The sequence below is a fragment of the Aphelocoma coerulescens genome, chromosome 11 (assembly GCF_041296385.1).
Source record: "Aphelocoma coerulescens isolate FSJ_1873_10779 chromosome 11, UR_Acoe_1.0, whole genome shotgun sequence".
NCBI classification, from domain to species: domain Eukaryota; kingdom Metazoa; phylum Chordata; class Aves; order Passeriformes; family Corvidae; genus Aphelocoma; species Aphelocoma coerulescens.
Genome location: NC_091025.1, coordinates 2,776,219 through 2,844,943, shown reverse-complemented (window position 1 = coordinate 2,844,943; position 68,725 = coordinate 2,776,219). Strand labels below are relative to the sequence as shown.

At 51.8% G+C, this 68,725-nt stretch overlaps 4 protein-coding genes across 6 annotated transcripts; 1 reads left to right on the top strand and 3 right to left on the bottom strand.

Moving 5' to 3' along the window:
• Positions 1-12,498: 12,498 nt before the first annotated feature.
• On the bottom strand, positions 12,499-14,450 carry FOXL1 (forkhead box L1). Its single transcript, XM_069026889.1, has one exon. The coding sequence runs from the start codon at positions 14,448-14,450 to the stop codon at positions 13,575-13,577; it is 876 nt and encodes a 291-aa protein (XP_068882990.1). The 3' UTR covers positions 12,499-13,574.
• Positions 14,451-20,077: 5,627 nt separating this feature from the next.
• FOXC2 (forkhead box C2) lies at positions 20,078-22,983 on the bottom strand. The gene has a single exon (XM_069026674.1). The coding sequence runs from the start codon at positions 22,458-22,460 to the stop codon at positions 20,991-20,993; it is 1,470 nt and encodes a 489-aa protein (XP_068882775.1). The 5' UTR covers positions 22,461-22,983; the 3' UTR covers positions 20,078-20,990.
• Positions 22,984-29,361: 6,378 nt separating this feature from the next.
• MTHFSD (methenyltetrahydrofolate synthetase domain containing) lies at positions 29,362-43,818 on the top strand. Of its 3 annotated transcripts, XM_069026746.1 has the most exons (8): positions 29,362-29,540; positions 30,148-30,261; positions 30,981-31,094; positions 32,784-32,874; positions 33,649-33,761; positions 33,973-34,098; positions 35,108-35,210; positions 36,028-37,074. In XM_069026746.1, the coding sequence occupies exons 1-8, from the start codon at positions 29,385-29,387 to the stop codon at positions 36,282-36,284; spliced, it is 1,074 nt and encodes a 357-aa protein (XP_068882847.1). In that variant the 5' UTR covers positions 29,362-29,384; the 3' UTR covers positions 36,285-37,074. The 3 variants fall into 3 exon arrangements, with proteins under 3 accessions (XP_068882847.1, XP_068882845.1, XP_068882846.1); XM_069026744.1 differs by lacking the exons at positions 35,108-35,210; positions 36,028-37,074 and adding an exon at positions 41,899-43,818; XM_069026745.1 differs by lacking the exons at positions 30,148-30,261; positions 35,108-35,210; positions 36,028-37,074 and adding exons at positions 29,992-30,105; positions 41,899-43,818.
• Positions 43,819-53,790: 9,972 nt separating this feature from the next.
• Positions 53,791-57,674, bottom strand: FOXF1 (forkhead box F1). Its single transcript, XM_069026789.1, has 2 exons — positions 56,615-57,674; positions 53,791-54,915 (listed from the first exon to the last, which is right to left on the bottom strand). Exons 1-2 carry the CDS (start codon positions 57,672-57,674, stop codon positions 54,755-54,757), a joined length of 1,221 nt encoding a protein of 406 aa, XP_068882890.1. The 3' UTR covers positions 53,791-54,754.
• Positions 57,675-68,725: the final 11,051 nt, after the last annotated feature.

The following is a 68,725-nucleotide window of genomic DNA, read 5'->3' as shown; positions in this document are numbered from 1 at the left end:
GGCTCGCCTGACATTTCCCTTGGAAATGAAGCAAACAAAAGCCGTGTGAGTTGAGTGAAAGTGCAATTACACAACGCTTTGAAGAGCCCTGCTAATCCTCTCCTCCCTCGGGCCATGAGGCACAGCTTTGTGCAGTGACAGCCACGGAGCTTCACCCAAATGTTGGCGCTGGCTCAGAGCAAAGGTGCTGGAGGAACTGCAACCTCAGGACAACGCTGTGCACATGGGCAGAATGTGGCCCAAAAACCCTGTCCAAAAAAAAAAAAAACCCGTCCTTTTCTTCTACCATGAGTGAGGAGGAGGAACCACAGAGAAGAAGGAGAAACTCCAGCAGTGATGCAGAAGCACCAGGACTGGTGGTGTTTGTGAAGTCCATCGCACCTCCTGGGATGAAACCAAAGAAAGCCGTGTAGGACTGTGGTCTCCATACTAATTTAGGATACCTCAATGCAGCTCCCTCATCCTCAGCTTCAGGATGCTCTGAAGAAGAATAAGGCCACGTGAGGCTGCTGCGGACCACACAAATCCTGTCTTTGGCTCAGAAAGGAGCTGTGATTTTGCCTCCTGCCTTCCACCAGCTCCCTCTTGGACCTCAGGGATGCAAAGACAGCAGCAAATCATGGGGCTGGCAGAGGGACTGGGGAGAGGCACTCCCACCTGCCTGCAGCACCTTGGCAGAGCTGCTTGTCCCAGTGTATTTACAGAGCCTTTCATGCTCCTGATGTCAGTGTGGAGATGTGTTAATAACCCAATTAAACCGTTCACCCAGCTATGGCAAATCCCGGCGCTCGGGGAAGGCCGGCGTGTTTTGCTTTGTAATTCTTGGGCCGCGTTGCAGCACGCCAAAGCCACGTCCTCGTGGCTGACACGTAGCCCCAGCTCGTCCCCAGAGGGGTCTCATGCAGGATTGAGGCAGTAAAGTGCTAAAACCTAAAGCTGGATGGACACGTGAACTCCACCAGCGCTTCCTGACCATGTCCACCCCCTCAGGAGGATGAAGACACGCGAGGCCACGAGGTCACGTGTGAAACGTGGCAGAAGGTGCCCAGCTCGTGGCTTTCAGAGGTGAGAAACATCAATTGCCCTTGGCAGGTGGGCTGCAAAGGATGGAATTCCCATGGCAAAGGCACTGGATGGACAGCAGGAGAGCCCAGCAGCTGCCCGCTGCTGGGGAAGGGTGCAGGGCATACGTGGCCCTTCCCACGCAGGCTGTGCCCCCGGGAGGCAGAAGGACGAGGGCTCGGGGCTGCCTGGGCTTGCCTGTGCAGGGCTGTCATGACTGTGCCTCTGCTTTCCCATCCACCACAGGAAGGCAGGAATGTTTCCCTGCCCCACCAAGAGGCTCCAGTCGCTCCTGTCCACGAAGGGATCACAAGCGTGGAGCTCTGTTTTGCAGAGGTGTTTGCTGGAGAAGATTAATGTCCCTCTGTCACCATCCATGGCTGTCACCCTCTGGATGTGAGCAGCCTGTGGAGCACAGGTGTGTAAGTGTCCATATATCCACATCCACAACGGATCCACGTTTATATCTCGGTGTATTAACCACAAATATTTGAATGACGTGGTTTGTATTTCCTTTAGATCGATCCAACTTCCTTCAGATCAAAACCCGTAAGATCAGCATGCCCTCAGCGCTGTCCCCTGAACTAGGAATTTAATCCAAACTCCTGCAGGAGCAAAGAAATTGAAAACTGTGTTATGTGGTCCCACCAGAAGAAAAAACCTCCCCTCCTAAGAGTCCTTAAGCTTGGATTTAACTGTGGGCACGTTTAATGCCAGCTGGGATCCCCAAAGCTGAAAAACACATCCACAAAGCTGAAATTCACCAATTCACTCAAGGGCTGTTCTGAACTGGGACCAGCTTAAGCCTGTGCTTAAATATTTTCTTGAATCTAAGCCTGTATTAGTGGAAAAGTCATTGTTCCGGAGTAGATTTTTATAGGTCTGTGACTTTGGAGTAGTTTTAGTATTCTCAATAGGTTTTTTCTTTGGATGGCTTCCTCCACTCATCATTGATATCTGGCGTCAACTGTCTTTCTTTCTCATCCATTCCCAGAGACAAGGAAAAAATTTCCCTTCTTTCCACAGATGTATTTATGTTCCCCATGGAAATTCCTCTCTGTGATATATGAACTATTTTCAGAGAAGTTTAGCAAAGCCTAAATCACAAAGGGGAAGAAAACCTCCTCAGCTTGAGTTCATGAGGGGAAAAGTTGGGATTGCAGTGACCTGTAGTGTGAATTTTTTCTTGAGTTTAATTGTTATTTCCATTCAAATCCCTTATATCCTTAGCCATAAATAATACTCCTGAATAATCCTTAATTTTTGTCCCTATTTCTGCCTCCCATAAAATTAGGAGGGAATATTTAGGACCTGCCAAGATGACAAAATGCCCTTTATGGTGGCCGAATGAAAGGAAGAATATAACTTTGGGAGAAAGCAACATGCTTTTCTTCAGCGTAGGATTTCCTCCACAGAGACATCATCACAGACTGTCAGAAGCTGGGCAGCTCTCCAAAGGTTAGAGACGGGGCCAAAACTTACAATTTCTGCTTTGCACAGGGCCAGTTCTGTCTCGGAGATTTTAAAGGCTGTCTCACCACAGCTGTGAAATTCGGAGCTCGCCGATTGCGGCTTGCTCACGGCGTTATCTCGCCAGGCTGGGATGGTTCCCATCCAGAGCTGCACAGGCTATTCCTAGGGAACTAGCTGGGAATTGGTTGTAAAACTGGTTGGGAATTGGTTGTAAAACGTGGATGGCAGAAAGGACACAGCCCAGTCCTGGGAGATGACTCTGCTGCAGCCACCATGGGAAAGCTCAGCTCCACATCCCTCTGCCTCCCTCCCTCCTCTCCCACACCAAACCGCCCCAAACCCACTTCCTACACAACCTCCCCTCTCTTGCAGAGCCGAGTGTGGTCCCTCAGCTGGGTGTGAGCCTCCCTGCTGGGCAGCTGAGTCACCTCAGTGATGCTGATGCTGGATTGCTGTTGTTGTGATGGTTGTGAGAGGCAGGGACGCTGGGCTTTGTGTGAGAGCTGTGTGGAGGCACAGGAAGGAGTGAGGGCTTGGATATTTCACATGTGAAGCTTCCGTGGTCTGCAAGGTCACCCTCTGGCCCGGACACCACTCAGAGTCAGCTCCCACGCCTGCCTAAGCCAGGGACTGCCATGGAGAGAGGCCAGGCTCTGCTCAGGCCACCCAGGAGAGATGTTCTGCTCCTAGAACCCAAAGGCTCCCTCGTTAGCTGAGGGTGTAGCTGCCCTGGACAGAAGGTGGGTGATTCACCTTCAATCCCACAGCATTCCTTAAGAACAGAAGGAATCACCTGGAGAGACAACCCTCATACTATTTACCCTCATTAAATCCAGAGTCGTCTGTGAAAAACTCCACATCCACATCTCTGTGCCACAGCCACAGGGCTGCAGAATCCACCCGGGACTCTGTGCAGCCGTGACCTTGGATTTGCATCCCAGCACTTTCCAGTGGATGCAAAGCAATCCAGGGAGACCCCGAGCCTGGGAAAGGTCTGTACAGCCCAGCCCAGCTCTCTGGTGGTCGCCCTTTGGGCCACAGCAGAGCTGCTGGTCTTACCCTGCCTGGGGCAAAGCCAGCCAGGATTTATGGGCTCCCAGTTCTGCTCCCAGCCCCCAAATGCACACACAGGAACCCCCGGTTCATCAGCTCACTGATCCTTCCCAACCTTAGGAAACCAGAGGAGATGGATTTTCCCTCAGACATCACTACTGCAATAAAGTTTGGGAGGCAAACACACAGCCGCTGGCGCTGATCCAAGGGAGTAAGCCTGGGATAGGTTTTCTTTCAAGAATTCCAACTCATTCATGCACTTTCTTAATGATCCAAAGTCTTCAAGGAGTTGCCTTTTAGCTTCAGCTCCCTTTCAATATTTGTCATGTGTGTCAGAGTTGATTCTTCACGTTTCCTCTGTAGTTTTAACGTTCTCAAGGAGAAACCTCATTCCTTAGACATTTGAAAGATATTTTGCCCTCCTGTTGATTTCTTTTTTCAGTGGAAGGAAAGAAGATCCCTTTTAAAGCAAGCAGAGGTAAGAGCAGAGGGAAGTGTGTCTCATTTGGAGATGCTAATGAAGAAATCTTAACAAATGACTGGGAAAGGCCATGGAGTCACTAATTCCTCACTGTATTTGGATAGACAAGCAACAATCTACAGGCGGTAACCACTTGTCCACCACTTCTGGGTCCTTGGAAACCCCAGAAAATGTCCTACACCAGCTGGCCCTGCTAAGGAGCAGGAGTGGGATGAAAGCCTCCCTTCATGCAGCTTTTCTCACAACCTGCCTCCACCTTTGGAAACTCAAGGAAAGGCCAAAAGGTCTCTGCTGAGCCACCAGGGTGGAGTATGACTAGTCCTGTCTTGATGGAAGACTTGACAAGAGCCAAGGCAGAGAAGGCAAGGTTGGGAGGCCAACCCAACAAACCCTGGTAGGTGCCTGCCCAGGCAAAGCCTGAGTGTTGCGAACTAAACACTCAGTGAAGCTTGGCTGAGCCCTGAGAGACAGAACCTCCTCCAAACATCCCCTCCTGCTCCCCTTGGCTCCAAGGAAGTCACACCAGAAGGGGCTTCCACAGCCAAGAGCCCTCTGGAGAGACAGGAGAGCACCTGGGATTTTTGGATTTTGGATGGGGATTTTTGCTTTCCCCAGCAACAGAAATCATGTATGGGTACAATAAGAATTAGAGACTTCAAAGGGCTGAATCACATCTCAGTCTGCTCTTGGGCTGGCTCTGCTCAGCCTCAAGCCTTATCAGGCAAATTTGGCTACGTGATTGCATTTCACACTCTGAACGCAATTATTTTCTTAATTGTATGTCAACTGTGCCTACAGCTTTCTGCCACTTGTTTTTGCCAACAGTTGACCTGTTGATGCTCAAGCAAAGTAAAATATCTCTGAAATTAGCTAAGAAAATAAAACTGGGCAATCAAAGGCTTCAAGACAGGCAGCAAAGCAGAGCAGAGCAGCAGCTGAGTGCCCTGTTTTAAGCTTTAACTTAGTCTGCTACTATTTACCCTCATTAAATCCAGAGTCGTCTGGCTTCGTTTGGTTTGCCAGAAATTTGCTTTAGGATAATTCAGATCAGAGTCACCAGGCTTTCCCCCACCACCACCTTTTTAGGACAGAGGATAATAATAGAGGATTTTTTTTCCATGAAAGCATATGCAATTTCCTCTCTAACCATCCAAAACAAATAATCAGGAGATTTCCCTGTGTTTACAATGGGTCTTTCTACTGACCTTCCCTGCAAAGCACTTTAGGAGAAATCAGTGGAAAATACTCCATGAGAAGTGGGTCACAATTGCTGTTATTGTTGCTCAGAAATTCTGTAGCGTCTAATCTGAAACCAGACACAACAATTGAGGGCTTCTCTTTGCCCTTTTCATAACAAACCAATTATATTTAACAGTAACTGCAGTTAGATGGGAATAAATCTGGTTTGTACACAGAGACATCGCATGTTTATTAATAATCTTTGTGTTTAGTGTTTAGGCCAGTTCCAAATCTGAGCTGCAGCAATGTATAAAAACTTTTCTCTTGGCATGGTTGAGTCACTATGACTGACTTGGCTCTGCCACTCTTTTTGAACAACCATAATTACATCAGTTTAAAGCTGGCTACACGAGTCTCAATTAGGAGCGAAGCAGAGATGGACAAAGTTGAGGGTAATTCTTTCAGATGTCATGGGAAAAGAGATTTATTCAGGCCCTAATTTGAGGAGTTTTTACAGGTTTCTTTATCTTTTACCTCGCTGGGCTGCTTTTAAATCCCATCACTGGAGGGGATTTGGGAGTTCTTGCTGTGAATCCTCAGCACGAGGAAATCAGGGATGCCTCACCTGCACTGTGAGGCTGTAAGGAAAATAAAAGCAGCCTTTTGGGTGAGTTTAGAGAGGACAGTTTAGGCAAAGGCTGCAAGTGAAATTCCACCTCCCCCAATTCCCTAAACCAGATTTTATCCAGCTCCTCCACATGTAACCAAAGGGTGATTTCACTAAAGCTTGAGCCTCAGGTGGTTGGGAGTTTCAGTGCTCTGAAGGTGTTTTGAGTCCTGGCAGACTCTGGAGATAATTTTGATGGCCAGCTCAGAGCAGGAATTGAGCTGCTGTGTGATGAGTGCTGATGGAGGTGAAAAGCAAAGCGCCCTGCCCAGCTTTGCATGAGTAAGGATGGAAAGAGATCCCTGGGAAACAGAATCCTCACCTTTGAGCTTTCATGTTTGGGGATGTGATTATGAAATGTTGTGCAGTGCATGCCAGGAGCTCTGTGTCCATGTTGTCCTCAGGACTCAGATCCCTCTGATGGAAATGAGGGAGTCTCTCTCGTGTGAGCTTGAAAAACACAATTTGAGGCTGGTGTTGCCGTGATGCAGCCGATCACAGAGCACCTGCTCCTTCAGGGACCTCCAGGTGGGTCTCACTGTTGTGGAGCTGTTAATGAGACAGGGACCAAAAGGAGAGAGATCACAGGATCACGGATGGTTTGGGTTGGAAGGGACCTAAAAGATCATCTCATTCCACTCCTGCCATGGGCAGGGACACCTTCCACCATCCCAGGCTGCTCCAAGCCCCAGCCAGCCTGGCTTTGGACACTGCCAGGGATGGGGCAGCCACAGCTGCTCTGGGCACCCTGTGCCAGGGCCTCACAAAGAAGAATTTCTTCCTCGTATCCAATCTAAGCCTATTCTTTTCCTGTCTGAAGCCATTCCCCCTTGTCCTGTCACTCCAGGATGAAGAATCCCACTCCAGCTTCCTTGTAGCCTTTTCAGATACTGGAAGGAGCTCTGAGATCTCCACACAACCTTCTCCTCTCCAAGCTGAGCAGTCCCAGCTTTCTCAGCCTCCTTCATAGAGAAAACACTTTTTTCCCCTCATCAACTTCCTGGCCGTCCTTGGACTTTTTCCAACAGCTCCATGTCCTTCTCATACTGGGGCAGCAGAACAGGATTCCAGGTGGGGTCTCACAAGAGCAGAGTAGAGGGGCAGAATCCCCTCCCTCGACCTGTTCTCAGGTTGTTTTTCAGGTGGAGCAGGGAAGGGCAGCACTGCAGCTCTCCTACATTTAAGTTTCTGCAGGACCATCGCGACCACCAAAGCCAGCCCTGCACAGCTCAGGTGTACAGAGAAAGGCACAGCAAGAAATGAGACAGAGATGAGGAAACACAACTGTTTCTGGTTTATCTCTTTACCTTGAGGGAGGTGGATGCTTTCTGATGCCCAGTCATCATTTCTCGTTTCTGCTGTGCTGGTGGATGGGTGTAGCAGCAGCTGGGACACGTGGCAGGACACCACCAGCTTTTGCTAGGGATGAAGAGCTCCTTACACACTGTGAGATCCCAAATCCATCACATGGAGCCTAATGAGGGGGCTGAGCCAGTCCAAATACAACTGTTGAACAGTTTATTTTAACCATCCAATGAGAGTGAAACAACTTAAAAGGATTCATGCTGCCAACAATCTTTTCCTTTTTTTTCTCTCTCTCTTCCCCTCCTTGCATGGCATTTGTTAGAAATCAGGATTTTCCTTAACTAAATGTCTTGTGGTCTCCTTAGCTTTGTTTCTTAACAGGGTTGTCTTTATGTTAGTTTTCTTTGGCTTCCCAATAGAAGAGTAACAGATTTCTTTTGAAGTTTTTATTGATGAATGAGCTCCTATAAATAACTCTCTGTGGCAGCAGCTTGATCTCAGAGTTTACTCTGGAATAATAGTAGCAATGGGAATGGAGGAAATTTATGGCAGCATGACATGAAATAGTTTAATGGGCTTCATACTGTTTAACTTAATCTTTACAGATGTAAAAACAGAAATACAATTATTTTAACAACTATTATTACATATTGCTCTTCTAACGAAAACAGAACCTTAGTAAGCAATTGGAGATAAGTAGTGAAGAATTAAGGGGTCCAGCTCACTGTGGATTTGGGAATTACCGTGTTGGGCCAGTGGATTTGCAGAGCTTCATCTGGAGAGCTGTGGGAGATCCGAGGTGGCTGGGAAGGATGGGTCTGCAGGTGGGATTTGGCAGTGGCATGGAAAGCTGAGTCACGGGATGAGGATGCTGGAAGCTGCTAAAAACAGTGGAAGTGGTGGAGCTCTGTCTTTGGAAGGAAAAAAAACAACCCCGTGTCTTGTTCCATGTCCTGTTATTTCACCTGTGTGCTTGGGGAGGAGCTGATCCCAATCCCACCCAAGGCAATCGGGGATACCGGGACACATCCCTTGTGCCCTGTAGCCCCATGAGGGGCACAGCTGGAATCCCCCCACTTTAGGAGCAGAAACACTCCACTCACACCAGCCAAAGGCTGGGATGGACAGAGGGAGACGATGAAAACTGACCTGATGAAAGAGAATTTAACTGCTTATCGTCACATGTCTGCTCATCTTCCCATCATGGGTTTGCTTGTGTCTCTAAGGCAATGTCACTTGAGGCAAAGGTGGCCCAGATGTGCCTCTTTAAGCTGTGTAAGCTTAGGAAGGTGAAAAGGAAAATCATAAAAGTTTTCTGTCTAAATGTCCAGCCCAGAGCCAGACTGGCATTTTACCCAGCCCAGGATCCAGCTGGGGGATGTCAGGAACCAATGTGCAAGAGGTGGGTGTAAAATCCAGTATCAGAATTACTGGGAAAGGTCACAAGACCTAATCCAGACCCGAGATTTCCTCTGCATGTGGCTCGTGGCCAAGCCCAGCTCCATTTGCTTCTCGGTGCTTCGCAAAGAGCTTGAGTAAATATTGAAACATGTTGGTGGCTCTGCGTAATTTCTATAAAAAAGGCTGACAGCTTTTGTTTCCTCCTTGGGGGAGCACTATTTGAAACGAAACTGCAGTGAAAATGATCAGCGTTGTGTGTTTCCAACTGTCTGCTCAGTGGGAAATTTGCCTCCTCCACGACGCTTTCCAATCCACGGAAATCGCCCGTGCAAGAAAGAGCTCGCAAATTCTTCCTCGATTTCCAAAAATGTGGGAAAGTTTATTTATTTCTCCATGCATTCCTGATTCGCAGTGTGCTCTCTAAAAATGTCGCGAAGATTTAGGCTAACTGAGCTCATGCTAAATTTAGCAACTATATTTTAAATAAACATTCTTTACGCTTTGCTGAGCCGGCTTTGAAGCTGGCTTAAAACAAATTGTGTTCGCATGAACATGAGCAATGTTTGACTTTGGCCTAAGCGAACATCTGAATAAGTAATAATGTATTATTCACTATAATCTGAAAATGAGATTTTAGAGGTCTAATTCAGTCAATTTAGGAAAGATTCCTGTGAGGGATAGCGAACCAGGCCTGGATTGCTTTTGGAAGGGCCCGTTCTCTTCTCTCTGACCACACGAAACTTCCTTTTGGTGTCTTGTTAGACGCTGGAGCTGCGAGGCTCAGTGAAATCAGCTGTGACTTAGCACGCACTGAGTTTGAGGAATCTGGCCCATTTTAAAGCACTTAATGATTTGTCTGGATAAAGCACTAAAAATATACTGTGGGGAGCAATTATGCAACATCCAGACTGATGGATTGCATAACCCCATAGACCTTTTCCATCTGTAACTCCTCTCATTCTGTGATCTTGTCTTCTTGGTCTTTCACTTCAAATCAAATATGTGATCTGTTTCATATCCCCAACGCTGTCTCCTGGGAGATCCCTTCTCTGGGTGTGTGGGGCTATGAATCAAGTGAGGAAGCAGATCCTTCTTCCCTTTTTTGCTTCAGGAATTGGCTGCTCCTCACACCAGGCTTAGGAGCAGTCAGCAGGATGCCAGTGGGTTTGGGTGTGGAAAGGGATGCCTCCTTTATGTGTCTTCTGTGGTAAAGGATGGAAAGAGAATTAACTTTTTAAATGGAGCAGGGGGGAAGGAGAAGAGGCTCCCAAGTCCCTCAGATTGATGTCACCTTAGAATCAGGCATGGACAGCCACACACCTCGAGTGACAAATCCTGAAAGTGTCTTCTGCCCATGCATAAATACCTGATTATATTTTATACCTGCTATGGGACCAACTGTAGGAGAACACACACTGAGCCTGTTTAAAGACTGGAAGCCCCATTTATGAGAAATTAAACTCCGGAATTATTTTAATATGCCCAGTTTTCAGTTCCCCTCATAGGAAACTCGTGTTTGGAGCAAAGCCGCTCTGGGAACCAAACAAGTCCTCTGTGAGCCTCTTCCACTCTGTGATCTCCCCTGCTCCTAGGAGTTAAAACTGGCTGCAGAGCTTGGAGACGGGAAACCTTGCTGTGTTGGGAGAGGTCATTCCTCTCCAGAGGAAGGGGAAGGCATCTCCATCGCCCACACAAGCAGTGTGCTGTTTATTCTGCATCCCAGGCTCTTTTCTCCACTTCTCCCCAGTATTCCAGACTGGTGTTTATAGCCAGCCCTGAGAGGCTGGGAAAGCCAGGAGGGGGAAGATTGCAGGGATGAGTGAAATGCTGGGTGGCAGTTCTGTGCTTGGCAGCTGCTTTTTTGGCTTGTGAAGCAGGTGTGAAACCATTGGCACCGATTCCTTGCAGCTTGTCGGGTCCTTGATATTTCCGTGGCACGTTGACTGCGCAGCACCAAAATCCACACGGATGTGGACAGGATTAAAGGATGCTCAGCCCCATCCAAAGGGCAGGAATCGGTGTATTGACTGCACACTCGTTGCTCTGCTGCTGTTTTTATTGCGTGCTTTTATTTTATGTTTTTATTTTATGTTTTTACTGTATGTTTTTATTGTACCACGGCTTCTCCCCTCTCTATAAACAGATGACGTGCAAAAGCCGTGTGTGGTTACTCATCCAGCCTGCTGGCAGTAGGACCCTTTCTCTTGGTATTCATCCCCTGTTACAGCACTGGCCTGATCCCAATTAATTCCAAATTGCCCCTCAGAGCTGTTCACTGGGTTCTGAGTTCACTGGAGTTAGTGTCACTTTTGTGCAGAGCATGTTAAGTTTACTAATTTCACTCTCTCAAGCGAAACCAACATCGAGCTCAATGTGGCTTTTAAACGCTGCAGCTGTACTCGGTCCCACTCCACTCCACCAAAACAGAAATAAGATCAAATGTCAAAGCAAAGCTTCACAAAGAAACGAATTCCCATTGCACAGAAAAAGCTGGGTTTCCAAAAAAATGTGTCTGTGATAAAAATATACATCGTGTATTAAACTGAGACTCACTGGTTTTGGCCGCTAAAAAACTGCTCTTGTGCAGAAAGGGCTTGGAGGGGGGGAGGCTACACGTGTGTGAGTGGGATAGGAATAAAAGCCCTGTTTTCAGGTCCAAAAGGTACTTTGAGGGCTGGAATAGGAGCAGAGAGGTGACAAAACAGGGGGTCACAGCTGGGGGGCCAAGTTAGGAGAAAGGGAAGCAGAGGAGCTGAAGACACGGGTTAGAAGCGGTGACTGAGAGCATAAATACCCAATTTTGGGAGGTAAAACCTTTCCACGGGCCAGGCTGTGGGGAGACCAGGGATGCAGGATCCCTGTGGGAACAGGCTCTGGGGCTCCATGCCGATCCTTCAGGCAAGTCCTGGGAGGCAGCATCAACCTCCCACCTCACCCCCGAGGCCAAATCACCACAAAGGGGGTGGAGAGAGGATTTGAGGTCTCTGCTGGGCTCACGTTCCTCCCCCTGCAGCTTCCTGTGGGTGATGTCACCTCCCAGACCCCAAACAGGCCGGTGATGTCAGTGCCCAGCCGGAACTGAAACCTCCTGGCCAGGTGGCCACTTCTGTAAGTGGTACCTGTCCCTAATGCCACCCAGGAGTGGCACTGCAGGGCCAGGGGTGGCACACAGGGAGCTTTAACCCTCTCAGCACTCGGCCAGCCCTGGAGTTATGGTGGGGACTGAGCGGTGACTCCTTCACAACCTTTTACAAACGTTCCTTCATTTTCTAGTTCAGTGCCATAGCTTTGAACAATGCCCTCAATAGATATTCAAGCAGGAGCTGTCAGAAATAGGAAGAATATAAAGGATTTTATTAAAATAAAGTCTATTTTGCAAATCTCTTGATTCTCTTTTTTCACATTGAGAAGCTGCAGCTCGGCCTATCCAGGGATCTGCCTATGAGCATCATTTATTTGGGAAGCTGAATATCAATTCCCACCTTTTGGAGGCTTTCTGTCCTTCCCCATGTGAGAGCTCTTTGCCTTGGGCTGGAATGAGCAACCCTGGTTCAAATGTCAAGGAATTGATGTCGGCCTTCCTCTGCAAAAACTGAATCAAAACTCACCTGAAAACCCCACATTTCCAATACCCAGGTGCTCATTTAAGAGCAGGCTTTGTTTTTGAGATGGGGTTGGATGGAGAAGGAGGAACAATCATTTTGGGAAAGATTTCATCAGTTTCAAGGAACAGGTAATTTCCCAGCAGCCCATTTGTAGCCTCTCCCATCTTTTTGTGGTCCAGCACCAGGATATTTGCTGCATCCAGCAGTAGGCCCCATTCCTTCATCCTCCAGCACAAGCCAAGGAGTGTTTTACATCACACCAGCCACACTCCTGAACAAAAATACCTTTATTGGATATAGGTTTGGTTTCATAATGAAAATTGGGAATATAAATTTATTTTCCAAAAGGGCATTTATCCACTAATATACAAAAAGCCTCTATTTATGGCAAACAAAAATACAAAATATTCCTGATTTCTTGCAATATGTCAGGATTCTTCCTTCTTCATGAAAAAAGAAAACTTTAGAAACATAGATGATGTCTCTTTTTTTTTTTTTTTCCCCTGGTATTTGTCCCAGCCTCCACAACCCTGCCTCAGTCTTTTTTGGTCAGAAGCAACTGATCCTAGCAAGATATGGAAAGCAGACAAATCTCCATGTTTGCTCATCCATCCCCCTTCTTTTTGGCCACATCCATGAGGAGAAACTCTGTGCGGATACTCCAAAGCACCAGGGCTGGGCAGGAAACCAGTTCCACACCGTGCTGGATCAAAGCAAGCAGGAATGTGCAGGATGAGCCTGGGTTGCTTGATCTGCCATTAGTTCAGCTCCAGTTACCTGCCTTTCCCCACCGGGAGGACCAGGCCAGTGGGGAATAGCAGGAATTATTATGTGCCTGTGGGTGTTCATGGCAAAATTCTGGGCATTATTAATACCTGTGGGTATTCATGGCAAAACAAAACCCAGCCTCCTCCCCCCGGGATGGGGCTTGGTTTTCAAATGGAGAATAAAAGAAGAAAACAGAGACCTGAAGGGCTCGAGAGAAACCTGGTCTGAGGAACCTGAGGGATGCAAAGACTAAAGGTGCAGAGCAAACCCCACGGGGCTTGGGGGCCAGCGTGGGCATTCCCCCCGTGCCTGCCTCGACCTCCACCGCCCACGGGAAAACAAAGCCGCTTTACCTTCAAAAGTCGCTCTGGCAGGGGGGTGGGAGGCAACCGCTAAAGAGAGTCCGCAGCAAGACGCGCCTTGAAAATGCCCTGAAATCCTGAGTCACCTTTAAAACATCGCTTTGGGGTTTTTTTTTTTTAGGTCTTTACCCGCGTGGTGAGGTCTGAGTCCGATCTCTCCCTCCCATCGCGCCCCCCGGAGCAGCGCTCGGGGCCGCGGGGCGTTAATTGTGGGGCTACTACTGGAAATTAAACACCGCCTCGGAGAAGTGCAGAGGGAAGCAGGAGAGGAAGGGGATGCCGATGTGGTAAAGCCTCCCGTGCACCTGGGAGTCGAGCATGAGAGAGGCGTTGAGGGCCGGCCCGAAGCCGCCGCTGGCCACCAGAGAGCCGCCGAGGCAGCCGGCGGGGCTCTCCCGGGCCGCCTTGGGGGCTGCTCCGGGGGGCGGCGGCCGCAGCCCCTGCGCCAGGATGCTCTCGATGCTGAAGCTGCGGCCCCGAGGGCCGCTCTTGTGCGGCGGGGCGGCGGCGGGGAGCGGGGGCGGCCCCCCGGGGGAAGCCGCTGTCCCCCCGCCCGGCCGCGGGACCCCCGCGTCCCCCGGGGCCGCCGCTGCCGCCGCGCTGCCCTTGGCCCGCTTGGGCTCGACGGGGCGAGCGGGCGGCCCCGGCTGCTCGCCACCCTTGGCGTCCGGCGGGGCCGCGGCTTTGGGCTTCCTCTTCCTGCGGCGGTAGTTGCCGTTCTCGAACATGTCCAGGCACCGCGGGTCCAGGGTCCAGTAGCTGCCCTTGCCGGGCCGCCCCTTCTCGCGGGGCACCTTGACGAAGCAGTCGTTGAGGGAGAGGTTGTGGCGGATGCTGTTCTGCCAGCCCTGCTTGTTGTCGTGGTAGAAGGGGAAGCGGTCCATGATGAACTGGTAGATGCCGCTGAGGGTCACCTTCTGCTCCGGAGCCTCTTTGATGGCCATGGCGATGAGGGCGATGTAGCTGTAGGGGGGTTTCTGCGGGGGGTCCTGCCGAGACATCGCCCCCCCGGGGGCGAAGCCGAGCGCGGCCGGCAGGTAAACCATGGACGGGCTGCCCAGGGGGGAGAGGTGGCTGCCGTAGATGTGGCTCATCGCCGGCGGGCTCCCAGCTCCGCGTCTTCCCCCTCGGAGCCGAGCGAAGGGACGGGGCAGTGCAAGAACGTGGGACGAGTCCACCGGGGAGCTGTTTGTGCGAGCTCAGCTCCCAGCCCTGCCTGAAGGAGCTCGCTCTGCCTCTGTCCCTGCTTCATAGCTCTTAAGAAAAAAAAAAAAAAAAAAAAAAAAAAAAAAGGAGGAAAAAAAAAAGTTAAATAATTGTTGTAAGTTTGCTATTATATGTTGACTTAGCGCTGGAAAATAAATTGTCTCTGATAAACAGTCGTTTGTGTTCTCAGCCCACCCACATTAATTAAAATTTCATTGCTACAAAACTCCGAGCACTCTCCACGTGTCTCGCTGGTACCAGCCAATGGTCTCCGGGTTATTCCTTCATTTGTTTATAGAATTAGTCTGTTGATAAGTCTGCCCACCCAAGTCGAATCAAGCTGTGTTTATTTGGAAAAATTTCCGGGCACCCAATATATAAACGCACTGATCTGATGTTTGAAATATCACGTCCACCCTTTGACGCTGTAAGCACACACAGCAGAGCAGGATGTACACTGCTGGAGCTGGGGAGCAGCGCCCAGGGATCCCCGCAGCAAAACTGGGACATTAAACAACACGAAAATTTAAAAAAAAAAAAAAAAATCAAGAAAGGAGAGAAAGGGGTGGATGAGAGGAGGAGGCAGAGCTGCGATCGGGAGGAAGGAAAAGAGAAGGAGGGCTCAGATGTGGAGGGGTCCTTTGCACCTCCCGCTGCAGGGACCCGGCTTTCCACCCCAAGGAGACCCCCAGGGACCGGCGAAAGGAGACCCCCGAGCAGGCAGAGCTGCGCCGGGGGAGACTGCAGAAAAAGGGGAATTTGGCAGGCGCGGGGAGGAGGGTCAGTATTTGTGAATGCGGGCCTGTTGCTTTATATTATGTACTTTCCTGTTTATAACAAGGAGGGGGATTATAACAACTTTACAAGTGCACACAGCTGGCCGGTGCTTACATTAGGAATTTGTGATGCTCTTTTTCTGTATAAACGTCCAGGTTTGGGGCTGTGTTTTCTGTTGTTGGAATTTTTTTTTTTTTTTAATTCACTGACGTAACAGCTTTAATCCGAGGCCCCGAGGGACTGCGATGCAGTTGGAGGTGTCGCCTGTGTCCCCAGTCCCCCCGCGGGCTGAGACCTGCGGGAGCCCCTGTTCCATGAAGCATTTTCTCCGGGGCAGGGAAGAAGAGGCCTGAGGGGGATCCTTTCTCCTTGAAAGAGAGATACCCCAACAGCGCAGCTCCCACGAGCCTGCTGGGATTTTTACCTGGCGGGGGAAGAGGTAAAAGCCGAGCTCCGGGGTGTCCTCCAGCAGCACCCAGCCCTGGCGATGCCTCCACCTCCCCACGCCCGGATTTTCCTGAAAGTTCCCCTTCACCCGTGGGATTTCTCGCCCACTGCCGCTGCCCCGCCGGGAGAAGGAGTTTCATCCCCGGGGTAAAACCCAGCGCGATGCTGTGGAGCTGCAGATGCGGCCTGAAAGCCGCAAACAGCCAGGAGGGCCTGGGAAACGCAGCCGGGGTGCGCAGGGAGGCGGCCTCTCGGGCGGGGGTGTGGGGGTCTCCCCTCTCACTGGCCGGGCCCACGCGTGGGAGGGGAATTCCCCCCTCTAACACCGCCCTCGCCGGTAATTCCGCATCCCTCCCCCGCCCTGCGCACCCCCGCCGGCCCCCGGGAGCTGCAGCACCCAGCCGCCCTGCCAAAAGCGCAATAAATCCCCAAATAAACAAAAAGAGATGTGTAAAAGGAGGGATTTGGGGGCTCCCCGCCTCTCGACACCGGGGACCAGCACTCCCCGGGCAGCCTCCCCGCCCCTGGAGCATCCTCGCCGGGGATGGATGGAGCAGAGCGTGGCTGCTCTGACCCTCCCGGCGCATCCTCAGAGCAGCCCCCCTCCTCTTCCCACCTCGGGGAGTGCCCCGCTCCTTGAGACACTCCAGGCACGGATTAGTAAAATAATAAATACTCGCGTGTACGGCAGGACAGTCGCACGGGCTCCCGCGCGCTTCCTGAGCTCCCTCCCCCAGTAAAATTCTTGCTTCCTCCCTTGTTTTCCCCTCTTGGCGGTGGGAAATCCTTGGAGGCGGGGATGCGGCTTTTCTCTCCGTTCCTTCTTCCCAGCTCATGTGCTGCCTGTTATCCCTGTTATCCCTTTCCTGCCGGCGGCATCGCTGGAGCTCGCTGCGTTATCCGCACGGGATCGGCCCTCCGAGAGGCTCCGCCGGCTGCGGGGGTGCCGGGGAAGCGACAGAGCGGGGTTCTCGTTGATGCTGTCGGTACCGTCGCTCTCTCCCTGAACGGAAAAAAGAAAAACAAACAACGCGGAGCCGGCGATGGAGGCGCTCCTGGATGGGTTTCCCCTCCTCTGCAGCTGACGAGCCCCTTTTAAAGCAGCAGCGAGGAGAGGTCCCTGCCGGAGCCCCCGGGGGGAGCAGGGCGCAAATGAGTGCTCCCCGTTCCTGCTGCAGCCCGGGATGGGGGGGAGCAGAGGTGTGAATCAGTGCTTCCCGCTCCTGCTGCATCCCTGTCTTGGAGGCAAGAAGGGGCGTGAATCAGAGCTCCCCTTTCCTGCTGCATCCCGGGATGGGGGAGATCGGGAATGTGAATCAGTGCTCCCCGCTCCTGCTGCATCCCAGTCTTGGAGGGAGCAGGGTGTAAATCAGAGCTCCCCATTCCTGCTGCACCCCGGGATGGGGGAACAGGGCAAAAATCAGTGCTCTGCACTCCAGCTGCATCCCAGTCTTGGAGGGGAGAAGGGGTGTGAATCAGAACTCCCCGCTCCTGCTGCATCCCGGGATGGGGGCGAGCAGGGGTGTAAATCAGTGCTTCCCGCTGCATCCCGGCCTGGGCTCCCTCAGGAACGAGCTCCCGGCGGGAGCTGCCCGCCCCTCGCCCCCTGGCCGAGCCCGGTGCTGTAGAGATGCGAGGTCGCTCGGTATTGCCCCGGGATCAGGGATGTATTTCCTTCTCTCCCGGCCTTCCAGTGCCGAGTATGGATTTTCTGCAAAGTCCCTTCCAAAATGACAGAAGAGCTCGTGGCCTTCCCCAAAAACCTCTTTGGCCGGTGCCTTCCCATGAACTCTAGGGAAGGTGGGATTAATTGGGAGGAACGAGACAGCTCCTGCTGGACTGTGCGGAGGCCCGGGGGAATTCCTGAAGGGAATACGTTTCACCCGGGGCCTGAAACACCAGGGAAACGCTTCCTTGACTGGAAGGACCTTCCCGGCGGGGACGAGGTGGAAAACCGCTGGCTCTTCTCCCCAAAACCGAAACTCTCTGGGGTTTTGGACAGGTTTGGAAACCCGGTGGTGAATGGCAATACAATAAAAAAAAATTATATATATAAATATATATGTATGAAATCCATCCACCGTCCTCATCCTTTACCCGGAGCCACCCTGAGTCCCGGCCTGGGGCCACCGGCCACGCAGTAGCATCAGCCAGTCCCCGGGGTGAAGCCTGGCCCCCTTGACCTGCGGGGAGAGTGGCTATGGGGGGGGGGGGGGGTTATCCTTCGAGGGGCTGCAGAGCTAAATCTGCTCATTGACGCCTTCAAAAGTTACACTTCTTCCTTCCCTCCCCTCTGCTCCGGCAGGGCTGGAGTCACCTGTCGCGACAGACTCCGATCGCGCTATCGAGCTGCCGATCCCAGCTTTTAAACAGAGTCCCAAAAGGATCCCCGCGCCCCGCACGTGGCTCTCGCCTCTCCCGCCACAGCAGCCCACCCCAAAGGGCTCCCCGCGGGCTGCTGGGGGTGACTGGGGACGAGGGACAGGGGCAGGACGGGGCGCAGCAAAGGGACGATGTTCGCAGCCCCGGCAGGAGCTCTCCAGAGGGACGGGAAGGAGGGGAGAGGGGACGGGAGCGGCGCAGATCCCGTGCGGGAGCGTCCTACAGGGGCGAGGTGCGGAAAGAAACACCACAAAGGAGCTTTGAGGGGAAAGGGGATGCCCAGGAAGTGTCCAGCAGCGGCGTGGGGGAAGGCTGCAGAGCCCTGGCGGTGTCCCGAATGCCGGTACCGCATCCCCTCAGCATCCCAGCCGTGCCTGAGGAAAAGGGTGCCCAGCGCCCGGGTGGGGAGATGTGGGAGCAGCGGCGACCCCGGAATTTCTTGACGCATGTAGGAAAACCCCCAGCAGGCACCTGACTTCAGTCATCTCCCCGCCAGCGTCCCCGGGATCCACGCAGGAAAAAAATCCCACGGGAAGAGGGTCTGGACCAGGGGAGAATTCTTTCCCAATTAGGTTCCCCCCCCCCTTTCCCACCTATTTATTTTCTTCTCACCGTTTTACTCTCTTTATTTCCCTTTCACCCTATTTTTTTTTTATCCTTTACACTATTTTCTCTTTATCAAGATAGCGCTTCGGATTTTATTTCATTAAAAAATAAAAAAGAAGAAAATATAAAATTAAATAAAAACCACCCTCTGAGAGCCCGGAAAAACTGCAGGAGCTTTTTTTTTACAAGAACGTTCCTTAAAACACAGATCAAGTCAGGCTCAGACGTTTTTTTCTCATTTAAATCGAGAGTTTCGGTGCTTTTTGCCAGCTTTCAAGCGCAGGCGAAATTTAACCGGTCAAAACCAATTTAGATCATCGATTTGAACAGCCTGACGTGGGTATAACCCAAAAAAAAGGGCTACGGGGGGCACTGGAGGGCTGCGGGAGCTGGGGTGGGGGCACGGTTGGGATTTATTCCCTGGAAATGCTGGATGGATGTGATTTTACAAGCTGGGAAAGGAGCTTGGCTCCAGTGAGCTGGGTTTGAAAAGTTCCAAAAACCTCCCAAGCTCTGCTTCAGGCTTTGCCGGCATTCCCAGGCTTTCAGGATTGCTAAATCCTGCGTTTTGCCCCGGATTAAAGCTCCTCGGACAGGTTAAAGGATGATTTGGGAAAACCCAGAATATCTGGCAGTGCCCGGCCTTGCGAACAGGAGCTCAAACAGATAAAGGGAAGGTTAAAATCAGCCAATCCTTCAAACAGGAGAGCATTTCAAAACTGGGAAATGATTCTCGAGTGAACTTTCCACCTTGTTTTTTAAGACGCCGCAGCGAATCCGGGTTTAAATGACCGCTCTCACTCCCGGGCACTCGGGATTCCTTTCAAGAACAGCAAATAAATAAATAAAACGGATTTTTAGGGGGGGTTGTTTTCTGCCCTGGAAAGAGGCGGCTCCGGGCGCGGAGACGCCGAGCCCCGCGCAAGGGCCGCGCTCGCAAGGACGGGGCGAGAGGAGCAGAAATTCCCCTCCCTGCGCCTCCTGTTTTCCCTGTTTTCCCCATCGGAGGCCTGGGAAAACTGCCTAAATTTCAAGGCGGCAGGGATTCGGGATGGAGGGGGCTCAGCCCCGGCTACCCCCGAGGTGCTTTTCCTTCCCCCCCTCCCCAGCTGAACAATTCCGGCTCTTCACGTGAATTCAACCTTTTCTCCAAGAAAGAATCCTCAGAAACCTTCAGGAAAACGACTTTGTTTTAAAAACAACCAGCGCCGCGTTTTCTGCGTGAAGGAAAGGTGAAGGGAGAAAGAAAAAAACCTGTGCAAGAAACCCCCAGTTTATACACAGAGAAGCGCCAGACTTGGAGCAGAAAAAACCAGCATGGATTTATTTTAAGGTAAGTACAACAATTAGGACCACATAAGACAAACGAACTTCGAAGCAGGTTAAAGCAAATAGTCCTTAGGAATGGTAAAGGTGAAATCTATGATACAAAACATCACACGTCGTAAATAATAATAAAAAAGTATCAGATACTTTGTCTAATTTTTTTCCTTAAAAAAAAAAATCCACCAGCAAAAAATAAATTATTTCCTCATCTTGCGAAAAGAACAGCTCTAAAAGGAAAGAAAATCTATTGCATAATTGTACACAGAAGAAGAAATCACTTGTCATTAATTTGGAAGTTAGGAACCGTTGGGCGAGACAAAAATAATCCAGTGAACTCAACTTTAAATATTATATTAATGGCTCTGAAAATCAGCCTGATTAGAAATCCACACATTTTTTACAGCACAACAGAGAACTTCAAAAATACCCAGGACATATATTTATATATATATTTATAAACTTTTTTTTTTCCTTTTAAAACGTATAAATGGTCGTTGTGATATTGGTCCATAACTTATTTTTCTGAGACCCCCTATACTTTAGCATATAAAATTTGCCACTTTTAGATAGACATATATATATATATAATTTTTTTAACCTTTTCCTTCTTTCTTTTCTTTTTTTTTTTCCTTTTTCAAATGAGAGATCCCCCTTTTTCAAGTAAAACATACTTGTCCGGATTTAAGGAGGCCCAAAACGGGGCTTTTGGGATCTTAAAACTGTGGTGGCCGCAAGGTTCATGGGGAAGCTGTCATCTTTTCTTTCTGCGTTTGGTGTGGGTTTATTTCTCCCGATCTTTTTTTTTTCATAATTATTATTAATAATAATTTTTTTAAGCTTTTTGTTTGTTTGTTTGTTTCGGATGGGCCTAGGCGGGGGGTGGCGGCTACTCAGTACTTAGTGCAGTCGTAGGAGTAGGGGGCGGCGTGGCGATATAGGGAGGGCGCGGATCTGTAGGGGATCTGACAGGCGGAGTTGCTGCTCACCTGGTGCTCGCTCAGCGCCGCGCTCTCCATCCCCAGCCGGTGCGACGTGAACATTTCCCGCACGTTGGGAAAAGTCTGCTGCTGAGAGCCAAAAGTGTGCCCGGGCAGGTGGCTCAGCTCAGCGCCGTGGTTGAGGTACCAGGAGGCCGGCGGCTGTCCCCCCGCCGCCCCTCCGCCTCCGCCGCCTCCGTGGGGATGCCCGGTGCCCAGCGCTCCGTCCTGCCCCGCGGGCAGGCTCAGCGTGCCGAGGGGCGACGGGGCGCCCGTGGGATGCTCGGCCAGCCCGTCCTCCAGCGGAGCGCACATGTGGCCCGGCCTGTCGCCGCTGTAGAGGCTCATGGCCCGCATGCTGCAGTGGTAGCTCCCACTAGTGTCCAGCGCCTGGCTGCACGCCGCGCTGTAGCCCGACGGCTGCCCCGCGGGGTAGCCCAGCGCCAGCCCGCCGCCCGTCCTGCCCGAGGCGGCACTCACCGGGCTCAGGTCCCCCGCGGGGGAAGTCCGCAGGGTCATGATGCTCTCCACGCTGAAGCCCGGCAGCCCGTTGCCGGCCGGGTGGTGCTCGGGCAGCGATGCCTCCGGCGAGGCGGCGGCGGGGGGCGAGGCGGCGCTGCGGGGGCTGTCCCGCAGGGCCCCGCCGCTGGCCGGGCTCAGCGTCTCCACCTTGGTGATCACGGGCAGCTCGGGAGACGCCGTCTCGCTCTTGATCACCACCTTCTTCTCGGAGGCCGGCGCCGAGGCGGAGGAAGAGGAAGAGGAGGAGGAGGCTTCCTTGGGGAGGTCGGCGCCGGGCAGCCCGGGGGGCTTGGGCTGCTCCTTCAGCAGCCGTTCCCGGGCCTCCTCTTTCTCCTTGGAGACATCCTTCTTCTTGAAGCGTCTCCGGCGGCGCAGGAAGCTGCCGTTCTCGAACATGTTGTAGGAGTCGGGGTCCAGGGTCCAGTAGCTGCCCTTTCCCGGCTTCTTGTCGTCGCGGGGCACCTTGACGAAGCACTCGTTGAGGGAGAGGTTGTGGCGGATGCTGTTCTGCCAGCCCTGCTTGTTCTCTCGGTAGAAAGGGAAGCGGTCCATGATGAACTGGTAAATCCCATTGAGCGTGATCTTCTTGTCGGGGGCGTTCTGGATGGCCATGGTGATGAGGGCGATGTAGCTGTAAGGTGGCTTCACCAGGTCCTTGGGGGCGGTGGGTTGGTGCGGGTGGTAGGGGCCGTAGGAGCGCCCCATGCCCGCCGCGTACTGCTCGGCGTGGCCCGAGTAGACGCTCATGGGGTTGCCCATGCCGCCGTACGTCCCGGCCGCCCGGTAGTAGTTCTGCTCGCTTAAATACGGCACCACTCCCAAAGCGTTGGGGTCCGAGACGGAGTAGCGAGCCTGCATCATGGAGAGGGGCTTCCCGCGGCCGGGCAGGCGAGGAGGAAGAGGAGGAGGGTGGAAGGGCCTCACCCCCGTCCGGGACCCCTCTGCGGAGAAGGGAGAGAGGGAGAGAGCGGGAGAGAGAGAGAGAGAGCCTCGGAGCCGAGCTCAATCCCAGCGTGTCCTCTAGCAGCGGCACCGCAGCGGCATCCTCCGGGTCGCCGGGGGCAGGGTGGTCTCTGGCGGCCTCTCCCTCCCTCTGTATGACTGTGATTCTTGTACACACGCCTACGGCCCGCGGCGGCGGCGGGCACTGCTGCGGGGAGCTGGGCTGGGGGGGCCTGTTCTCGCAGGAAAAGGGAATTTTAGAAAACAAAACAAAAATTAAGAATTAAAAAAAAAAAAAAAAATTGGAAAAAAAAAATTTAAAAAGGAAAAAAAAAAAAAGAAGAAAAAGCAGCCTTGCGGAAAACCCAGTCCTTGTCACAACAACGGCCCGAAGCGTTCCGGAGCCCCCGGAGGGGTGCGGGAGCCGCCGAGCTCCCTCCCGGCCGCGCCGCGCAGCTTCAAAACTCGCCCGGCGCCGCCGCCGCGCTTTTACTCCCCGCTGGCCCCGCCCCCCGCCGCCGCCGCCAGCCAATGGGAGCGCGCGGCTCCGCGGCCGCAGCCAATGGGAGCGCGGGACGCGGCGGCGCTGGCGAGCGGCCCCCGCGCGCGCCCCGGGCCGCGCCGAGCCCCGCGCCGGGCACCCACGGCCCCCTCCGCCCTGAGGTTTTAACGATTTGGCCCCAAAAAAAAGAGCCCCGAGCCGAGCCGCCCCGGCCGGGGGATCTGCCCGCTGCCCGCGCCGCGGCCAACGGCGAAGTTTTGAAGCACTTTTTGCGGGCAGGTTGATGCCGGGGATGGAGGGAGCGGAGACACCGCGCTTGTTGCCCCGTAGTGCCGGTATCACGATGTCCCTGTGGCGGGCAGCTCCTGCGTTCGCCTTTTTAAATGTGTTTAAGTGAAATTCCTCGGGAGAGGCCGGCGGGTCCGTCCCGAGGTGCTCACCCGGTGGCGGTGACATCGCGCCGCGCCTCGGCCCCGGTGCCGCCGTCGCTGCGGGCTCAGAGGTTCTTCTGCCGCTTTGGGGGAGTTTGGGGATATTTTGTTATTATTAAAAGAACCCAACAAAACCAACAATAAACAGAGAGCGCATTTCAGCGTCTATTTTTTTTTTCGTTCCGGGCGTTGAGGCGGATTTTCTTGTGCCTGTGAAATCCGCCCCTCTGCCTTCTCCCTAATGAGTTCATTAGAGGCAATCAGAGTGGGACAATTAGGGACGCATGGTGACCAAGTGTAAACTCAAGTGTTGGGGGAAAGCGCTGCGAATTGTTCTGTTCCACCCGAGAGAAAAGCAGATCTGCAGGGTGAAGGAACCAAGGTGGGGAACCAGCGATTTCCCCGCTCCGAGGGGGAAAAAAACCAAATCATAATATATTTCTAATCAAAAATAGCGCTGCAAAATCGATTCGAGCCCGAAAAGACCAAGATAAGTTTGAAATAAATTCGCTGTCACTTCGGCCGGGCTCCTCGCCGCCGCCTCCCCCGAGCCTGGCTGCTGCCGCTCTGATTCCTAAGCGGTGATTTTTTGGGTTTCTTACACTGTAATTCTGCCTTTCCCTCCTCGCAATTTGTGTGGTTTCATAAGGCTTTAAACAAAGATATTTTTTTCCCCCAAAGTCGGGCTGGGATTTTGGCTGGCTGCTGAGACCAAGGGTCCCTTTCCCGCTCGCAGCCGGGGCGGTGGGGACGAGACCGCAGCCGGCTCCGGCCGTGGGAACCCGGCGGGGCTGTTAATTACCGGAGATCTTCTTAATAAGAAAGGAAACGATTTTATGCGATAACTGAGGGGAGGGAAAAAAAATAAATTATGAGGCAGCTCCTCTACAAGGAGGGATGGTTAAAAATGATCTGCGATGGAAAAATGGATTGGGAAGTTTCTCCGGGCACTTCAAAACTGTTATTTCATTTTGATGGAAATAATTTGGAATGTTCGGGGAGGGTTTCATCCACCGAGAAAACGTCCGGGGATATTTTGTTTGTGGGAAAAAAAATAGGGAATTCAGCGAGATAAGCTGATACTTTTCATGTAAAGGTATGACCATTAAGAGAAAACTTTTATTTTTTTTCTGGAATAATTTGAGAACGACTTCACACTTTTATGTTTGGTTTTCAAATAAATCATATTTCTCCTTACAACTTGGGCTGTGTCTTAGCGTACACAAGAACATGGGATTTCTTTAACGATAAAAGTTTTTAAAATGCAGGAATTTTTAAATGCAGAGCTCGAGCAGAGCCACCCCTGCGGTATCCCAGCGCTGTCCCTTCCTAGAAGCCTGGAGAAATATCCTTGATGGAATCTTACCTCCCCTCGGCTGAAAACTTTACCGAGATTAATTTCTACAGAACCCCAGGAAGCAGCAAAAGTTCTTTGCCTGCTGCAGCTGGGCACCGAGCAGAGACTGAACCAGCGGGCTCGGAAAAGCCCTAAAATTCGAATGGCTTGAAGAAGAAAAAAAAACCCGGCACTATGAAAAATACGCAGTTTCCAAACGGGGGAGCGCAGCGAGAGGAGGAGAGCGGGAGGCGCTTGGAAAAGCGGGATTCCCTCCGCGGGGCTCCCTTCGCCCGGTTCCCCGGGGGAGCCGCCGGTTTTCCGGGGCAGCCTTTACCGGGAGCGCCAGCGGAGCTTTCGCAGCGCTCGGGGCGCTCCCGGGGCCGTTCCCGGAGCCGTTCCCGGGACCGTTCTCGGGCCGTTCCCGGGGCCGCTCCCGGGACTGTTCTCGGGCTGTTCCGGAGCCGTTCCCGGAGCCGTTCTCGGGACTGTTCTCGGGACTCTTCCCGGGGCCGTTCCCGGGGCCGTTCCCGGGGCCGTTCCCGGAGCCGTTCCCGGGGCCGTTCCCGGGGCCGCTCCGGGCTCACCTGCCCGCGGGGGCTCCGCGCGGCGTGTGTCGCCCCCCGGGGGACACCGCGGGGACTGCAGCGCTCCCCGGCACCGCCCGGCCGGCCCGGGACGGGGACAGGACACGGGACAGAGATGGGGACAAATGAGAGACTTTGTCCCCTTTTCCCCGGGAAAAGGGGAAAGAGGGAGAAGTGTGGGAGAGAGGATGGAGGTGGGAAGAACGGAGGGAGAGGATGAGTGGAGGAAAGAAGGGGGCAGAGAGGAAAAGTAGGGAAGAAGGGAAGAAACAGCAAAGGAAAGAGAAATGAAGGAGGGGAAGAGGGAAGGAAGGAGGGGAAGAGGGAAGGAGGGAAAGAGGGAAGGAGGGAAAGAGGGAAGGAATTCAGAAGGAATTCGGAAGGAAGGAAGGGAGGGAGGAAGGAAGGAATTCGGAAGGAATTCGGAAGGAAGGAAGGAGGGAATTCGGAAGGAAGGAATTCGGAAGGAAGGAAGGAATTCGGAAGGAAGGAAGGAATTCGGAAGGAAGGAATTCAGAAGGAAGGAAGGAAGGAAGGAAGGAAGGAAGGAAGGAAGGAAGGAAGGAAGGAAGGAAGGAAGGAAGGAAGGAAGGAAGGAAGGAAGGAAGGAAGGAAGGAAGGAAGGAAGGAAGGAAGACGAAGACAGAAATAAAGGGAGAAAGAAGGAAAGCAGAGAAAAAGCATGAAAGAAAAACAAAAGGAGTGAGAGAGGAGAGAAGGAGAGGGAGAAAAAGATGAAGAGAGAAGGAAGGAAGAAGAGAAAGAATGAAAAAAAGAGGAAGACAGAAATAAAGGAAGAAAGAATAAAAGAAGGAGAGAAAAAGCAAGAAAGAAGAGAGAAAGAAAGCAGGAAAGCGAATGAGAAAAAAAGGAAAAAAGATGGAGAGAGAGCAAGAAAGAGAGAAGAGCAAGGAAAAGAAGAAAGAAGGAAAGAAGGAAAGAAGGAAAGAAGGAAAGAGAGAAAGGCAGGCTCTGTCTGCAATTGCACCACTGCAATCAAGACCCATTTATGATGCACATAAATTTTTCCCAGTTTTACATCTGTACTGGTGAGCGTCTGTACTGGAGAGGGCAGGAATCTCTGGCTGCAGGGGGCTGATCCACACCAATCTTCCAGCAGCAGGAGCCATTGCTGGGCTCAAACTGGCCCAGACCTTCCCCAGCTGCCCTAAGGTGCTTCCTTCACCAGGTTATTTCATAAGCACAACCATTCACTCACACACTCTTTATTCACACGTGGAAATCCACTTTACAGTGGCCCATAAACCAGTTTCTAGTACCTGACTATTGAAAACTTCATTAAAACCTCTTGCCTTTAAAATCTGTAGCCTAGTTTTAATTTTCAGTATTATTAAGCAGGGCATTATGGCTGGTTTAATGCTTCTTTCTGGGTGAATTTCGGCTGATTTTTGTGGCTGGCCTGGTGTGTTCAGCCTGCAGTTCCAAGGAGTGATTCCTACAGCACAAGATGTTTCTGCCTGCGTTTTTCCCAGGGTCTGGATTAATCTGATTCATATGTCCCTCCCTTTTTTTAGGTGTTTCCACAAACTGTGGGTGTTTCAAGCTGCGTTTCGTTTGTTTCAAAATCCCGGATCCTTTTTTAACCTCTTTCACTGAAATATTTGATTCAGCTTGGTAAAAATGGATTTTAGAAGCGATTCAGGCACATCCAAAGCCTAATTTAATTTATAAAGATGTGGTAGCTCTGTCTGCTTCCCGAGGGAAAGAGGCTTTCCCGTGCCATCCGTATGAGCTGATCCAGGCTGCTGGAGCTGATCCTAAAGGCTGCAGTGACAGAAAAGACCCTGCAAAAGGAACTTGGAGCAAATTTCAGCCCTGTGGAGACAAAAAAAGAGAATTGAACCAGCAGAAAAGATGCCACCTGTCAGCAAACTCCTCTTTTTTAAGGCAAACTACCCTGATTTGTAGCAAACAGCTCAGGGCCTCTTTTCTGGAAGCAAATCCACGGAAGGAACAGCTTTGCTGAGCATGGCTGGAGGGAGATGTAGGTGGTCTAGAAGGATCTCAGCCCTGCTTGGTTGTTAATGGATTAATTACCAGCACTGTTCTCCCTCCCTCACTCTCCCTTCCTCACAGGGGGGGTGTTGGGGTGGAAACAAGTCCCAGCTGGGGTGGGGACTTTGGGTGATAGTGGACAGGCAGTGCTGGCACTCCCAGCCCAGCCCCAGCAGCGTAAATTGCTCACCCAAGGCCTGATCCCCAACTCCCCGCAGAGACGGCGAAGTCACTGGGAGTTTTCCGTGAGTAGGAAGTGCAGGAATGAGCTTCAAACATTTCGGCCCAGCTCCACATGGGTGGTCTGTTGTGCCTGGAAGGATTCCCACTGGCTCCAGCAGCACTCCAAGAGCGAGTGGAAAGGCTCTTCCCAAACCCCCTTGCAGGACCAGGACTCCAAACCTTTTTTTTTTTTTTTGGGATGCTTACAAGTGAAAAGGTGAAGCCTCACCACAGCACTTATCCCAGTGAGAGGAAAGATGTGGGCCAATGTCTTTACAAGCAGTTTGATGGGTGTTGAACTCTCTGGAATGGGTCTTCCTGTCTCTGCTGACTTTGGGCAGCCGGTTGGGTGCAGAGCCCAGACAGTTTGGCTCCTAAAATCGCCAAGTGGGTCTGCACAAGGAGACCTTGTGAACTTCTGACCTTTGGGGTAAAATGCCAGGTTCTAGGGGGGATATGGGGCAGACGGTTCGGGAAGGCTGCACCTTCCTGGCACCTCAGCCAAGGGGGAAGGGAAGAGGGCACGGTGCGGCCGGGAGTTCGGGATAAAGGGAGGCTGTGCCCCCCCGAAACCTGGAGAGAGAAAACCTTGCGGGTGTGTGCCCAGTGGACTGTCTCCCTTTATTTTAATAAAGTTGCAGGACTCCTCTGCCTCCTTTCTGGACAAAAACCTCTGGTGTTTGTGGATTTTCCTGACACCAATATGCTGATATTAATCCAAATTTGGAAATCACTCAGCGCTGGACTCCCTGAACTCAGCAGAGTCTTGGCCTTTGTGGAAAAAAAAAAACAACAAAAACCCTCAGTTCAACAGTGAGAAAAGGAGTTTGCATCTGCCCAGCTCCTTCTGCAACTGTTCAGAGAGGAGCATCCGAATTTGTTCCGCTTTTTTGGGTTGGCACAGCCACAGTCGGCTCTGATGAGGATGAGGATCCGCAGCATCCAAGCCAAGCGCAAACTCCAAGGACATTTCCCCCCTTCGCCGCCACCCTTTAAAATAAACCTTCCTTGTTTCATTGTTCCCATGACCCCTCCATCCCACTCCGCTCAGGAATGTCGGGATTCTCAACGTCCTCCCTCTTCTTGGGGTACTTGTCGAATACACTAATTCTATAAATAATAAATCGTGCAAACAAATCATTTATTATCCTATTAAAGGCGAGCAAGAAGTGAACTTTCGGGAAGCCGGCAGTCTGGGAAACCCACGCAGCGGCTGGATATTGTTTTATTCACCACCAGCCAATTTTAAATGGAAAAATAATTAATGGGCAGGGGTTATTTTACAAAAAGGAGGGCGGGTTTTTACCCCCAGCCATAAGACATGATGGAAAGCCTGTGGTGTTTGCATAATGCGGGCGGCAGTCTCACATTAACGGCCCAGCTCAGCGTTTTTTATGTTTAATTCCAGAAATAAGCGGGGCCCTGAGAGACCTTCCCTCACCTTGCCTCCCCCACTTCGCCCTCGAGGCGTTTTGACCCCTCAGTGCCGCCGTAGCAGCCGAGCGAGTCGGAGGGGGCGTGGCCAGGGTGGAGGCTCCGCCTCTCGGCTGGCGGGAGGGACGCGGCTGCAGTGACGTCACGGCCCGGAGGGGTGGGTGTGAGGCGTGGCGGTGACGTCACGGCCGCGGAGAGCGAAGGGGCGTGGCGGCTGTGACGTCACGGCGCGGCGGAGTGAGCGGCAGGGCATGGCGGTGACGTCACGGCGGGGGGTGAGGGCGGTGACGTCACGGCGGGCGGGCGAGGGCGGCAATGGCGGGGCCGGGCCGGCGGCTCCCGGCGCTCGCAGGGCCCCCCTCAGGGGCCGCCTCCAAGTGGGAGATCCGGGAGAAGGTGTGGGAGCACCTGGAGGCCTCCGGGCTGGCCGAGTTCCCGCGGCCCGTGCACGGCCGCATCCCCAACTTCAAGGTACGGCGGCTGCCGGCGCTGGGCCGCCTCCTCCTGCTGCTCCTTCCCTCGCCCGCCTCGGGTCCCGTCCGCTCTGCAGCCCCGCAGCCCAGGCCCGGAGGGGCCCCCAGTTCCTCCCAGTTCCCCCCCAGTTCCCCGGGCCAGCGCCCCGCAGCCCTCGAAGGAAAGAAAACAAAACTGCCTCGTGAGTTATAGAATCTCTAAATGGTTCGGTTGGAAGGAACCTTAAAGCTCGTCCCATTCCTGCCGTGGGCAGGGACACCTTCCATCATCCCAGGTTGCTCCAAGCCCCATCCAGCCTGGCCTAGAACATTGCCAGGGATTAACAGAAAATTAACAGCCCCTCAATTAAAATCTGCAGAAATCAGCTTCTCTAGAGGGTGAAAGGTGATCAATTGCCCATCTCTGCTGTGGGCTGCTCGATGATAAGACTGATATTTTATGCAAACAGGGTGCCTCCCATGCTGCCACGAGGCTTCTGGACTTACAGGAGTTCCAGGCTGCCCGGACAGTAAAAATAAACCCCGATGCTCCCCAGAGGAACGCTCGCTTCCTAACGCTGGAAGTAAGTGCAAACATTCTCCTCTCGCTTCCTTCCCTCTCTCAGGGCTCTCTCCAGGCCTGCTGCTCCCTTAGGGAGCTGGATGTGTTCAGCAGAGCACGGGAGCTGAAGGTGGATCCTGACAAACCTCTGGAAGGTGCCCGGCTGGCGGCTCTGCAGGTAACGGCACCTCGGCACCCCGAGGAGGAGCTGGGAGGGGACAGCAGTGCCTGGCAGCGTCTCAGCAACACCTGGCACTGCATCTTCAAGAGTTTTTGTGTGTAGCTCGTTTGTGGACTTTGGATCAATAGGTATCATGGGATGGTTTGGGTTGGAAGGGATTTTAAAGTTAATTCAGTTCTAGCCCCTGCTGTGGGCAGGGACACCTTCCACTATCCCAGGTTGCTCCAGCCTGGCCTTGGACACTTCCAGGGATCCAGGGGCAGCCACAGCTTCTCTGGGTACCCTGTGCCAGGGCCTGCCCACCCTCACAGGGAGGAATTTCTCCCTAATATCCACTCTATTCTCCCCTAATATCCACTCTATTCTCCCCTAATATCCACTCTATTCTCTTCTTAATATCCAATCTGACCCTGCCCTCTGTCAGTGGGAAGCCATTATCGCTTGTAAAGCTAATTAGAGACATAGCTTTAAAGGGAGGGATGTCTTTAAAGCTCTGTCCCTAAATATCTTCAAATGTATGTCTTACCTTTTATTTCTTCAATAAATCTTTTAATGGATTTTTTCCCATGTTGGAGAGAATTAATATACAAGCACTACACAATCATCAACACTAACTGCAATGCCACAAATTAAATGTTTGGCCATGTAGTTTTTAACTGTGTGACAGTAAAAATATTTCTTTAGTGTAAAATGAACCTTTTCCTGTGGTTCCCCAGGCAAGGAAGACTTTGCTGGTTCCCACACCACGTCTGAGGACTGGGCTGTTCAATAGGATTGTTCCTCCTCCAGGTGCAACCAAGGAGGTCCTGAGAAAATGTGCCACGTCTCAGGTAGGAGTGAGGGATCAGGGAGGGCTGAATTAACCTGTGGGACACTGTGGTGTTAGGATGGACTAGCTGGAAGTTGGAAAACCTGAAATATCTTCCCGTTAGGATGTTATTCCTGGGTTTTGTGCACACGACTGCCACTAATAATTTTTTAAGTCAGGAGAAAATTTATTTTCTCAGTGTTTTTTGGAAGATCGTGAGCAGCTTGAGGTGAGTTAGATCTTTATTCATGCTCCTACATTCTGCAGTTTTGAGCTGCTGAAGCCTCTGAGAAATATTTTAGTGCTCACAGTTTTTTGCATAATCTCAGTAGAACCTTAGGTGTTACCGGGTAGGAAAGATGAGGTTTATCTGGAATACAACATCCAAAGGAACACGAATTGTGGCATTTGCAGGCGGTGAGGCCCAGACACGTGGTGAGGTTTGGGTTTGCAGCGCGGTCTCTTGCTGCCCTCTCGTGTTACAATCTCACATTGTACAGCTGAAGGCTTTTGCCAGAGAAACCCGGCAGGTTTTATACCCATCTTTATGCTAGGAAAACCCAACTGGTACACAATGAGTAGGTCACTATATCGATTTATTTCCTCCTTAACCTCCTGCGAAAGGCAATAAAGTTCTGCAGTAACGCCATAAACAACTGAGGTTGTAAATGGCTGGTAATTAGTAGTGACTTTCTTTGTTGGAAGTTCTATTGGAGTCATTAACTAATTAAGCTGTTCAGGGTTGAAGAGCACTTTTGAAAGAGACCCTTCTCTTGGCCTGCTGTCTGATCTGGGATCTCACCACTATGTGTCTGGTTTTTCCCCCAGCCCACTAATGAAAAAATGCTGTTGGCAGTTTGTATTTACACAGCGCTGTGCAAACAATCCTTACCACACTGCTGGGAAGTGCCTGACGGGCATTATTGCTGATAGGCAGCCACAAATTACTCAACTTTTGGGCTCTGTGCTCTGCACAGAAAAAGTTTGGCTCTTTATTGTGATTTTAATATTGGTAATTTATACTTAGCACGAAGTTGGGTTGGTGTGAGGAGCATTTACATTGTGCTGTACACATATATTAAGATCACAAGATGTCTCTTTAAAAGTTGTAAACCTCTGATCTTTAAAAGCACAAATAAACATAATTTTTAATTTCTGCAATCTGGACAGAATTTTGGGAACAGATTGAAGAGGGTTGGGTGGGGTTGAGCAGGGTAGAAGAAAAATCATTGTATCACTTTGTGTAACTTCAGATTTCTTTGTGCTGTAGCTGTCTGTATCTAAGTTAACTTTGTGATTTGTGTGTGAGAATTAAACCAAGCATTTGCAGTGCTCTGGTATTCCTAAAATTAGTAGTAGGATAAAGAAGAGTAGATAGGAAGTGTCACTTGCCCTCATTTTTAGGACTAGATTTCCAAAAAAGTGTTTCAAAATATCAGGTTTTGATCCTAAATAAATAACCTTGCTTATAAAAGTGCCCACCTCCCTCAGCTCTCCTTGCAGTGTGCCAAAATTCTTGTCACTGTAGTAGGGAATCTATTCTAGGATTCCCTAGGGGATAACTTCCCAGACATGTACAGCTTGGCTATACATGGAAGAGACACTTGGAAACGTGGGGAGTTACTTGGATTTATCGAAATATCCTGGATTTCTGCCTCGGTGCTTGGAAGACCGTGCACTCTGCAAACCTACAAGGCTGTTTTTCCTGCAGGGTGTAAAGGAATACAGCGTGCCTGTGGGGCTGGATGGGAAAGCACAAGTGGACTTGGTTGTTGTAGGATCAGTGGCTGTCTCTGAAAAAGGTAAGGAAGAACTTCCAGCAGAAGGGTCCCAATCCCAATCCAGTGTCAGTAAGGCTACACCACGTGGCAGAGACAGATTTATCCTTGGAGCTGAATTGTGGTCTTGGGTTCTGCCTCTGTGTGTGACAAATCCCTGCTTCCAATCCAAGCAGGAAGCAGCAATGCCTCCAGGATGTGGTGGGCACACAGCAGTGTGGGTCAGAGCATGTTTTGGCCTTCAGGAGAACTATTAAGGCGAGCAATTATTTTTGTTTTAAAAGAATCCAAGCAGGCTCCCTGGTCAGAGATCTGCTCTGCTCACACAGGGTGTGTGAAAGGACATGTGTTAGACCTGCTGATTCAGTACCTATTTGGGGATCAGATTTTGCATTTTCTAGTATTTTGGAAACCTGCTGGTGCTGAAAAATTTTCCACTGACTTTATCCCTTGCCTAAAATAACACAGTTTTTGTGTGTGACCCAGACTCCTCTTTACCCACATTAACCTGTGTTGGACGTGAATAGAAGGTTCTAAATACAATGGCTAAACAAGCTGCTGTGTTAACTGCATCAAGTTTGTTTATTCAGAATGGGAAGCTTCTGGGATCTTTTAGGAGTCGTTGAAATGGATGTTTTATTTCATTTCAGTGCTGATTTCAAGGAAAGGTGCATTCTGTGAGAGATGCTGACCTGATTTTTTCCACAGTTACAACTTGCAGGCTGCTCAGTTAATTACATGATTTTAACAATTTTCTGCTCTGCTGTTTGTTTTTTTTTCCACTTTTCTGTGCTTTAGGCTGGAGAATTGGCAAAGGGGAAGGTTATGCAGACATGGAATATGCAATGATGGTGTCCATGGGTGCAGTGCAGGAGGACACACCCGTAGTTACCATCGTGCACGACTGCCAGGTGAGCTCAGATGTTCAAATGTCCCCTCTCCAGTGGGGAGGGAACTTTGTGACACTTCCTGCTCTGTCTGGAGAGGAGACATGGAATGATGTTGGTTTGGCATCTTTAGCCCCATTGTCTTTGATGGATTTTCATGTGACAAGGCATCAGGAATGGGGCACAGTTCTAGGGAATTTGTTTTTAGCTACTTAACCAAATCTCTTCCTTGTAGGTGCTTGACATAGCAGAGGAGCTCCTGGATGATCATGATTTAACTGTGGATTACATCCTCACTCCAACAAGGACTATCCAGACTAACTGCAAACGACCAAAACCTCAGGGAATAATGTGGCACAAGGCAAGTTAAATCTTAATTCAAGTTAAATCTTAAACCTCTGCTGCTGGTGGCTTACTGGTACCAATAATCTGCTGATAAACCCCTCCATTTTTATATAGAAACACATTTTTTATGTTTATAAAAATACTTGGGAAAAGAACAAATGTGTTTGTCAGGTGAAACAAGAGAGCAGCATCTGTGTGCAGTGGAGTTGAAGTGGTAATGATGATGAGGAGAAATATTTCCCTGCAGCTGAGGTTGCTGTAGCCAATGGATTATCAAGTGGTGGCTGCCCCATCCCTGGAAGTGTCCAAGGCCAGACTGGATGGGTTTGGAGCAATTTGGGATAGTGGGAGGTGTCCCAAGGGGTTGGAACTGTACAATATGTGCTGCTCTGTGAAAGGAAAGCACAACCTGCTTTCCCTGTTTCTGTAGTGGATTCACTTTCCAGGGATAAATCTGTGGCTGGAGCTCGTTTTCAGGTGGAAGAACAGTGACTTTAAACATGAATCTTTATTTATTAAGAGCTCCTCTATTATGAATTTGGCCTTTCCCCCTGCCCAGGGTCAGAAACTTCCTCAGCTTCCCAAGTGGTTTCAGAAAAGCCTTCAGTGAATTGTTTTACTGGAGGTTCCTGCTGGGAAAACTTTGTGTCATTGGATTTTCACTCCTAAAATGTTCCAGTTAGGGAGCAGACACAATCCTGCATGAGTGAGTACAGCAGGAATGCTGAAATGAGGAATTGTGCACCCACATCTTGCAGAAACCGAGGAATTCTAAGGGAATACTCCTAAGGAAATCAAAAGTTGTTTGTTAAAAGTCACCAACCAGCAAAAAGAGTTAAATTTCTTTAGGTAATGTATCTACAACAAACAAATTCTAGCCAGGACTATTTTTATTCCAATGGTGGGAGAGCATTTTACCCTGCCTGTGGTTGAGGATTTGAGGTTATAAATAAATAAATAACAGCTCTGTCTGTCCAAGTGCATTTTTTCCATTGAATTATTTTTGAATTGTAATTTTTTTTTAGGATATTATTGAATGTAATTGTGTTGAAGGCCTACCCCTTGTGGTCCATCCATCTTGCCAACATACTTTTGATCAGTTTGTCTGTCTTGGTGTCAGACTTCTCAGTAAGTGGCCTTGCTAACACTTTTTTATTTCTTTTTCTGTGCCTTTAGCAGAAACTGAATTTTCTACAGCTTTCACTGAGAATGGAGCACATGATTGACCCTTTATTTGAATATTTGAATATTTGAGTGTTGATTTAACACCTCAAGCTGGGTTTGGCTGTTCTTTGGAGCACATGTGGGTGAAATAGGAATATTGGAGCAGACCAGGCAGAGCAGGGATAATCATCACTTTTCTGTCTTTTTGGAACCAGAACAAGGTGTGGTGTCTATATGAAGAAGAAATTACCATTATTCCCCAGGGAAATGAGTGACATTTATTTTGTTTGTGCCTGTGGTGGTACCTGGATGTTCAGCTCTTGCACAGAGGGGTTTGGAGGTGGGAGGTCTGGTTAATCACCAGGGTGTGAAAAGGGCAGGATTTGATAGGGGCTATTTAAGTGTTTGTCCTTTGGATTTTCCTGGCTACTTCTCCATCATTTTCTCTTCATCCTTTTCTCCTTCAAATCCTGGCTTTGCTGGTGCATTCCTGTCTCTCAGAGCAAAACTAAATGAACCAAGAGGCAGTGAGTAAATAAATCATCCACTTCTAAATAAGGGGTTTTGTCAACACAAAGTAGCTTAACTTCATTGTGAAGGTGTGTGAGGTGGAAAACACATTGTAAAAAAAGTTGATCCTTGGGGAACAGGGCTGGATCAGGCCAGGACAATGTTTAGGAACTGGAACTCCAGGTGTTTGCAAACATGGGATTATAGCTGAGGGTTGCTGTCAGGATGTGCTGTCAGGATGAGCAGGCAGTAATGCACACACTGTTTGCAGCTCCACAGGGAAGGAGGTGCTCTCCCAGCAAACAAATCCATGGTTCCAGGCTCCATTTCCATGCTGGAGGAGGTGCTGCATTTTCCTGGGGTGCTCTGGTGTGTTCTGTGCTGTTTAAAGACTCCAAGGAAATGGAAGAGCCACAATATCATCAATACCAAAGGATCATTATCAACATCAACACAAAGCACTCCAGAAACACTTCTAAATCCACAGGCAGTGCTGAGGGCTGTTTGTGGGAAGTTTTGCACCTCTGAGGGCAGAGTTTTGGGACATCAGTATGAGTTACTGGAGGACAGCAAGAGCTGCTGTGAGCTGAGCACTCTGGAAAACTTTATTTGGATGCCAGCGTAGAATTATTTGGCTTCATCTGTCTTGAAAATCTAACCCATTGTTTCTGGGAACTCTAAATTCATGAAACTGCTTGCTTTTTCATTTAAGATTTTCTATGGGTAACTGTGATCTTTATCTGGGACACTGGCTATTATATTTGTCCCAATTATCAAGTTATTTGTGCTGTGCTTATTTTAAATTGAAACTATACAGACAAATTAAAATATTGGGTTCATGAAGAGGGAAATGAGAGTAGTTGGTGGAAAAATCACTGTATTCTAGCAAGCATTTCCTTCTGGCTTTGAAATCATTCTTTTGCTGAGAATTTTATAGCAGCAGGAAAAGATTTTTCCTGAAATGAAATGAACTGGGGGGGAATCCCTGGGTCTAATGCTGAAATAATGGCAGAGATGGAAACCTTCTGATAACAGCTTTGATTGGGGTCTGGGACAGAATATTTGGAAAGGAAAGCTCAAAAAAATGCACCCATCCAAGCTGGCAGATCCTTTGGCAGAAGGAAACTGCAGTCTGTGTAGCCAAGGGTTGGTTTTGTTGTGTTTTTTGGGATAGTGGGAGCAGGGAGTGCTTCCACACGTGGTTACACATCTCCACACCTTCGCAGAGCTGACCCTCGCTGCAGAGTCCACGGAATGCAGCTTCCACGGATGGATTCCAAATGTGGCTTGCATAAGTTTCTCCTGAGGGACACCAGCAGACTCCACGGGCTGCCAGCTCCCAGAAATATGCCCTTGGATTGTGTGCACATATTTGGACATTTTGTGCAAATGAATGATAAAATGTTCAACTGTGCTGGCCTTGCTGTCCTGGCCTTGTCTGTGCCTTCAATCCCTGTTTGCTCAGTGCTCCTGGAAACAAGGACAACAGCAGGAAAAGTGGGGTCAGTCCTGGAGGTCAGAGCCAAAAATGAACCCTTCAAACACCTTCTGCCCACCTGCTTGGAAGGGCTGATGGATCTGCAGCACAGGAGATGTTTGGTGGTGTTTGCAGCCTGTCAGGGCAGCAGCATCAGTCTCAGAATCGTGGAATGGTTTGGGTTGGAAGGGATTTTAAAACCCATCTCATTCCAACCCCCTGCCATGGGCAGGCACATCTTCCACTAGCCCAGGTTGCTCCAAGCCCCATCCAGCCTGGCCTTGGACACTTCCGGGGATCCAGGGGCAGCCACAGCTTCTCTGGGCACCCTGTGCCAGGGCCTGCCCACCCTCGCAGGGAAGAATTTCTTCTGTATATCTGAACTAAATTTTCCCCTCTTTCATTTTGAGGCCATTCCCCCTTGTCCTTGTCTCTGCTGAGCAGTCCCTCTCCAGCTTCCTTGTAGCCCATTCAGATCCTGGAAGCTGCTGTGATGTCTCCAGGCTGAACAGCTCCAGCTTTCTCAGCCTGTCCCCACAGGGAAGGTGTTCCAGTCCTCCTACCACCTTGGTGGCCTCCTCTGGTCTTGATCCAACATTCCATGTCTTTCTTACGCTGGGGACACCAGAGCTGTGCACAAAATTCCAGGTGGATCACGAGATCCACGTGTTCCTGTGCCAGTGAGATGAGGAGCTGTGGGAAGCAGAATGAAATAGCAGGATAAGCACACCCTCCAATCCAATCCAATCCAGTCCAATCCAATCCCAGTCTGCCCTTCCCTGTCTGCCTGACTCCAGGATTGCAGTGCTTCCAGGGAAATCACAGCGCTGTTTGCCTTGGCCTGGGCTGGCTCAGGGGTCAGCATTACTCACTCTGACAGAGGACAAACACATCCTTCATTCTCCCCAGCAAAGTATTGAGCGTGGCTCCAATCACAGCTGTGGGGGAGCAGAGGGTGAGGAGAGCCCTGGTGTTCCACAGGGATGCTGCAGGAGTCCATCTGCCACCACATTTTGGGATGAAACCAGGTGTCGTAGGAATGGGTGCTGTGGGTTAAGTGCTGGGAGATTTGTGTTGGCACTCAGCATCCAGGATTTTTTTCCTCAGGTTTCTGTCACAAAGGAGCCACATTTCCCTCCTCAGCTCCTTTCCCAGTAATTGTGTGCCAGAAGAATTTATCCAGCCTGCTGTCCTCTTTCCCCAAGGCTCTCCCAGCCATGGCAGGGAGTAGGCAGGATTACTAAATGATTAATTGCCTTTGGTGGAGTTATTTTTAACCCAAATCACTTCAGAGTTTATGGCACAGACCCACGAGCTCTTCTGTTGGCCAACCCCAGAGGGCTGAAGTGTGGAACTGCTCTGGGAATTGGTGGCCAAGGGATAATGGGAAACTTCTTCAGCTTTGGTTTCACTACCAAAGCTAAATCCCAACACTCAATCTGAAGTTTAAAAACATCAGTAAGTGGTTTGACCTTGACTTTGTAGGGATGGGGAAAGCTTCCAGTGCTGGGTTTGCCCATGTCCATATAGCTGGATCAGCCAGACTGGAGGTGGAATGTCCCTTAGATCCTGGCTTAGCCTAAAGCAGTAGGTAGGGATAGGGACAGGGATAGGAATAGGGATGGGCAAGGCTGGGGAGGACTGACCAGCCAGCAAAGCATACAGAAGTGTGCAGCTTGTTTGAAAGAGAGGAGGAATATCTTTGGCCTCTTTCCACATGGAAATAAATCATTACAATCCACCACAGCTCACAGGACAAAAGGAACTTTTTGCATGATTGTAATGAGCAACACATTGTACTAGCACAGGGTTCTTTTGTTTGCTCTTTTGCAACAGAGCAGAACAAGCTTTTTCCTCTCCCCTGCCACCCCCTGCCCCCTTTGCCCTTTTAGTTCTCACCCCCAAAACCCAGTGGATTTGTCTGTTGAATTGAAACCCTAAACTGAGTTTCTGCCTTTCCTTGGCATAAAAGTGTGAGAAAATAGGGAAGGGTTTAGAAGGTTTGGCCCAGCTGAAATATTCTCCTAGACCCCAGAGAAGAAAAACCCTTCAGGTAAATCCTGAGTGTCTCTTGTGACAGGAGGGTGTCAGCTGGCAGTGTCAGAACTTGTCTCATGTTTTTTACAAGTGTTTCCTAATAGAAAAATATGCAAGTCCTGGATCAGCTGCCTTTGGTGCTTTGGTGCTGTGAAGGTTTGTTACTGTTGTGTCTGCACAGGCTGGATTTTAAGGGAATGACAGAGTCACTTCATGGTGGTGTTTGACCAGACCTTTAAAGAAAACAGTTCATACCCCTTACAAAAATCACAGAATCACTGAGGTTGGGAAAAACCTCCAAAATCATCAAGTCCAACCTCTGACTGATCACCCAGAGCAGAGCACTGAGTGCCCCATCCAGTTGTTCCTTGGATTCCTCCAGGATGGGGACTCCACCACCTCCCTGGGCAGTAATTCCAATGTCTAATCCCCCTTTCTGTGCAGAAATTCCTCCTAAAACATAAATGCTGTTGTCACTGCATCTTTCTGAGGCTGCCAGGAGCCTGAAACAGTAGCTCCAAGAGCTCCAGACTGATGCCAAAATCTGTTTAGTGAGAGGAGATGCCTTGTCGAAGTCTCTTAGAGATTGTGCTGTTCCCTGGATGATCTAAATCCTGCCCTTGGATTGTCCTTGAAAGCCTGGGAATTCCAGAGTTTATCCTCTCAGTGCCCATCTCGGATTGCCCTAATCTACAAAGCCCTGAGGGTTTGCCCTTGGTAGCGTTTCCCTTTCTAACCAAACACCCAGCCCATGCCATGGCAACTGAGTTTAATTTGGGGATGAAAGGAGCTGTTTTTGGGAAGAGGCTGAGGTGGTGCTTTGGGCCCAGGAGTGATTGGTTGCATGAGAACAGAAAAATGTTTTTCTTGTTTGGTTTCATTAGCACGGAGCTTACATTTCACATTGAAATTTGACAGAGGACAGCAAATGTTCTTAATTGTTGGCCAGTACAAACAAAGTGAGATCCTTCAGCCCTTGGTTTGACGTTGTATCACTCAGGGAAGGGGAGTTTGCTGTCAAACACAGCAGTTGGAATTCTTGGCTGAGAAAAACGCATCAGCCCCAGAATCCACAGAGCAATAACTGTAAAATCTGAATGTGATCTGCACCTTTCTGAGTGTGGAGGCTCCTGGAGCCCCAGAGCAAGGCCTTGCTGTTTGGTGTTGTGTTAGCAGATCTAGGACAGGCTTTATGGAAATTATATTTTTATTTAATTCTAGCCTGAAATAAAACCTGCTTGTTTGCTCTTCAGAAGATGAGCCCTGGAAGCATTAAGAGAATTCTGTTGAGTGACTTTGCTGTCACCTAATCCTGACATTGCCTCCACCCTGGCTTGGCTTTTCCTCGAGTCACTGCAGAGCTGGGCTCCTGTCCCCAGAGAGCTGTGCTTGACGTTGTGCAGATCCAGACTGGCTGTGACTGTAACTGGAGGAGCAGGAATTCAGAGGCTCTGGGATGAGTGAGGTCTGAGCTGGGAGATCTGCAGGCATGTGCTGGGTGGGATGTGCTGCTGCTGGTCCAGTCAAGCATGCTGAGGGTGGTACCCTGCTAGAGTGGCTTGCTCACATTCTGGGCTACTAGCCTGGGTCTCTGCTAGCTCAGGCATCGCTTCCCCAGGCTCTGTTTTGCTCCCTAAATTTCAGCATTGGATCTGGAGTTGATGGATGTTGGGCTTGTCCAGCAGCCAAGCAGGAATTCCTCCTCCTTCCAAGCGCAGTGTGCAAGCCAAGAGCTCGACCACATTAGCTGGGAACCACTGCGTTTCCTGCCAGTCTCTGAGTGCAGCCTGGGGCATCTCATGCCTCACATGGATGGGGTTCAGCTGTTGAAAGGAGGAGCCCTTCCAGAAAAGCTCCTTGGGAACTGGGCATGGATGGGTGGATGGATGGGTGGACGGATGGATGGAAGGAATAACGGGCTCACAGTGTGAAGTGCAGTGTCCGAGCGCTTCCGTTCCCCGCTCCAGCCCAGCAGATCCATGTGGGATCTGAGGAGCTGTGGGTGGTGTGTGAGGTCGGATGGCACAGAGGGGATGTGCCCCAAGCAGGGAATGTGCCTCCAGCTGGGCCCACATCCATAGGAACCCTGCTCCAAGGCACGCTCCCGCTGCAGCTCCCACCATTGTGTGACCCAGCCCATGGGATATCCTGTTCTGGGGGAAGAGAGCACCAGGAGCTCTGCAGAATGGAAGTGTCTGATGGATTGGGTTGGATTGTGCCAGAGCAGGGGATTGTGTAGGATTCTGCCAGAGCAGGAGCACAGACCCTCGGTCAAAGCAAACACAGAGGGAGAACAAGGAGAATGCGGATGTGAAAGCACTGGGATCAATAAATGTCAAATTGGAATAGTCCTGACTTCGGCTGGGATTTGCCTGCTGGCTCCACATTGTGCTGCTCGCTTCAAGAGTCACTAATGTTTATTTTTGTCCTGCAGTGTGTATTTAGGGAGAGACTTCCCAATCAGGCCAGCAATTAGGAGCATTTGGAATGCTCTGGCACTCTGCATGGCAGCGGGATAATAAGGTTCCTCTCTTTTTTATGGCACAAATGAGCCCTGATGCTCATCATCTTTTTCTGGAAGGCGAGAAATCCTTTTATAATTATTACATCCATCTTCCTCCTTTTTAGGTCAGCTCTGAGATGCTGGGGAAAATCCCCATCCTAAAGACTCTTCGATCCAGGGAGAAGCAGGCTGGCAAGGATGTCACCCTCCAAGATGAACACCCAGCCTTGGCAAACACCAACAGAGCAGCACTTTCAAACAAGAAGGTGATGCCTGCAAATACCCAACCACGAGCTGCTCCAGGCTCAGCTCCAGTGGGACAATCCCGTGTGGAAAGTGATCCTGTAAATCCCAGATTAGAGGGATCTGACACAATCACCACTGTGTATGTGGGGAACTTGCCTGCCAGCCTGAGAGTGAGCGAGCTGAAAAGTGCTCTGAGGGAATTCCAGGTGACTCCTGTGCGACTGAACTGGCAGGGAGCACAGCACAGGGCGTTCCTGGAGTACAGGGATAAAGGAACTGCAGACAGAGCCGTGTCCTCCTTGCAAGGCCTGAGCCTTGGGGGCAGCAGTCTGAGAGTGGAGCTGGCCAAGAGCCAGAGGAACAAAGGGCAAGGAGAAATCAATAGTCACAAGTGAGTAGGGAGGAGAAAAACAACAAAAATTAAGGGTATTTTCATTGTTTTGTGAGAAGCCAACCTGAGGTTTCAAGGTTTTTTGTAACCCTGAGGTTTCTACAGGTAAAAAAAAAAACCAAATTTCTGCACAACTTTCCTCACTCCTGCACTTGGGCATGCAAAGGTTTTGTCCCACAGGTGACAGAGGAGCCATTTCTCTAAAAACAGTTGCCCACAAAGTACCCACACTCTGGTTTTGGTGCTGTTTGGTGTTTTTGTTAAGCCTGGCTTAAAGCCCTGCCCCTTGGCACCTGCAGTAAGGTGGTTACAGTCAGTCATTGAAGGTTAGACCTGCCCATTTATACCTGTGAGGTTAAAAGCCAGCAGCAGGAAATCTGTCCTAAAGGTTATAATTCTGTTTACTGAAAAATGGGCTTTGCCTGTTGGGATTTGCAATTTTATTTTTTATAAAAATGGCCAGGCAGAGAGAGATTGTCCTTTTTGTGCCTTGAAGAGTGGCTGTGGGAACACTGGCTTAGTTCTAGTTTTAGTAAAAGCTGTGATTATCAGGTGGGAGAGATTTCTCAGTTTTTTGCTAAATCAGCTCTTGGAAAACCTTACATTTCTTATTTCAGTGTGGCAGAGGAAAGCAAAGCCCAGTTTTCTCTGCTTTTCCCCCAAACTGCCTTTCTGATGGATCAGATATTATAAAATAGCTGATTTTCCTGGTTGTCTCCTACAATGTGATTCCTTTGCCTCTGTGAAATTATATTAATTATTGGAGTGGAAATGAAAAGCAGGCACACCATGGTCAAAACTCATTGGTGCTTAGTCTGGCATGGAATTCTTTGGGAATTTGCTGGACATTGTAGCAGATCCTGTTCCTCTGTGCCTTTGTCACCATCCCTGTGGCTCTTCCACGACATCCGTGATGAGGATGGGCCAGCACCACACAACTGCTCCAGGTGAAAGTGCTCCCAGGCACTGCCCTGGACATGAACATTCCCTTCCAGTGTAATGGCCAGTAATGATTTATCTGCTGTGCCTCTTACTACCTTTTCTCTTTTCCCTTTTGGTTTCCTATTCCTGAAAAACAAGTTGAATTTTGGCCCAGCCATCCCTTCTAAACAGAAGCTCTTTTGCCAGTGATGCTGGGCACGTAGTCAAAGTAAGCATCTAAAGGGATTTTTTTTCTTTTAAGTAAGAGTTGGAAACTTTTTTTTTTAGCCAGGGAGTGCTGTTAAGTATATTTTAAGCAGGTTATTATGCCTCAAGGGTCAGACATTTATTCAGGATTAAATAAAGAAATCTCATCATTATCATGTGGCTCTGTAGGGAAGGGCTCAAGGAAAGCATTGGAGCTGCAGAGCTGAATCCAGCCCTGGGATCCCAGCACAGGAAGGACCTGGAGCTGCTGGAGAGAGCCCAGAGGAGGCAGCAGGATGAGCAGAGGGATGGAGCGGCTCTGCTGGGAGGAGGAAAGGTAGAGAGAATTGGGATTGTTCAGCTTGGAGGAAGGAAGGCTTAGGGGTGACCTGATTGTGGCTTTCCAAATGGAAGTGATTGCTCCTCCCGATGGAGAGGGACACTGGACAAGGGCCTGGAGTGACAGGACACAGGGAATGGCTTCAAACTGCCAGAGAGCAGGGATAGATGGGATATTGGGGAGAAATTCTCCCCTGTGAGGGTGGGGAGGCCCTGGCACAGATTGCCCAGAGCAGCTGTGGCTGCCCCTGGATCCCTGGCCGTGTCTGAGGCCAGGTTGGACGGGGCTTGGAGCAGCCTGGGATAGTGGGAAGTGTCCTTGTTCACAGCACAGGGGTTGGAACAAGATCTTTAAAACCCTTTCCAACCCAAACCATTCTATCATTCTATGAACTTCTTGTAAGGTCAACAAAGGAAAAGTTTCTGGAAAAAATCAGTATTCCATTCTTTCTACAGCTCCAAATGATTTCCAGGATCACTCAGTCCGAATTCAAACAAGCACTGCACAACCCTCTGGGTCTCATTTCAGGGCTTGTGCATTCAGGGCTGAGAGTCAGGGGTTATGTTACTACCCAAACACACTCACTGCATCATCAGCTTCCAAAGCAGGGGAAAGAAAAGCAAAAAAATAATTATCCAGCCCTGCCTGCCCCTTCCAAACGATGGCAAATGGAGTAATGTGAGTGCTTGCTGTTCCTTTTGACTCTGGGATATTTCTTGCTCTGCTGAAGATGTCCAGGTGACCTTAGCAATTAAAAGCCAGTGACTCTGCCAATGAAAACTTCCAGCATCTCAAACTTCCCCTGTTGCATTACAGATGGAACCACCCTTTTCTGGTCAAATTTGTGGGAATCACATCCTTTGCCGTATTTCCTTTCTTCCCATCTGAAGTTTGGGTGCAGATCTGTTTATGTGTTCTGTAAATGTGGTAACTTTGCTCACTTTCCTGTCAGCCCAGCCTGCAGCCAGGGGCCAGTTTTGTTTGGACAAACATCTGGATGTTTTTCTGTTTGCAGTTGTGGTTCTGGGTGAAGCTCCACAGGTGAGCAGTGTCCAAAGTCTTTGCTCTTTCCAGCCTGTCACTTTTTTCTGTCTTGTATTCCACTGTATTTACCCAATATCCTGCTGCTTTCCCAGCTGGGAAATAAACTCCACACTAGGGAGGAGATGCTACCTTGGGGCAGGCAGCAGGTTGGACACCAGGAAGAATTTCTTCCTGGAAAATGAGGTCAGGAATTGGAAGGGGCTGCCCAGGGAGCTGGTGGACGTGTCCAGGGAAGGACTGGATGTGGCACACAGCGCTCTGCACTGGTGACAAGGTGGGGATGGGTCACACCTTGGATTTGATGATCCTGGAGCTCTTTTCCAACTTTTATGATTCTATGAGCTGTAGTTAAACTGAGGAAGAAAAATAATTAAGTAATTATTTAAGAAAAATAATTATTAGCATTTTGAATGGACTAGAAAAATGCTGCCGTGATCCTTGTATTTTTGATCCAGGCTATTAATAAATGTCAGGGTCTCTCAGGTGCTGCCATCTCAAAGTCAGTAAATCACTCTCTGAAATCAGTGCAGTTCTACCTCAGAGAGTCAGGGCAGCAGGGATGGGGCTCTTGGTGCTGCTCCTCTCCAGCTAAAAGACATTTGAAGGCCAAACTGCTGTTGAATTAAATAACACAAGAGTGCCTGGGGCACAGCCCTGCCCGGCCTTCTGGTATCTCCAGCTGTCTGATGTGGATTGTGTCTTGTGGGCTGACCCAAGTTCCTCCTGGAGGAAGCAGCAGATTGTGTAGAAAAAGTGAATGGGGCAGTCTGCCCCTCTCAGATCTATTGTTCCAGGCTCTCTGCATGCTCAGGAAGGCATCACTTAGAGCAAAGTTGGGAGGGATTTCTTTAAGTCCTCAAAACTCTGAAAGGCAAGAGATTTTATTGAATCCTTTGGGCTCTGATCTCAAGAAATCTCGAGGAATTGAAGGCTGCTTATGTTTTACTTTGGCCCAGCCCAAGGCTATGCAAGATACCAACAATCAAACCATAAAATCCATAGCCTGGGGAATTTTCTGTCTGAATGAACAGCCTAAAGAGGAGAATATTTACTCAAGTCATAATTCCTCATTCTGTACCTGCTGTAGCTGTGGCCTGTGTACATGGATATAAAACGTGCCTCCCCTCAGGTGGATCCTAGCCTGCTTTTACTGCTTAAGACTCGTGATAAAATCATCAACAGTGGCAAAGCAGTGCCTGGATGCTGCAGAAAAGTCTGAAATGCTGCTGATAGATCCCTACACTGCTTCTAATAGGGAGTGAAGTGATGCCTAGCACAGCCTTGGGTGCAGCAGCAGCAGCAGCAGAGCTGTGTGATGAGAAGGAACGTTCAGCAGTACAATGGGACACGCTGTCCTGAGCCAACTTTGTTCAGAAGAATTAAAGCTGAGGGCTCTCTATTCTCTGCACAGCCCGATGTCCTCGCCTGTCATGTGGTGGGGCACATTCTTTCCAGCTCCTTTCATGGCACAAACATTTGGGATGCTGTCGTTGAGCTGTCGCTGCTGCACTCCCCTCCTTTTGAGGGTTCAGTGCTGGTCTGGAGTGAACTCCTGGAGCTGGGAGGGTTTGGGATCAGCAGTGACCTCCAAGGTGTTCCACAAGGGACGTGACCTTCCCAGGGCCATTCTCCCCTTCTTCCTACCCTCATTTGTGGGAGAAATGCAGAGGGAAGCCAGGATGGGATGAACAGAGCCTCCACCAGCTCCATGATGGCGAGCAGGGTGACTTTGGAGGGGTTTTTGTTGGGGGCCATCAGTCACAGCGTGGTGTGTGGCACAGAGCAGTGAGGCAGCACTGGCATCTGCTAACAATGAGGCCGAGGTGGCTCCCTGCCACCCCAAAACTGCACAGGCGTGAGGGTTTTCCTTCAGCCAGCCATGTCCATGCATTTCCTGGAACAGGGACAAGGCCACACAGCTTCAAGCCACCAAAGACAACAGTAAACAAGCTGGGTTGCTGGGTAGGCTCTGAGTGACAAGAGTCAGAGACTGTTTGTTTCCAGGGAGGGAAAAAGGGGAGGGGGAAAATCTCTCACCATCAGGCTCTTTCCTGGATCTCACCTCCAGGTCCACATCCAACCCTCCAGCATCTCCCTGATCCCCTCCCAACAAGCAGCCTGAAAGGACAGAGGGTTTATCCCATTATCTGTGAAGACCAATAAAAAATGTCAGGAAAGGGATGGTTAAACACTGTCTCCAAGTCATGCCTTTTTTTTTTTTTGGTGTGTGCTTTTTTTATTTCATCATCTTCTACTGCTCCAAAGGGAGAAACAAATGGCTTTTAGGGGAATGTTTCCATTGAAAAATCCAGCACTGGGGCTGTGTTTTTTCTCCACAGGGGCGAGGAGGGGGAGGAAAAGCATGTGCAGGGATTTCTCTCGTTCCGGTTCCTCTGAAGGAACAGCCCCTCGCAGCACTTCTGGCTCTGGAGGAAACATCTGTGGCTGTGGCCACGTTCCTCGGGCAAACCCCCCTGCTTGGGAGGCTGTTGTGTACCAAATGCTTTGATTTCCTCCTTGCCATCTCTTAAAGATTATCTCCCTCCCAGAAAAGGGCAGCATTTCCCATGTTTCCATGTGTAATGTCCGTGATGTCTGCTATAAACATCATGGAACGTTTCCCTGCCCCTCCTCTGACATAGGTAGCAAAGTCACTGCTTTTCATCTTTCAAAGCCCTGCAGAAATGTTTAGGGTCGTGTATCCTGCCATTGTTCTGGGCTGGGCATCCCACTGAAGTGCCTGGGAGAAATGAGTTCAGGATATGGATCTATCTGGTCCATCTCTGCAGCGGCCCCAGGAACATCCACGTTTTACAGATGGGAAGGCAGAGATGGCTCCTGATAGACTGGAGGCAACTGGTGATTCCCAGCACTTTGGAAAACAACAGGAGGACAGGCCAAAAACCCAGCAAAAGCTCTCAAAAAACCCCCAACCCAGCCCCTGTTGGGCTTTTCTGTGTGACAGTACCAACGTTCCCAACAGGAATTTTGTCTCCCAGTGGATACCTGGAGCATCGTGGTGGTTCTGGGGAGCCTTTAATCCCATGGGTCCTCCTGCTCCAGAACTTCCCGTCAAGGCACCCAGCACATTCCAGGGACAAACCTCAGCTCCTGTGCTGGGAGACAAGACACCAAACAGAATTCTTTCCCAAAATGTGCCACCTCCAGAGGTCTCCAAGTCACACAAATGTGTTATGATCCACCCATCCCACACATTGAGCTAATCCAGCTTTAGCTTTCTTTAAGGAATAAAGCAAACACACAGGGCGGTTAGATGGGATCAAAAAAAGGGCAGGGAAAGAAGGGAAACATTCATGTGGTGAAAGCTGCCACATTTTGAAGCATTACCATACCCATGGCTTCCACTCCTGCGGATTTTGGAGTGAATAATTGTTCAGACAAGAGTAATACTCCTGTTTTTCCAGAGGGATATCGTGTTTTCCGAGTGTTTCCAGGCACCTGCACTGCTCAGGCTCTGGTGTGTGGCATTTCCATCCCTCTGGAGTAGGCAGTGCCTGGAGCTGCTGCTCTGCAGTGGCTTTTCTTCACCCCCACAGAGGAACACAATTGCTGCAGCAAGTTCTGCTCCAAGTGAACTCCTGGTACCCCAAAGTCCCTGCAAAACTTTCCAGGCTGTGTCATCCTGCTTTCCCAGGTGTGGTTGCTTATTTTTGCAGTAATTAGCCTGAAGCTGAGCTGAGCCACAGAGCTGCACTTTCTGTGCCATTCCAGGAGTTTTGAGTCCCGCTGCTTTGAATAAAGGAAGGTCTGTGCTCAGGCTCGTGTTCACTCTGCTGGAGCCAAGTGGCACTGCCGGTGTCCCCACATCCCTTTCCATGATGAAACCGAGGTGGTTTGACCTCTAGAATTGCCATTTGCTCGTTCCAGAGATCCTGGGGATCTCTCAGAGGACCTGGAGAAGTGTCTGAGGAAAGGAAATCTCTATTTGTGCCACAGTGACTCCCTCAGTGAATTTTTCCAAAGGATCTGCAGCTCCCTTGCAAAAATTTAGTTCATTTTAAGACTGGAGTTGGAATATTTATTAGGAGTTTGATGGATCAGAGCCACCTCTGATCACAGAGTCGTGGAATGGTTTGGGTTGGAAGGGACCTCAAAGCTCCTCTTGTCCCACCCCCTGCCAAGGGCAGGGACACCTTCCACTATCCCAGGCTGCTCCAAGCCCCAATGTCCAACCTGGCCTTGGACACTTCCAGGGATCCAGGGGCAGCCACAGCTTCTCCGGGCACCCTGTGATAATGGGAACTGGGATATTGAGCCAGAAACTCAATAAGATTTATTCCTTCTGTTGTCTTTCATTAATAATAAAGCCACAGGATCATTTCAACTGGAAAAGATACAGCAGGATAATCCAGTCCAAGCACTGATTTTAATATTCTGATTTTAATTCCTTACTGGGCAAGATGAATTGTGACAGGGAAAGTTACTGAAGAGAACAAGGGAGCCCCGTGCCTGTCCTCCCTGGTGGAGGCAATCTGATAATTATTTCTGGGAATAACATCAGCCTCCAGCTGCACATCCACCTGTTTTATCCCTGAGGATGACTCCTTGTGACAGAGATTATTTGCAGGGATAAAGCCTCCAGGAGCATCCTGCTGCCTTTTCCTGCTGAGTGTCAGGCAGGAGTTATGCATGGAAATACGCTTGGAAAGGGAACAGGTGTTCAGGTGTGGCCTCCCAAAGCATTGCAGAAGTCGAAGTCCCCTTGCAAAAGTGACAAGAACTGTTTGGATCCCCTGAGGTCCAGAGATCCCAAACTTCTCGGTTTTCAGGGAGAAATCAGGCACACAGTTATTCTTATGGATCTGAGCCTTTACCTGCTAAGAACGTGGTGCCAGACTCATCCCCTGGTATTCCAAACACCCATTTAAGATTCCAGATGTTGTTCCCACTGGTCAAGTCTCCAAGGTACCCAGTTTTCTGCAAATCTGGATGATCAACCCCATCCGAGAGCATCCTCTGCCAGGTGTCTGTATCCATGGGATACTCCATGCTTTTCCATGCCAAGTATTCCCATCTGTCCCACCTGGGCACGGAACAGGTCTGATCCAGAAGTGCTCCACAGAGGAGTTTCCCCTGATGTGAAGATGTATCTGGATAAAGGGATGTTCCCCCTCACAGGTCGGGATGCCAGAAGGGAAAAATAAAACCGAAATAAAGAAATTTTAAAAGAGATTTTTTTTAAAAAAATAATTAATTAAAGAAACAAATCAAGCTTTGATCATCCCCCTGGTGGAGAAAGGGTTCAAACCAGCTCGAACTTGTCGGGTTTTAAGCCAAATTTTGGGGAAAGCCGGGGGAGCGCGGGCGGGGCCGGCGGTGCCCGATCGTCGCCGCCAGGTGGCGCTGCCGCCAAGGGAACGGCACCGCCCCCACCGGGATCATCCAAATCCCACCGGGATCGTCCAAATCCCACCGGGATCGTCCAACACCCCACCGGGATCGTCCAACATCCCACCGGGATCGTCCAAATCCCACCGGGATCATCCAAATCCCACCGGGATCGTCCAAATCCCACCGGGATCGTCCAACATCCCACCGGGATCGTCCAACATCCCACCGGGATCATCCAACATCCCATCGGAACCATCCAAATTCCACCGGGATCATCCAACATCCCACCGGGATCGTCCAAATCCCACCGGGATCATCCAAATCCCACCGGGATCGTCCAACACCCCACCGGGATCGTCCAACATCCCTCTGGGATCATCCGAATCCCACTGGGATCATCCAGCATCTTACCGGGATCATCCAACATCCCCCTGGGACCATCCAACATCCCACCGGGACCATCCAACATCCCCCTGGGATCATCCAGCATCCCACTGGGATCCTCCAAATCCTCAAGGATCCCTCAAATCACCCTGTGATTCATCCAACATCTCCCGAGATCATCCAAACTCCCTGAGATCCCTCCAATACCCCCATAATTGCTCCAATCCTCCGGGATCCTCCAATCCCCCCAGGATCCTTCAGATCCCCCAGGATCCCTCAAACCTACCTGGGATTGTCCAAAACCCTCCAGGATCCCTCCAATTCTCCCGCAGGATCCTCCAGTCTTCCAGGATCATCCAATCCCCCAGGATCCCTCAAATCTCCCAGCATCTCTCCAAATGGAATCCTCCAGACACCCCGGGATCCTCCAATCACTCGGGGTCCCTCCAAACCCCTCCTCCCCAACAGACCCCTCACCACCATCCCCATCCCAAAAAAAGGCCACAGATCACCCCATGGACCCTGCCAAAAGTGTGTTCCCCCCACAGGGGACCCAGGACCATATCCTCTCTTCCAGGCTTTCCTTGGAATCCCTGCACCATCCCGTGCTCCCTCAAGCTCTGCCCGCACACGGGATGGTGTGTCCCTCATAAACACCCCAGGGAACACAAGCTCGTGAGCAGGTGACAGTGGCAGACACAATTCCAGCTCCATGGTGGCATTGTAAGGATGGGGGGAAACATCCTGGGAGGAGCAGTGGGAAGCGCTTTGCCACCAGAAGCCTTGCACAGGGCCTGGGGACACCAACGTCCCCTGATCCAGAGGGGACATCTGGCATCAAACCCGGCTGGAGACACCAGGCCGTGGTTTTTGTCATGCTCCAACATTTCATCCCTGCAGAAAACTCCTGGGCCTGCACAGGGCATCAGCGATGAGAAGCTGTTTCCTAAAGGAGAAATGCCAAAACCCCACAGGAAAATGAGTTGGATCCCCTACGGATTGGGATGTGAGGGATGAGGAGCAGGGAGCCGGTGCTGAGCTGAGCCACAGCAGCTGAGCACAGCCAGCTCTGGGCCCTTCCGTGAGCAAAGCCCCCATTTCTGAGCCAGCCCTGCCTCATCTCCTCTTGCAGAGCTCCCACAGCATTTCTGAGCGAGTTTCTCCCTCCTCACCTCCTCCCGGAGCTCGGGGTTTGCCATCCCCTGGGACTAAAAATGCTGGGAAAAATCCCGTTGGGCTTCTGCAGATGGAGGGCTGGGGGCAGGAGCCTGTGGGGTTTGGGCCTCTCCTCGCTGATGGAGGGCTCTGGGATGGAGAGCTCCTGTTTAGACTGCGCTCACTGGCTTGAGGAATATGTGGCGTCCACGGAATGCGGCGGCTCTGTTTTTCCAGGTTTGGAAAGCGACGGGAGGGAGAAGAATGAATCACGTCAGGCTTTGTTGGGGAGCAGATATCGAACCCCTGCGAGCTGGGCCCGAGCCTTGCAAGGTGCTGCCTGCCCTTCCCAGCCTCCAGCAGCACCAAATGCCAACGAGGATCCAAAATCAATGCAAAGGGATGAAAAGGAGCCTTAGGAGTGACAGTGGGATTTCAAGGAACACTTGGCAGAGGCTGAACTCCTAACCCTGGACCATTATCTCAGCCACGCCTCATGCAGATATGTGCTTCAGGAGCAAAAAAACCCAAGTTTTCAGCTTGTACCTAAAAGGACGGAGACAACGCGCTCGCCTCCAGCAGGGATGGGCAGAGACGTGGGAAAGATCAGCCCAGAAAAGCATAAAAACTGGGAAAACCAATAATGCTGCGGGAAGATTGCTGCTGGCTTCAAGAGATCTAAACAGAGATTTAAAAACCCCCAAAACAACAACAAAATTTTTTTTAAATACCCCAAAACCCCACAACGCCCCTCAAAAAACCCCCACAAAGCAACATTAAAAACCCCACTCTGGAAAAGTCTCCCCCAACTCTAATAAAGCCTTTCCTCGCCTGCCTTAATTACAATAATATTTCATATTTGTCCCTTGTTGTTACAGCGAACTTGGCTTTTAATTAAGCTGATTACACGGAGCTGGACTAATTAGCGTGGAGTGATTAAATTTTCCTCTATAAAGGCAGAAATCCACAACCACGTAATCAGATTAATTCACCCGCATCTATTTTTTTATGTGCGTTGATATTGAATATTGATAGAGGCAGATTGGCCCACGAATTAAAGCGAAAATTCCTGGATCCTGGAGGATCCTGAATTAACCCAAATCCCCCCAAATTCTTTAGGAAAATACCGATATTGCAAATGCAGACTTATCACTGTCGCATGCACGATGGGGATGGTGCAGTTTATCTGCTTAATTTTGATTCCTGTTTATTAATTCCTAATAATTTGGGTTCGTTTTGGTAAATTTCCCTAAACTTTATGACTTTTTAATTTCTTTTTCAAGCGGGGAAAAGCCCGCGGGAAGTTCCGGCGCTCTCCCCCGCCCGCGGAGGTGCCGCAGGGATGCGGGGCTCGGAAAATTCCCGGGATGGAGGAGGAGGAAAAAGGAGCAGCGGGCTCCATCCCGGCAGCCTCACGCCTGGAATCCGAGGGAGAGGCAAAGAGCTGTCAAACAGCGCCTTTCGCCTTCTCCTTGAGAGGGAAAAAAAATGGAATAATCCAAATAATAGAAAGATAAAAGTAAAAAGCACGGCCGGTTTTCCTCCTTCTGCCTTTCAATATCCGCAACTGAAATATTTCCCAGCAGGGAAATTGGCACGCAGGACTCCGCAAAGGTGAAAAAGCCCTAAAAAGTCGGGTTTGAGTCCGGAATTATTGCCCGAGGGTTTGTAGGGCCGGGCCGGGGCTGCGCGGCCCCTCCGCGCTCGCGGAGGCCACAGACTCCTCATTAATTAAGCTTAATTACACCGCATGCTCGTTTATTTGCTGCTCATACAATCGTGAAGCCCATGTACAAATAACATACAGGTTTTATTTCGGGATTTTTTTTTTCTTTAGGGACAAAACGTACACAAAAAAAAAAAAAAAAGGCGAAAAAACCCCCCCAAAAAACCCCAAACCCACATAATCACAATTTTATACAGTGCAGAAAGAATTAAAATAGGTGTCACCGAACTGTACAACGTCGGGGGGGGGGGGGGGGGGGGAATAGAGAGGGGAAGGAGGGGAATAATCCTTCATTATATATATATTTCTATAAAAGCATATGGAGGATTGTCTTTACACAGAGACCACGGTCGCTTTCAAATTTACAAAGGTTAACTAAAAAAACCCAAAATCTATATGGCAAATATTGCCAACAGAGATTCCCCGATTTAATACTGATCAACTGAGACTATTCGTGTCTCGATTATTAGCAACAACAACAACAAAAAGAAATGTAGAATAAATAACAGGATGAGCATGGCTGTCTCTTTCCAAAGTGCCTTGTTCTCTCTGCATAGGGTCTGATCCTGCAGTCTTTATGCAGGCAAAAAAAACCCCAAAATTAATAGTTCCAAAAAAATCCCTCTGAGAGATTTTTTTTGCCCGCTGGGTGTTTGCCGGCAAAAAAAAAAAAAAAAAAAAATTAAAAAGGAAAGAAAAAAAAAAAAAAAGAAAAGGAAAACCATTTTTAAAAAGTATTTTTCCGGGCTCGAAGTGAAACGGGACCGAGGGGATTTGAGTTCGGGGTCTTTTCCAGCCCCCTCAGCCCGATCCGGCTCTGCTCCTCCCAGCCAAGCCGGTGGCATCGCTCACCGCCAATTCCCAAACTGAGTTTATAATTTCATTTTTCTTTAAAGAAGCATCGAAACCTCATTTGGCAAAGCCTCACCCCAAACTCGCACTCGGGGCTTTCGGGACGGACGGGGGGGCTGCTTTTGCTTTCTTCTCAAGCCCTCCCCGAGCAGAAGAAGGCAGAGACGCTGCGGGCTCGCACCCGCGGCCGATGCTCATTCCTGGGGCCGCACTCCGCGCTCCCGCCGCTTCCCGGGGCTCCAGTCTGTTCCTGCTGCCCAAAGCCAGGCTGGGACACCCCCCTGCCACCGAGAGGGTCCTGGGGGATGCTCAGCGCCCGCCTCAGGCCCGGCCGGCCCCAGGAGGGGGTTTTTCCGCCCCGGCTCACATAACGCACGGCTTGATGTCCTGGTATGTCACTTGTTGGTGGTAATAGGAGCCGCTGCCCGCTGAATGCATGGAGGAGGAGGCCATGGCGTTGAAAGAGAAGACGAATTCCTTTCTGTCGCACATGCTCGGAGACTGCGAGTGATACCGCGGGATGCCTGCGGGACGGGGGGAGAGATGGTCAGCAGCGCAAAGAGATTTAGGAGGGCAGGGTGAGCGCGGGGGAGGGAGAAAAACGCTGGATGGCGTTGAAAAAAAAACCCCAACAACCCAACACGTCCGCACGCCCCGATGCGAGCGCGGAACTGGGGCTATTTTGGCACACGCGGGCACTGCGGGGGCTCCGCGGGCGCGGGCAGGTGCGGCAGCGAAACCCCCGCGACGGAGCTTCCCTGCCCGGCACAAGGGGACTGCGAGGAGAAGGGATTTGGGTTGGGTTTAGGGATTTTTTTTTTTTCCCCCTAATATTTAGATTTTATTTCCGCCCCGGCTGCTTTTCCCATCGCCTTCACCCGTGCGGAAAATCCGCCGGGTGCGGAGCGGGGCAGCCCCGTTCGTGCCGGGAGCGGCGGTGGGGACCGGGGAGGAGGCCGGGGGCCAGAGGCCGCCGGGAGCGGGGCTGTTCCTGCCGCTCCTTCCGCCACCTCGGGATGGAAAAGCACCTCGGGAATTCGGGGTGCGCTGGGGATGGGGCGCCCTGCCCGGGAGCGCTCCCCGCCGCTCGTTTGGGTGATAATCAGAGCCTTTCGGTGAAGGCCGCGCATGGGCCCGGTAGCTCCTCGGGGCGGATTCCCAGCTCCGTTTTCCAGAGGCCCTGGATGCACTGAGCTCCGGGCGCTGCCCCGGGGCCGGAGGGTGCCCGTGGCGGGCGCTGCCCCGGCCCGGCTGGGCTTGGGGCTCTGCCGCTCCAACCCGGCCCGGCCCAGCTGATGCTTTTCCCCCTCTTCACTTTGTGGTTTTGACCCATTTGTTCTCCACTTCACACCCGCTCCTGTCAGGCGCATCCCGCTCCGCCGAAGGCCCGGGGTGATGTGCAGGGACCCCCAAATCTTCCCCATAACCCGCCCATGGCTCCGGGGCTGCCCCGTGTCCCGAGAGTCCCACACCCACCGCACCCTGAGGAATTTGGGCAGCAAAGCGAAACCCAGCGCTGGGCTCGTCTCTCCCGAGGCCTCTTCCCGGCAAAACACCATCTCCATTCCAAGATTCGGGGCAAATGCAGCCCTGACAGCTCCAGGGACCGAACCGCAGTTGTGGGGCGCGGGGGGATTTGGGGGATCCGGGCCGCCGGCTTTAGCGGGGGCAACAGATGGAGGGAGGTGATGGGCCTAGAAAACACGGCCCTGAGATGTGTGAAAAACACAGCTGATGGCGGGGAAGGGGATGGGGTGGGACGGGGTGGGATGGCACGGATGGTGGGCCACCCGATGGGGAATGTCCCCCTTTTGTCCCTCCGGAATCCTCCAACTCCCAATGGAGGTGGAAGAGCCCAAGGGTGCGTTCCCGGCCTCTCCTTCCCGCAGCTCCCGCTGCCTGAGCCCACCGGCCTTAGGCCCGGGGCGGCCCTGGAGGTGAAGCAGCCACCGGGAAGAGCGGAGCCCCGGCCCGGGGGAGCGGAGCCCCGGCCCGGCCGTTCCCAGCCCCGCAGCGGGGAGAGCCCCGACGGGCCCGGCTGCCCCCAGGAAAGGAGGGAGGAGCGAGGGCAAGGTAGCTTCCCCTCGGGAATGGCATTAAAACCTCCCGCGGAGCGGGATCCTGGCTGGCAGCGGCACTGCCGGGATCCACGCGGGGCCGGCAGCCCCCGGCGACCCCCGTGGCCACGGTCGCGGATTCGCCCCACGCGTGGCCGCGCCTTACCTTGGAGGTCGGCGGTGTTGTGGCTGTTCTGGTGCAGGTAGGGCTGGTCGAGGGAGTGCGTGGAGAGGCTGGAGGAGAGCGGGTTGGCCGTGGGGTTGCAGGGCGACAGGGGCTGCTGCTTGATGTAGGACGCGCCGGTGTTGAGGGCCGCCGAGGCGCTGGGCGCCCACGCTGAGGCCGAGCTGGAGTAAACCGAGTGCGGCTCCATCACGCCGCCGGCGGGGAGCAACGGGGATGCGGGCACGGAGCTGTCGTGGTGCGGGTATTCCCCGGCCGAGGAGCCGGTGCAGCCGCCCATGTAGGTGTGCCCACCGTTGGCGGGCAGGTGGGGCACGGAGTGTCCCGCCAGGCCCATCCCCTCCACGTTGCTGGACAAATGCCCGTTCATCATCCCCAAGCCCCCTTCGAGGGAGAGGCTGTTGGGGGGGCAGGAGAGCCCGCCGGCCGAGCCCTGGAAGCCGTAGCTGTCGGGGAGGTGGTTGAAGCTGAGCCCGTTCATCATGCTGTACATGGGCTTCAGCGCCTGGCATTTCCTCCGGAACCCGCGGGGCCGGCGGCGGAACGAGCCCTCCTCGAACATGAACTCGCTGGCCGGGTCGATGGTCCAGTAGTGGCCCTTGCCCGGGCGTCCCAAGCCCTTGGGCAGCTTGATGAAGCACTCGTTGAGCGAGAGGTTGTGGCGCACCGAGTTTTTCCAGCCCTGGTAGGAGCCTCGGAAGAAAGGGAAGCGGCTCTGCAAGAACTGGTAGATCTCGCTGAGGGTCAGGCGTTTGGAGGGAGAGCTCTGGATAGCCATGACGATGAGGGCGATGTAGGAATAAGGCGGTTTCTCCGGCCGCCGGATCCCCGCGTTCGTCTTCTTCGCCTTGGGGCCGCCGCTGCCCGGGGCCCCGCCGCTGCCCGGGGCGCTGCCGGCCGCGCCGCCGGTCCCCGCGGAGGCGGCGTCCATGGCCGAGCTCTGCGGCTGCTTCTCAGCCACGGAGGACATGGGGCCGTAGCTGCTCTGCACCGGAGGAGGAGGGGGCTGAGAGGACAGAGCCTGCTGCGCTTCTGCAGTCATCTACGGCCAGGTCCGCGGCGGCCAGCCCCAGCCCCGGCCCTCCTCCGCCGCCCCCCCAGCGCCCCCCCAAAAGTCCACGCTGCTGGGGGCTCGCCGCCACTCACCCACCACCCTCCCTCCGGCGTCCTCCTGGCCCCCCGGCGGGGTTGCTTTCCACCGGGAGACTTCACCCCTCCGTGGATAAACAAATGGAAGCGACGACCCCCCCCCACCCCCCCCCTTTCCCTCCTCCTCCCACTTTATCCCTAAATCCGAGCGCGGCTGCAGAAGGCGAGCGAGAGGCGGAGGGTCGGGGGGGGCCGCAGGGAGGCGGGATGGGGGGGCGGGTGGAAGCGAGCTGAGCTCGGCTGCTGCGAGAGAGGAGCCGGGGCCGCCGCCTGCGCCTGCCCCGCTGCCCCTCGGCGGGCCGGGCTCCCGGGGCCGCCGCCGTCCCCCCCGGAGGCTTTAGCTGGGCTGGCGCTGCCGCTGCTGCGGGGAGCTGCTTCCCATCGCGGTGGCTGTCGAGTCTGCCCCCGGCCCCGCCGCTCGCCTTCTACTTTATCTCTCGCAGCGGCGTCTGCCGCTCCTTGACAGACGTAAGCGCGGAGCGGAGATCCCCGCCCCGACCCGCTCCCCCCCGCCCTCCCGGGCGGCCCCTCCGCCGCCCCGTGCCGGCCCCCTCCGCTGCCGCTCCCCGCTGGTGGGCAGCGTTTAAAGAGCCCTTTCCACGCCGCCCTGCCCCAGCCGGGGGGGCTGCACGCCGCACCCCTGCCCGCCGCGGAGGGCTCCGCGCGTGTATCTGTGTGTGTGTGTGTGGTTTATGCCACGCGTGACCGCGACGCGCCGCGGGGCTGCTCCATCCCCTCCCTGCCCCCCTTCCCAGCCCTGGAAACCACGGGAAGGGCCCCACACGGGCCGAGGAAGGGACTGGGGCGCGCTGCGGGCAGCGCGGAGGTTCCGCGCGTGGCGTGGGGCAGCGGAGGCGCTGCCCGGCCGCCGGCTCCGCGCTGCGCGCAGCTTCGCCCACTTCAAACCCCCTCTTCGTGCGCTCTTTTAAGCTCGGCGGGCCCGGGCAGGATGTTTATACTGCACAATGTAAACACGGGCTCGGGGGTGCTTTAATAAAAAGAAATCGGCGAAAACTCCCGCTGCCTCGCGAAATGCCCTTTTCTGCCTCCGCCGCCGCTCCGGGGCCGGGAACGGGCTTGGGACCCCTCGGCTGCGCCGAAGCTGCTTTAGGGATGAGGGTGGGTTGGTTTGTTTTGGGTTGTTTGGGGATTTTTTGACGGGGGTGTATATAAATCTGTGCTGGAGTTTCGCAGCTCCGTGCCTGGAGTTCGATGCTCAGCTCCTGCCACGAGCACACCCGGCGGGTGGGGGGAAGGAGAATAGAAAGGCAGAGAGGTAGAGACCCCCTTTTCTCCCTCCCCTCTCCCCCAAAAGCCACCTCTCTGAGCATCGTGCCACCGGGAGCGCTGTCACTCGAGGTAAGTCGCTTGAAACCTTTGTCACCTTCTCTCGGGCCGCGCGTGGAAAGCTGCGCGGCGGGGGGGTGGTGGGATCGTGGGTGGGCACGGGGGAAGGAGCCTGGGCTCTCAGGGCTGCCGATGCGCCAGCTGCTGCCGCCTGCTCCCTCCCGAGATTGGGGAGAGGAAAAGAGAAAGGAAAGGGGGGGAAAAAAATCCGCCCCATTCCCTCCACCCCGTTGCAGGCCTCGCCGCAGGGCTGTGGGTGCATCCCTTCCCGAAGAGAGAGAGGGGACACCCCCCTCCCCAAGCCCCCCGTCTTCCAGCTTCGCTTTTCAAGTTTTTAATGATAATTTAATACCTTTTAAAGGAAAGATAGGCACCGATCGGGTTTCCAAACTCCCTCCGCGTTATTGGCGAGCAGTTGTGAGCAGCCTCCGGGGCGCCTGTCACATCTGTGGTACGACCAAGAGGGATTTCACATCAGGGCTTTTCGGGATTTTTTCCTTTCTATCCCCCCTCCTCCCCTCTTTTCTCCCCCTTCGCCAAAAAAATAAAAGTCATCCTGCAGAAAGCACCGGCCCTCCCGTCCCGGTGCAAACGGGCCCGGGACAGGCATGGGAGAGCGCTGGACAAACCCCAAGCCGGGGGCAGGTAGCCAGGGAGGGGGTGGGAGAGGGTTGGGACAGTTATTCCTGGAGCTTTTCCCCGGAGGAGGAGGAGAACGAGCGGCTCCCGCTGCCTGGGGAGGCGGCGGCCGCCGCTCCCTCGGCGCGGAGCCGAACGTGGAGCACGGTGGCTGCTCGGGGAGGGGGAAAACCACCCCAAAAATCGGTTTTGGGGGAAGCAATTACCTTCCTCGGGGCTTACATCTGCAAGGCGGCTGGTGCAGAGTTTTCCCTCTGCTTCTCGCTGAATTTCTTATTATTTTTCTGTGGGAGAGCATCTCTGACCCTGAGCTTTGCTCCGCATCGAATGTCCCCCCCCGGCTCGCGAAAAGAATTAGTTTCTTTGCTTTATATCACTCTGCGACCGAATCTCCTCGATCTGCCCCCAAAACACCCGGGGATGGAGCTCTAAACACAGCACAAAGCACCCGTGGAAGAACCACGTTCAAACCGTTCGCCGCCGGCAGCGTTTCCACGAGGAAATAAAATGTCTCCGAGTTAAAAAAAACCAAAACTCTCCATGGAAATCAAACTATTTCCCCTCAAAGAAAATCAGTCCCTTCACTAGTGCCCTTTCCCCCTCTCAGAATATCTTTTAGAAGTGGTAAGATTTGGTTTCCGATGCATTTATCAGAGCCAGCAAACGTTTAAAATGGGAATATATCGCTCCAGGTCCTATAGGCCTCGCCGTGGGAATAGCAGAAATGTTGGAGGGTTTTAACCCGAGCCCACGAATCGGGGACAGGAGAGTTTTGGGGAGGAAAAGTCCGAGGAGGAGGAGGAGGATGGTGTAGGGGGAAACGAGACTCGCTTTTAGTGTTGTCTGGTCGTGGTTTGGGTGGGTGAATCGGGTCGTCCCCCAGCCCCCGACGGGAAGAGGCGAAAAGAAGGGAGAAAAAGAAGAAGAAATGACAAAAATTAAATTATCATCTGGCGCAATCAGCCTCGCCCATCCCGTTCGGAGCCCGCTTTCCCGGCCCCGCGAGCACCCCCGGCCCCGCTGCGCTTCCCACCCGGCTCCTTCCCAAACCCGCTCCCCTTCCCTCCCCCTGCCCGAAACTCGGGCCGTGTTTTGTGTAAAAATAGACAAATCCGAGCTTTCTTCCTTTTCCTGCGCCGAAGGTATTTTTCCTAGCTAATTGCTTAAGTGAAGTCAACTCGGCGAGCAGGCCGGGTGTAACCCGAGGATGGAAATGGATATAGGTGGTATTGTTAGAGGCGGGCTGGGTGCTGCTCCGAGAGGGGCCGGGGTGTTCCTGCGAGCCCGGACCACCCAGGGCGAGGGGAGTGACCGCCCCGTGTCCCCCTCCCCGCTGTCCTGCTTTGCATTAACACCACCCGCGGGACCCCCCCTTGTTCCCCAGCACCAGCCTTGGTGCTGCCTTGGGGGTTTTTTGCAGTCTCCGCCATCCCCGTGGCCGCTGGCCCCAAATCCGCGGCGAATTGATCCCTAAATGTTTATTTAAAGGCGAGGGGGTGCGTTCGAGCGAGGGGCTCGAGGGTGAGGAGAGGAGAGCTGGGGGGAGGTGGAAGCGCCGAGGGAGAGATGGTTTTGGGGAGACACACGCACACCCCAAATATTTTTTGCGGGTCCATCACACGGCAACGCTTTTCCCCACGCGTGTGCGTGTGCCCGGGACCTTTCCCAGTCCCAGCCTTGGCCTCTCGCATTCCTGAAGGCAAAGCCCGGTCTCCAGGGCCGAACGGGACGCGGAGGAGATTTTGGGAAGGCAGAAGCCGAAATTGGGAGCGCAGCAGAGCTGCCCAAGTGCCTGAGGCAGCTGCGGGGAGGTGCGGGCTGGCGGTCACCGCCGTGCCTCAGGCAGAAGTTCAGGCTTTGGTCAGAAAGGGAAAAAAAAAAATCTTAATCCCCCTTTTTGTCTCACTTTTCCCCCCTCTGCCCATCCCGAATGTCCCCCCCGCCTTTCAAGCCCAGATTTTCCATGACGTCCTTCGATGAAATATTGCAGCACAGGAATTTACAGCCTTCTTCAGCTCGGGATTTTTTTTCCCTGCCGGGTTTTCTGGCAGGACCCAGTCCCTGCAATACAAATCGGTCCCAGCGATAATAAGCTCCGAGCGCTGCCACTCAGACACAATCGCTTCCCACAGAGATCTTCCAAATATCTCCGGGTATTTATATCCCCGCTCAGGGACGGATAGCTCGAATGCTTTCCCGGGGGGATGCTTTTGGACTGGCTGGGGTTCAGACCCGAGGAATTGGCTACCAGGAGAAACAGCGGGGCTGAGCCGGAGCAGAGCTGGGACCCGGCAAGTGATGCTCCCTCCCACATCCCACAAATTCGCCTTTAAATGCAGCTCGAATTGTAAATCCAGGTGTAAATCCAGATGTAAATCCAGATGTAAATCCATTGCTGAGACATCCAGGCTTTCCTGGACGAGGTTTCTTCCCTGGGGGCTCGGGGCTGGGGATGCTCGTAAAGCAAACAGAACATTTGGGAAGGGATATCCACTCTCCCAGCAACTTGGCGTAGCAGGGGCATCCAAACAAAATGCAGAGCCACTTCCAGCTGTTCCAGCACCAAATTCCCTCAGGATGGAGGTAAAATTGTGCTGGAGAAACCTTTCGATTCGCTGCTGAGCTTTTTGGCGTCGGGAACCACCTCCAGCCTCCGGCGACTCCCGATGCCAAAAGTCCGGGCCGGGGGTCCTCCACCAAACGAGGAGGACGAGGGAATTCCACGGGGCTCAGCCTTATTTCCAGCCTTGTGGAACCTTTTTTTTCGTTGGGTTTTTTTCCCCCCAAGTTTAAACCAAAACCCCGTCGAAATCCCATCAATGTGCCGGTGTTAGAGGAAGGGGGAGTTTTAACTTCGGGCAGGCGAAGGCCACCAGCTCCACTGCGGGGTGTCCCACAAAATCCGTCTGCACGGAGAGGTGGGAGAAGTTAAAACGGAATGTCCCGCATAAAGCAGGAGCATTATTTTATTCCACGCGTGTCCATTGTGGGGATAAATGACGGGCAAGGTGCTGCGGGGATTGCTCCTAAATATCTCAGGGAGATGCAGAAAACAGCCTCCCTTTTCCAGCGGACGGCACCCTGGGCGTGAGGACAGCGGGATCTCCAAGAGGAAGACCCCGAGGGGAGGCTGGGGGGACCCACGAGAGCCCCGGGGTGCAGATCCAGGTGGGCTCCTTGGAGAGAGAAATGACCTTGGCCAACGCGGAACCACCGAGCATCACCCGGCCCCGGGGGCAGAGGGGGTGCCAGCAGCTGGGCACAGCCCTGGGCAGGTGCCGGGGTCCCCAGCAGCCACCACCCCTTGTGCTTTGTCACCTGCCGAGCGGGGAGACGGAGCTGCGGTGGCAGAGCCATCCAGGCAGGACGCGGCTGTGCCCCGTGGGGAAGGATGCGGCAGGAACAGAGAGGGATGCTGAGGACAGGGATGTCCCTGGAGGTACCGCCCTGCCCGGTGCCCGGCCGGGGGAGCAAAGCCCCGTGAGAGAAGGTCCCTGGTGCTACAGAACCCTCTTGGCCCTGCCCACGGTGCCCAGGGACACAGAAAGTTCCCCCACTTGTAAAAGCAGCTTTTACTGTAGGGAAGCTTGGAATATTACTATGGAGCAAGGAAAAGCACCCGGGAGAGGGGCTGGGCTGCAGAACGGCCTGGTAGCCTCCATTTTTTTACCCTTATTTCTACAGTAAATCTCGCACAGAAACTCCCTGATCCCCCATTTCCCAACCCAAAGCGGGGGCTCGGGACACGCGCTCACAAACACCGTCAGAAATTCTGGCTGCAAACAACCGCTCTCGCTGATTCTCTCTTTGCAAAGACCTGGGGGTGGTTTTCCTTGGAAGCTTTCCCGACAAAAACTGGTTTCCATCGCTAGAATTCCCAGCAAATGATGTTGTGCACCAGCGGGCTCTGGGTGGTGCAGATTCGTGGACCCCTCTGCTTTGCAGCTGCTGGAGCAGAGAGTTTAAAGACACCAAAAATTAGTTTATCATCTTCCCCACCTCCTGATAACAGAAGAGAGCCTCGTAAATCGACCCCTTTCTCACAACCAGTTCCCGCTTAAATATTAAAAGCGATTTTGGGCGGCTTTAAAGAATGTTCTGCAGGGAATATAAAGCTCGGCTGGCATTCCCGGGAAAGATGCGCTGTGGGTGTTTGACATGCCCGAGCCAAGGTGGGGAAAACTTTCCCCAGCACGGGTTGCTGTGCCCCGAAATTAAACGATTTCTGCAGCAAAGGGATTGATTTTTATTTTGGGGAGAGCCGTCCTAGGAACGGGAAGGGAACGGGTGCATCCACGTGTCCGTCTTCCCGCTGTGCATCTTTTGGGGCTTTTGGGGTAGAAGATGTGCGTGTGGGGAAGCCGAAGAGGAATTGGGAAGAATTCTGTAAAAAAAAACCAAAAAACCCCAAGCCCCAAAACCCCAAAAGAACGATCCACTGAAAACAACAACAAAACAACTCCACCTAAAAGAAAGAAAAACCGCACCAAAACTGAACACCCAAACTGGCCTAGAACTCACTAAAAATTCGAATAATGAACCCAGAAATGGTTTGGCTTTTCCTGTTCTAAGAACCGCTGGCAAAACTGCAAAACACCCCAGCGCGTTTTGAGCAGCTCCTCTCTCTTAATCTCCCTCAAATTCAAGTTGTTAAAATACACCAAATAATTTCTCTTTACACCTCCTTAAAATCGGGGAATGAAGGAATTTCTTCAAATCCCTTTCTCCCGCAGGGCTTGCGGGATGCCTGCGGGCAAAGACGCTGCCCGAGGGCTGCGGCTGCAGCATCAGAATTTCCCTTCCAGGATGATTCGTTTCTCCTTTGGAAACGATCGGATTTGGCCACTTCGCTCAAAGCACCGCGGGCTGAAGGAGTTTTCCCCACCGGGAACCGCGGGGCTGCTGCGGGTGCGGGGCCCGGGTCCCCCCGCCCCACGCGTGGGGGCATCTGGGAGTGGGGCTGAACCCTAAAACCGATCGAAATCTGCCCGAGTGGGAGCGGGTCCGGTATCAGAACCCTCCCGGCTGAGCTGGAGCGGCTGCGATTGAGCCAAACACAACCGGGCTGGGAAGTTGGCGCTGGCACAGAAGGAAAGGGCTTTTTCTGTCCGTCGGGAAGAGGGTTTGGAGCAGAGCTGGAGCAGAGCCCTGGTTCTGGTTTGTCCCGCAGCCCCAGGAAAGGAAAACAGAAATGTTTCCAAATACTGCAATAAATAAATGGGTACGGAGAGAGATTGTGCTGGAGGGGAGAGAGGATAAAAGAGTGGAAGAGAGAACAGAAGGAACAGAAGGCAGAAGGGAGGAAAGAAGGAGAAAGAGAGAAAGAGAGAAAGAAAGAGGGAAAGAGGGAAAGAAAGAGGGAGAGAGGGAAAGAGGGAGAGAGGGAAAGAGGGAAAGAAAGAAGGAAAGAAGGAAAGAAGGAAAGAAGGAAAGAAGGAAAGAAGGAAAGAAGGAAAGAAGGAAAGAAGGAAAGAAAGAAAGAAGGAAAGAAAGAAAGAAAGAAAGAAAGAAAGAAAGAAAGAAAGAAAGAAAGAAAGAAAGAAAGAAAGAAAGAAAGAAAGAAAGAAAGAAAGAAAGAAAGAAAGAAAGAAAGAAAGAAAGAAAGAAAGAAAGAAAGAAAGAAAGAAAGAAAGAAAGAAAGAAAATATAGAGATAGAAAATTATCTAAAGATCGAGAACTAGAAAGAAAGAGAATATGAGAGAGAAACAAAAAGAATTGAGAGAAAAAGAAATTAAGACAAATTAAGAGAAAGGGAGTGAGAAGTAGAGAAAGGGTGAAAGAAAATGGAGAAACAGGGAAATGGAGAAGCAAAGAAGGAAACAAAGAATAGGGAAGAAATTAGGAGAAAGAGAAAAATAGAGAGAAAGAGGAAAAGCTGTAAGAAAAGACAGAGAGAAAGAGAGAAAGAAAGAGAGGAAGAGAGAAAGAAAGAAAATGAAAGAAAATGAAAGGATTGAAAAATAAAAGAAGAAAGATTCAAAGAGAAAGAATAAAAGAACAAGAGAAAAGACGAAAAGAAAGAAGTGTGAAAAAGACAGAAAAAGGGCAGAACGAGAGAGAAAACCCAAAAGCAAAAAACCCCAAAGAAAGCAACACAGCAAGTACGGAAAGGGGAATGGTTTTCCTGCGAAACCAAAGATACCACTTAGACAATATCATTTTTCCCCTGGAAAACGGGTGCGAGAGGGAGGGAAAGGCTCCGGCGGGCAGAACGCTCCGGTGGGGCGCGGGCCCGGCCGCTGTCGCGTTCTCGGTGCGCGGGACCCCGCGGACCGGAGGATGAAGGGAAACCACGCCGGGATCGGCTCTGGGCAGGGGGGAGATCGCGTTCAGCGGTTCCTTCTTTCCCTGCTCTTTTCCCATGAAAGGCACGAGCGGGACGTGTGGCTCGGCAGCGATTTCCCCGCGGGGTTTCCACGCGGGGCTGCGCGGCCGCTAAGCCCGGCTTAAGCCCCGCGGGGAGAGCGGCGCGCCCGGCTCCGCGCTCGCTCCGTAGGTGGCCGTGTATATTTGGGTTGAAGTCGTGTTTATGTTAACGAAAAAGGCTGAGATTACAAACAGACCCCTGAATGCCCGCGCTGTTGCTGCCGGATTGGTCTGAGCTGTGTACTTTCAACCTAATCACTTTTGGGGCAGCAAATCTGATTAAAAAGCGATGTACAATTATGATTTTTAGCGGCGAGAAATTAGGGATCTCTGGGGCTGCCCCTTCCGTGTGGTTTCCCGGTGTAGAAGGAGGGGATGGAGAAAGGTTGCAGGGAAAACAAAAGATCTCCAAAATTTACCCATAAATAGAACAAAAACGTGTCCTGGAATTCTGGGGGAGGGCAGGGAAAAGGGGGGGTTCATCTCGCCCTCCCTGAATCTACCTCGACCGCGCCCAAGGGGTCCCAATGGCAATGGAATTATGCCCCCCAAAACCCCGGCTGCTGGGATATTGTGCTCAGGGGTTTGTCTTTGCCGGTGGAGGTTGGAGGAACCTGAAATTCACTCCAAAAACCCCGTTAATTTACCTAGTTAGGATGGGATATATATGTTTGTATATGTAACATAACTCCAGTCCTTTTAAATACGACTAAGAAAATAAAATTAATTAATTTACATCAAAATGAAAATACAGGGAGTTTTTAAATTAATTTTTTTTTGGGAGGTTGGAGCAGCAATCATCATCCTGTGGCTTTGTTTTCAGAGTCTGGTTTTGGGGTCAGTCTCTTTCTTTTTTTCTTAACAAAACTTCTCTCCCAAATTACTCTTGTCCCCCCCATCTGCTTCTATCCCTATCTGCATTTGAAAGCTTGAACAGCTGATAACTAAAAATCAGATTTTTACAGATTTTTCCCCCCCATATTCGATAAATTCCCAGCACGGAGGGATCCACTTTAGGTCCCAGGGAGAGGATTTTTCCTCCCCAGGAGCTCTGGGAGCGAACGTGCGCTCAGACTTTGGCATCTCGCTCCTTTTCAACACTTTCCTTTTGTGGGCAAAAGCTCTTGGTGGAGGAGCCCGTGAGGCAGAGCCCGGCAGACCTGGAGGATTCGGACATTCAGATGTTTTACTCCTGTAAGGATCCCCTGTTGAGGGAAGCACAAAGAAAATCGTTGGAAGGGGATGCGAACAGAATTCGGGGCGAGGGAGATTTTAGCACCGAAGGTGTTCAAGAAGACAAGGGAAAAAAGGGAAAATGAAAAAACCCTACAGGATTTTTTCCCCGCGCAGTGGCTGTGCTGCACTAGAGATGCAGGGGAGAATTTCCCCTGGGTTTTGGAGGCAGAGGAGTGCTCTAAAACCGCCTTTTTCTGCCTTAAAATATCTTTAGGGTGTCAAGCCATCTCCCCCGAGACAGCGAAGACTCGAAGTGTGGGGCTTAGAGCGACATCAGAGGAGTTTCTTTGTTCTCTCCTCGCACCTGGAATTAACCTTTATTCCCCGATGCTTTCTTTCCGTCTTTCCTTTTATTTTATTTCTTTTTTTTTTTTTTTTTTTTTTTTTTTTTTTTTTTGAGCGGGCCAGCGTTGCGTTTTCTCGGTGACATTAAACGATTCTGTAGGAGGCACAGAAAAAAAAACCCAAACCCAGCAGAGCGAGAGGCTTTGAAGCAAATGCCCCCAAAAGTGACCCGGTGCTGTGAGAGCCAGGTAGGCCCTGCTGAGGTGCCAGGGCTGAGGGACACCGGGGATGGCCGGGGGGTCCCCCAAACGCGCTGCTCCTGCCCCGTAGGTCCCCGTGGGCAGCCCCTGCGTGGGGACCGGGACACACAGGGCTGTCCCCTGCCCTGCTGCACACTCAGGGACAGCCTCAAGGACACCCCCGGGCTGTCACCCCCACATCCGACGGCGCTGCTCTCTGGGAGCCCTAACGATGCCGCGCGGGGCGAGGCAAGAGCAGATGAAAGTGATGTCACATTAATGTCAGCTCACAACTCGAGCCCACACAGCCTTGATTGCTCTTATTAATCTTGCCAATTTGTCTGTCAGCACTCGGCTAATCCCTAAATAGCCTCCCAACAGGTGCTTTATGCTTCCGCCACATCCCCGCTCGCCGGCACCCCCCGGGAGCGCCGCTCGCCCTCCCCGGTGACACCGGCTCTCTCCCGGCCATCTGGGAGCGGCTCTGCTCCCCCGGGAGGGCTGCAGGGGAGACAGGCGGCTTTGCAGATGTTGTTTAGTCTGTCCAAAAGAGGGGTCGGAGTTTTGGGGCTTCCCAGAAGGAAGTGATGAGCACGATGGGGGGAGAGAGGAGATGCTGGAGGCGCTGGGGGGTGGTGGAGGGGAATTACCTGGGGGTGAGCAAACCCTCCGTGTGATTTGTCCCATATCACGATTAGAAAACACATTTTTGGCACAACTTTCTCACTGCTCTTATTTGTAGTGGGTTTGGTGGTTTTACGGACGGGGGAGAAGATTAAAAGGAAAAGTCCGAGCTGAAGCTGCAGTGGAAAAGCCACTTTAAGCCCTGAG

Bases quoted from the DNA above. Each gene is read 5' to 3' on its own strand.
- MTHFSD (XM_069026744.1), top strand. From the start codon at position 29,385: ATGGCGGGGCCGGGCCGGCGGCTCCCGGCGCTCGCAGGGCCCCCCTCA. The intron at 30,262-30,980 runs GTAACGGCACCT...GTGGTTCCCCAG, and splicing joins CCCGGCTGGCGGCTCTGCAG to GCAAGGAAGACTTTGCTGGT. The intron at 34,099-41,898 runs GCAAGTTAAATC...CCTCCTTTTTAG, and splicing joins AGGGAATAATGTGGCACAAG to GTCAGCTCTGAGATGCTGGG.
- FOXF1 (XM_069026789.1), bottom strand. From the start codon at position 57,674: ATGACTGCAGAAGCGCAGCAGGCTCTGTCCTCTCAGCCCCCTCCTCCT. The intron at 54,916-56,614 runs GTAAGGCGCGGC...CCCGTCCCGCAG, and splicing joins CAACACCGCCGACCTCCAAG to GCATCCCGCGGTATCACTCG.
- FOXL1 (XM_069026889.1), bottom strand. From the start codon at position 14,450: ATGAGCCACATCTACGGCAGCCACCTCTCCCCCCTGGGCAGCCCGTCC.
- FOXC2 (XM_069026674.1), bottom strand. From the start codon at position 22,460: ATGATGCAGGCTCGCTACTCCGTCTCGGACCCCAACGCTTTGGGAGTG.